Source organism: Nuphar pumila, chromosome 4 (assembly GCF_984573655.1).
Source record: "Nuphar pumila chromosome 4, dmNupPumi1.hap1.1, whole genome shotgun sequence".
NCBI classification, from domain to species: domain Eukaryota; kingdom Viridiplantae; phylum Streptophyta; class Magnoliopsida; order Nymphaeales; family Nymphaeaceae; genus Nuphar; species Nuphar pumila.
The window spans coordinates 98,302,294-98,374,382 of NC_143252.1; the positions used below are offsets into that span (position 1 = coordinate 98,302,294).

General features: G+C 37.2%; 1 protein-coding gene across 4 annotated transcripts; it reads left to right on the top strand.

Moving 5' to 3' along the window:
- Positions 1-20,190: 20,190 nt before the first annotated feature.
- On the top strand, positions 20,191-50,502 carry LOC149840328 (casein kinase II subunit beta-3-like). 4 transcript variants are annotated; one of them, XM_090004391.1, is made up of 5 exons: positions 20,191-20,451; positions 21,075-21,296; positions 36,874-36,980; positions 37,062-37,227; positions 49,881-50,502. In XM_090004391.1, exons 1-5 carry the CDS (start codon positions 20,199-20,201, stop codon positions 50,015-50,017), a joined length of 885 nt encoding a protein of 294 aa, XP_089860517.1. In that variant the 5' UTR covers positions 20,191-20,198; the 3' UTR covers positions 50,018-50,502. The 4 variants fall into 4 exon arrangements, with proteins under 4 accessions (XP_089860517.1, XP_089860515.1, XP_089860519.1 ...); XM_090004389.1 differs by having other exon boundaries at positions 37,062-37,210; XM_090004393.1 differs by having other exon boundaries at positions 21,084-21,296.
- The last annotated feature ends 21,587 nt before the right edge of the window (positions 50,503-72,089 follow it).

Here is a 72,089-nt window from a genome sequence, read left to right on the forward strand (position 1 = left end):
AGAAAAATAAGAAAAAAGAAAAAGAAGAAAGGAGAAGTACAAACAAGAAGGGAAAGAAAAGTGGGGAAGATCAAAGATGGAGGGAGAAGAGCAAAGAAGAAGAAGGGGACCTCACCATGGCATCACCACCGACAGTGGTGACCCCAGTGCCACATGACCCTTGCCGGCCTCATCCCTCGCCACTGGCCGCACACCCTCGCTGCTGATTGCAGTATATATATATATATATATATATATATATATATATATATATATATATATATATATATATATATATAGAGAGAGAGAGAGAGAGAGAGAGAGAGAGAGGGGGGGGCTTTCCCCTACTTGTTTTTAAAACCATCGTTCTCCACATCCACCTTTGATTTTTGGATGCGATGAACGTGCGGCAAAGTTTGTTTCATCACCCTGTTCCCAGTGCGATCCTAAATCATGCGAGAACAGGGGATCAAACAATCCCTTGAACGCTCAGAATAGCACCCCATCATTTTTCATGTCAGATTAGTTATAGCTGAGTCTGAAAAGTATTATCTCATCGCCTTGTTATCATGGTTTTAAGTGGGTATTTAATTAATTTTTTTTTTGGCTCGGATCAGAAAATCTACCCATCACTGAGCACATTGGCCTCAGCACATTGGCCTCAAGTTGGTAAAACCCTCGATGTTCCCCTTGTTCACTGGAGTACACTCAGCTTTGGCCTTACAGCAAGGGATGAACCTCATAGACCATCGGGGCCGCTTGTTTGGTAGGAGCAGCTAGTGCACTTCACCTTGTATTGGGAGGTTGCAAATTCAAATCCCAATGGTATCTTTTTATAACTGATTGGAGTCTGGCTAACCCCAGCTTACCTTTCAGAAAAAGGGACGTACTTCATCGGTTTTGGACTACTGGTATCTCGTGAACCTGTCTGGCATTCGTAAGTTGCGTAGTTGTTGCCTCTGTTAGATTGAGCAGAATCCTTGTGGGCAGTGGCCATATTTGAGGCCGTTCTTATACTAATTTTTTTTTAAGGCATAGTCAACTTTCATACGTTTCAAATTCACGGAATGAGCGGGTAGGTAGAAAAGACTCGCTTTGTTGAACTTTCATCAAGGTTGGCCAAAATCTTTTTTTTTTTTTAGGCAAGCTGGGGTTAGGCAGACCCCTACCAGTTATACAACTATACCATTGGGTTTTGAAGCTGCAATGTCCCAAACACAAGGTGACATGTACTACTAGCTGCTCTTACCACACAAGCCGAGCCCCCAGTTGGTAAGAGGTACTTGAAACCTACAGATACCTAAATCTGAATATATAAAAAACAAAATCAGGATTTGGTTCTACCATTTTCCATCTGAATCAAAATGCGACTGTATGAACAGCCAATATCCAACTAGGTCAGTTCGGTAAAGGCCAAATCCAAACTCTTCATGTTGCTATCAAAAGTATTAGTTGAGATCTATATATATATATATATATATATATATATATATATATATATATATATATATATATATATATATATATATATATATTTGGTGCACGTCACCTTGTGTTGGGATGTTGCAAGTTGGAATCCCTATGGTATAGTTGTATAAGGGGTAGGGGTCTGCCTAACCCCAGCTTTATCTGTCGAAAAAAAAAATCACGAGTGAAGAAAATGAAACAGAACAGCGAAGCCAAAAACAAGAGATAGAAATTTTGATATGCCAAAACTAGTCTATTTGGTTCTGTCACAGTTAGAAACGGAAAAGGAAGAGAGAATAAAAATTGAAGACCGTGGCTAGGCTTTTCCATGCCTAATAGAGAGAGAAGGAGAGCGAGGAGTGAACGCAAGCTGGGCCATGCCACTGCATGTGAGCCATCAAGAAAATACTGGAAATGTTTTTCTTTTCTTCAAAATTTACAAAAACACGCTTAAGTTGTTAACTATTTACAAAAGAGGTTACAAAAAGACGCTTAAGTTTTTGTAAACTTTTCTTTCTTTTTTTAGGAGAAAAAGAGGCGCCAGATTTTTATTATTAAGTTGGTGCTTTCCTCTTTCTTTGTGACCAAACAGCATCCAGGGGGTCGTTTTCTCACTCACTTCTCTTAACCTTTTTTTTCTTTTTCTTGTGTGTTCTCCCCCGAAGACACACGGTTTTCTATAGTGCATGTTCGGGGGTCCGAATGAGTGCCACGTATATAAGCACATGGAGCTCGTATCTCTATGTGTGTCGGCACCACTTAGCATCGAAGTCCGATGCGATTGCAAAGACTTAAGTATCATTTTCCCACCATTCTCGCCATGAAACGATGATTCGAGAAAAGGACAAAAATGTCCTCCATCCAGAAAAGAGAGTTCTGATCTTAACTCTTCAAAAAGTGCAAATGTTTCATTTTTGCCCTAAGCAGTAAACTCCTATGCTGCCAACGGATCACCCTTTGACGATGCACCATCTATTGTAACAGGAGCTTCCTTTGATGATGCACCATTTATTGTCGTTTGTTGTCGTCAAAACACTCTTTGTCATTGTCTGCTGCTGCCGGAGCACCCTTTGTCATCATCCTGAGTCCAGGTTCTCGTCTTAGTTTTTAGCTTGTGTTAGAACACATTGTTGTCTGCTCGTTCGTGCCTTGTGTTACAAAACATTCTCGGGTTCGTTCCTACCTCGTGGAGATAACTATAAATCGATTGACTGGTTCGATCATTAGTGGTCGTCATAGGGGCATTTGTCGGCCATCTCTTTTTACAACCTTCTCTTCTTCTTCGTTTTTGTTAGGCAGTATGGAAAAAAATGACACACAAACATTCCAAGAAGTGTCATTAAGGCGTCGTGAGTATCTTTTCATGTCATCATGCTATTGTTGAAGAACGTATGTCATCGTGAGTGCCATTAAGGCATTATTTTGTTATTGCAGGTGGATGTATTTTCGACGGTTGGAAAATTAAATATATTTGTAGGGTTGTAGGGCTTGTTGACAAGAATGCTTGTTTACAGAAGCGAGGAAGGGCCTCTACCCCATCCGGTATCGTCCATTCACTTAGTATATGCGAACGTAAATCATGGTTGTAGTAACATAATACCAATTTGTGAGATATTGTATTGTTTGTTAATATCGATTTATAAACTATTATGTTGAATTTTCGTATCGATTTGTAATATATTATGTGATATGTTTATCGATTTGTAAGATATTATGTGTTTTGTAGTTTCGATTTGTAAGCCATTATGCTGAATTGTTATATCGATTTGTAATATATTATGCGATATGTATATCGATTTGTCAGATATTATAAGTTTTGTAGTTTCAATTTGTAAGTCATTATGCTGAGTTGTTGTGTCGATTTGTAATATATTATGCGATATGTATATCGATTTGTAAGATATTATGTGTTTTCTAGTATCAATTTGTATGATATTTGTAGTATGATTTAAAAACGTGTGTGTGCGAAAATACATTGTTACGCGCCTGCGGTGGCGATTTGCGTATTCAAATTGCTGTTAATTTTAGCAATTTCTATTGAAATCGCTTTACAGCTTTGTACATATAATTAAATCACTCTCACGTGAATCGTTATCGTCAACACATATACGTTAAATCGTTTCTTTTATTGGCATGGTAAATAACAACTTGATGCATAGTGTAAGCAAATACTATGATTCATTCAATCATTTTTTTAACTTGCTTAACTAATCTGTATTCGTTGTTATATGCCTCTTGAGTAAATCGTAGTAAATGTATGTGTTGACTAACGCAAATTGATATCTTGCTTATGACAGTGGTGAGCTTATCATCTGATTACAATGAAGATGATGTATCTCAATTAGTGGAAAGTTATGGAGAAGTGAACATTTGTACTAATGACGCACCTGAAGAAGTGAACATGTGCACTAATAATGCACATAATAAGAAGGGTCCAGGCATTGGATTCACTCTTGACTTGAATCTTCCAGCAGAAGAAATGCAATTAGATAATGAGGTAGACGATCATGACAGTACATTTGATAAAGGTGCAAGCACTGGGAATGTACATGATAGTACACTTGACTTTGTTCCCGTAGAAGGAATGCAGTTTAATAATGAGGAAGGTGCATATAAATTTTACAATGATTATGCCTTAAAACTTGACTTCAGTGTTAGAAGGTATTCTTGGTCAAAAAATGCGTAGGATGTCATGGTATGAAAGATATGTGTTTGTTCTAAGGAAGGTTGGAAGAAGTCAAGTGGAAATCCAACAAGGAGCAAGCTAGATTCAAGATGTGGTTGTCCAACGAGAATGGTGTTAAAAAGACATTTGAATGGGAAATATGTAGTTCGTACTTTAATCAGTGATCATAACCATGAATTAGCAGCTTCACATATGAGTCCTATGTTAAGGTCACATCGTAAAGTAACTGATGTGCATGCTGCAATTGTTGAAATAGCTGATAGCGTCGACATTGCACCAAGGAAGACATACAGTTTGTGCGCGCACATAGATGGTGGTCGCGAGAATGTTCCATTCACACCTATGAATCTAAGAAACCACTTGAGAAGGAAGAGGACGGATAAAATAAAGAAAGGAGAAATATGTTCTTTGGTTGATTACTTACGGAAGAAATCAAGCAATGACCCTGGTTTATTTAGTGCAATGCAACTGGATGAAGATGGATATGTTGTGAATATGTTTTGGGCAGATTCAAAGTCAAGAGTAAATTATGAATGTTTCAATGGTGTGCTTATTTTTTATGCTACAATGAAGATTAATACTGAACAATGGTCATTTGCGCAGTTTGTCAGAGTGAACCATCATTCACAGAGTTGCATATTAGGCGGTGCTTTTTTGTATGACCATATCAAGGAAAGCTTTGAGTGGTTGTTTAGAGTATTTATACAGGCAATGCATGGGAAGCACCCTGAAATTGTACTTACAGATGGTGATCACGCAATTATGGTTGTAATGTCTCATGTATGGCCAGATGCACATCGCCTATGTTTGTGGTATATCTTTCAAAATGCAGCAAAGAACATAGGACACATATTTAATTAGAAGACAGGGTTTGATAAAAAGTTTACAAGGTGTGTACTTGAGAGCATAGATGAGGTCACCTTTATGTCTGATTGGGAGGAAATGATTCAGATGTACGACCTTGAAGACTGTGTGTGGTTAGAAAATTTATATGCAGACAAAAAGAAGCGGGCATTGGCATATAGAAGACAATATTTTTGTGCAGGTATGATAAGCACATAAAGAGCTGAATCTATGCATGACACACTGAAGAAAATCTTGTATTCATGTTTAACAATGTTTCGCTTCATGGAATAATATGAATTATTTGTAGATGGTCTTAAACAAAATGATCTTGAACAAAATGTGAAATGCTTCAACACACGCCCTGTAACTTTGGGTATGAAAATATTGATGCGACCTGCAAATTTATATACACTAAATGTATTTGAATGGATTAGAAAGGAGGTTATACAGGTCATGAACTGCAACATAGGACATATGCAAACCATGAATATGTACAAATACCATATTGTATGGGAGGGCGAAGACCATCCAAAAAGGCAAGAAGCACATGTTATGTACAATGTTGATAACGGAACAGTTGAATGTGCATGCAAAATGTATCAATTTAAAGGTATTTTATGTCATCATGCATTAAAGGTACTTAATCAAAAGAAGATACAAGAAATACCTGAGTCATGTTTAATGCAAAGATAGATAAGATAAACAAAGATTAAATTGCTAGATAGAGATAATGTCAGTCCATCTGGTGTTGATGAGAAGTATCACATAGCTTTCTGTTACCAACAACTATGTAGGGCACTTATGCATGTTGCAGATTTGGCATCAAAAAATAAAGAAGCCTACGTATGCATGAGAAAAGTGTCACGGGACTTGCTTGAAAATGTATAGTTAATTCACCATCAGTCTGTTGTAGCTCATGAAGAGCATTCTAAGAAAATGGGAGAGAACAACAAAGGTGAAAAGCATGCTTCTCCTGACCTGCATGAGAAGTTGCGCCAAACTGTAAACATCATCTTTAATAAATTAGGAGTCAATGTTGTAGATTATGATGAAAATATTTATCTAGTAGAGGGTATTAAAAGGAAACCGGCCTCTGATCGCAGTTGTCAGAGAACAAAGGGTGCACTAGATTTGGTTGGCAAGAAAAAGTCTAAGAAACAACCAACTCCTAAGCAAAAGCAACCAAGCCCTTCGCATGAACAGGTAGGTAATACATTATTATATTATTTTTCAAGTATTTTGCATTACGTGCAGCTTATCAATATCTAACTTGTGTAATTTCCAACATGCAACAATACCCTATAGATGTGCACTCCAATGTTATGTCCTTCAATCCTCCCAACCAGTTTCAGTGGAACGAAGGCATCAATTTTTTAAGTCTTTTGGTATGTAATCAATGTTGGGAGGATGTTTTCATTTCTTATTAAACTCAATATAGTATCTTATATTGTTTTGTTTCATGATAGGCTCAGTTCAATTCAAATGCGAGCAATGCAACACAAAAATCATGTGTGAATTCTTCAGCTACATAATTGTATTTGATTGTCTTTCATGCATGTTCGATCGTTGTAATATGTATCCTTCATATGTATAAATCATAAAAGCAAATCATGATAGGACAAAAACTGTTATTCTATGAAACTTAAAGAATTTTGGTTGTAAGTCAATTTTTATTTATCAAGTTACCTAGATTTATAGTTTATCAATAAACATCGTGTCAATTTGTTTTTTCTTCCTCTTTTTAATTTTTTATCAGTCATTGTATAAATCATGATACAAATCTTTTCTGCTTTATGTTCATGGTTGTACAAATCGTTACAGTGAAATCGATTTGCAACTGTGACTTAAACTGGTATCAAGTTGTAAATCGATTTGTAGTTTACCAATAAACATCACGTTGATTTGTTTTTCCTTCTTTTTTTTGTCTTTTATCAGTCATTGTGTAAATCACTATATAACATATCGTTGACATAGACAAAGCCCGTAAAAGCAAATTGCGATAGGACAAATCTTTTTCGCTTTATGTCCGTGGTTGTACAAATCATTACAGTGAAATCGATTTGCAGCTCTTACTTAAATTGGTATCAAGTTGTAAATTAATTTGTAGTTTACCAATAAACATCATGTTGATTTGTTTTTCCTTCCACTTTTTCGTCTTTTATCAGTCATTATATAAATCGCTATATAATATATCATTGACATAGACAAAGCCCATAAAAGCAAATCGTTATAGGACAAATCTTTTTTGCTTTATGTTCGTGGTTGTACAAATCGTTACAGTGAAATCGATTTGCAGCTCTTACTTAAACCGGTATCAAGTTGTAAATTAATTTTTAGTTTACCAATAAACATCATGTTGATTTATTTTTCCTTCCACTTTTCTGCTTTGTGTACACATGCGTAAAACCCTAATATAGATCTATATATAAAATCCTACATGACCCGACCCGACCGATTGTCCAAGTCTAAAACCCTAATCTATTTAACCTCTCTTCCTCTTTCTTTTCTGTGGCAACACAACTTCTTCTTCTTCTTTTTTCTCCTCCGCCTTCGTCTTCTTCTTCTTCTCTTTCTTCTTCTTCCTTGTATTTTTTTTTATTCTTTGTTCTTCTATGTTCCTTCTACCTGTGCTTGATAGATGGGGTTTGATGCTGATAATATAGTTGTTTCATGACGTGAGGAAAGATTTGTATAATCTTTGATGATGATTATGGTGGTTATCTTCATGATAGACAGAGGTGATGCTGATGTCCATCTATTTGATCTATTCCTATTGTCAGACCCTCCATTGTTCGCAAATCATACTTCAGAGTTGAAAAAATATTTGCCTAATCTTCGATATACTTCATGACAAATACGTAAAAGTGATTTATCATGTACCCCCCTGACTCCTTTAAGGGGGTAGTGCCTGAGCTTAAGTTGTGAAGCATATTGTCAAGAGTGCACCAATGCTAGAGTTTCTAAGAATCAACTTCAGTCTGAGAAAAATGGTACAGTGGTCTACCATTACTAATGAGCTCATTTTCTTGGAGAGGATGTATCCTAAGCTGCACATAGAATCGCTTTGCAGCAGAAAATAGACTCGACGATAAATGATATGGATGTTTTTGTGATCTCTTCTGTAAAAATGGGAGTCTCTAAAAGATAGATATGCGTTTGTCAGAAATGTCCTCCCATAAATATTGTAACTAGATACTAATATTTTTTATATATGAATATGGTTGTAAATCATGTAAATTATATGATTTTGTAGTTACAGCGAGAACGATATGTCTTTGTTTGTCTTTATGAACGAAATCGATTTGTATTTAAGAAGTTAACTCATTTTATATCACAAAAGTAAAACCCAAAATCCTTAAACCCTAAACCCTTAACCCCAATTGCACGTAAAAGTGATTAGGAAATATCGTTGACATAGACATAGCCCGTAAAAGTAAATCACGATAGCACGTAGCCTTCAGATGTCATTATGTAAATCGCGATGGTACGTATCGTTCACTTAGACAAAGCTCATTATTTAAAAGACAGACGTCAGTGTGTAAATCGCGAGGGTATAACAATTTACACAATGACGTCTATGTCGGCCATAACTGGATGAAAATCACACTGTGCATAAGTACAAATCATGGTAAAAGTGCATGGTCAATATTTGTGCAAATCATTTCAGTCATTTATCAATGTTTGTGCAAATCGTTTCAGCCTTATATAAACGCTTGTTCGATTTTTATTTTATGAAGACCAATCATTACAACAATTTTTCAGTGACATTTGTGTGCTACCAATAAACATCATGTCGATTTTTTTTCCTTCATCTTTTTCTTCTTTTATTAGTCATTGTGTAAATCGCTATATAACATATCATTGACATAGACAAATCCCATAAAAGCAAATCGTGATAGGACAAAAGTGTTTCAGCCTTTTATCAATGTTTGTTCAAATCGTTTCAACCTTTTATCAGTCAATGTGTAAATTGCGATGGTACAAATCATTTCGGACATAAGAAGAAGAATAAAGAAAGAGAAGAAAAAAGAATGACATAAGAAAAAGAAGAAGAAGAGGCACACATGCGTAAAACCCTAATATAGATCTGTGTAAAACCCTGTTCTATGTAAAACCCGACTCGACCCGTTCTCCAGGTCTAAAACCCTAATCTATTTAACCTCTCTTGCTTTTTTCTTTGGCAGCGTAGCTTCTTCTTATTCAATCCCTTTTTTATTCTCCGCCTTTGTCCTTTTCTTTTTCTTTTTCTTTTTCTTCTTCTTCTTGTCCTTCTTTTCTCTTGTATTTTTCTTTCTTCTTTGTTCTTATGTGTTCCTTTTACCTATGCTGATATCCTAATTGTTTCACACCATGAGGATGATTATGGTGGTTATCTTTTTTGTATATATCCTTCGCAGTTGAAAAAATATCTGCCTAATCGTCGATATACTTCATGACAAATATGCTACAGTCGTGCAGATTCATCTTCTCTGTCTGTTGGCATCCATACCTTATGCAGCTTTTTCATTTCTGCCTCCATACTTCTCTCTAAAGTAGTGCACAAGAGTGGTGAGAAAAATAGTGAAGTGGGCTGTAATTACTAATGAGCCCATTTGCTTACAGAGAATGTATCATCAACTGCACATAGAATCGCTTTGCAACAAGAAATGAACTCGACGATGAACGTGGGTTTCATACTGGTGATGAATGTGGGTTGCAATACTAATATTTTTTGTAAATGAATGTGGTTGTAAATCATGTGGATTTGTAGTTGTGAAGTTAGCTCGACAACGATATGTTTTTGTTTGTGTTTGTGAACGAAATCGATTTGTATTTAAGAAATTAACTCGATTTGTATCGTTGAACTTATCTCGATTTGTACTTTACTAATTCTAAATGGGACGTCGGTTTGTACCGTTGAATCAGTGATTGTGTAAATCGTTGTAGAACATATCATACAAATTGCTATAGCACGTAGCCTTCATACGATCAAATCAATTCAGCCATTTATCAAATTTTATGCAAATCACGACAGGAAGATCGTAAAAGCAATCGCAAACATTGCAACGATTTGTTCACTGGACACAACGCTAGTCGCTTTTAGGATTTTCATTTGCGAAGGGCGAACATTACAACGATTTGTTCACTATACACAATGCTAATCACTTTTAGGATTTTCATTTACGAATGGCGAACATTACAATGATTTATTCACTGTACACAACAGTAATCACTTTTACGATTTTCATTTATGAAGGGCGAACATTACAACGATTTATTCACAGTACACAACGCTAATCTCTTTTACGGTTCCTCTCTTTCTCCTTTCTCTTTTCTCCTTTCTCCTTTCTCCTTTTCTTCTTCCCTCCTATCCCTTTTCCTCACTGGCTTCTTTTTTTCATCAGAGGTGTTGTGTGACACGTGCTAGCATTGAGAAGGTTGTTTTGTTCTCCCCACTCCATCGGAGGTGAACCCTCATGTACGCTTCTTCTCCCTCTTCTCATTTACTTATTTAGTATAATTTTGTATAGATCAATATTTTTTTAATTTGAATATTTTTTGCATGCTAGTTAGTTTTTTTTATTATTGTTGAAAAGAAAAGAAAGGACGCATAATACATTCAAATGTGTTAGATCTGAATTTTTTAATAGATTTTTTTTCTAAAACAATTTACTATTTTTCAACAAATTCATAAAACCTTATTTTTCAAAAACTATTTTATAAAAACTTGTTAGTAAAAAACAAACTTTTCTAAAAAACTCAAATGGGTCCAAACTTATTTATTTTTCTCTTTAATTGAAATCAATAAGTACCCTGCAGGACCATGCCAAACATTAGTCAAACATTGGTTTTTAATGCTCATTTCGCACAAAATCATGCATGCAAATTATATAAAATTATGCATAAACTATGCATGATTAAGGATAATGATGAGTAAAATTCAACAAACGTTCATTGAAAATGATGCCAAATTCAGAAACATCCAGCAATCAGAGTCATAGAGACATAGGGTATAAATTCAGAAACATTACAACGATTTGTTAACAGTACACAACACTAATCGCTTTTACGATTTTCATTTACGAAGGGCAAACATTACAACGATTTGATTATCGTACACAACGCTAATCTCTTTGACGATTTTCATTTACGAAGGGCAAACATTACAACGATTTGTTAACATAGACAAAGTTTGCAAAAGCAAATCACGATAGGACAAATTGAAATTTGCAAAATGACGTCTATGTCAGAGACAACGATTTGCTTTTGCTACAAATAAGAGTCCATCTTATTCGTGTGTTTAGTAAAATTGAAATTTTATTTCAACCCAGAGAGATTTACATAATTTATATACAGTCTTACAAAATTTGTATACAAAATTTATATACAAAATTTGTATACATAGTCTACAAAATCTATTAGAAATCTTTGTACATCATATTACTCCTGAGGGGGGTCGCGTCGTTCATTGCCTTCTAAGTATTCTTGTCGGTTGAGTTTTTTTTTCTTCCATAATTAGAAACTCCATCAATTTTTTGCATAGTTCTATGCAAAATTCATGTATATCATCCTGCAACAAAAAGGTAATGTCACACCAATATATAAATTGAGTCCTTAATAATAGAGGATAATAAAACATGTTTAAGTGCAGAGCATGCAATGAAAAAATTAGGTGCTTGTCCATTATATATTGCTTCAATATACTTCATTACAAATATGTCACAATCGACACCATTATTTTGTAAAGGAGCATGGTGTGCACAACACAAGCTCCACTCGCCAATGTTGACACCCAAAACATCTTTGACAAATCCCTCCTGTGGTTAATGTAGAATCAAGTAAATTTTGGGCCATCATACAAGATACAATACACTTATAGATAGAAACTTACCAAATGCACAATGTCATGTTGTACACCAGTGTGAAAGTCCAATGAGTTGTAGCACCATACTTGTTTTTCCCGTAAATTCATCACGTATAAGACCCAATGCTCAGAAGTTTGCTAGAGTGTAGGAATCAATATCTGCAAATCGATACAATATCTTAAAAATTGATAGTACAAATCGTGTTAGGACTGTTAGGCCTAAACCTTGGACAAGACGTTTATTTACTTAACTTTTCACTTGACCAAAAGTCTCTATAGTGATCATCGTTACCCCAGCATGGTAGTGCATCTTGAAATCCAATGGAGTATGGCATTCGACGGACGTAAGTCTGTTAAATGAAACAGTGATAACAGTAAGGTTAAAACACGAAGCAACAAGAGTAAATCAAAAAAGAAAATAAATAAATAAGAGAAATGATATATCATGAAATAAGGGGTGACAATGCGTTTAGTATTGCTTGTTGTGTTGCTTTTAATATACATGACGAAATCGGATATAGTCTGTTTGCAATAAATATGAACTTGTTAACATACATATCCATGACATACGTAAATATATAATTGGCAGTGGTTTCATACATATAAAATTATTGATAGTGTTCTCTTCTGCAAATTCATCTTGCAGCCGATTGATGTTCTCTTGAAGGTCTTTTCAGAGTTTCAGACACCTTTTTTTGTGGATGTTCCACTGACATTAGCAGAATATTCAATAAATGACATTGAAATTCCTTTCTACAGTACACAACACAAATTGAATATACGACATAAAAGAGGCAAATGTTGAAGAAACTCATCATGAGGTTTAGACAATATACGTCTGAATGACCATCGTTGACCGTGTAGCTATCATCATCTCCTTCGTTGTCAGCGATACCCTCTTTGTGATGAAGCAGGTTATATGTTCGTTTCACAAATACGTCGTTTATAAAGGAAACACCAGTTCATCTATTCCTTAATCATGAAGCAAAGCAAAGCGACACCCTCCTGAACTTGTGTGACATGTCATTCATATATAAAGGAAACGTTGTTTCACCTACCGCCCATTTTCAAAAACTGCACGCAAATTTATTGCATTACGTATTAATTAAATAAAAAAATGTTATTTCATCTGCCTTTTACAAAAATAGTTAACGCGATAGGACGTATCAAACAAATCGCGATAGCACTTATCGTTACAGTGAAATCAATTTGCAACTAAGTCTCCATTTGTAGTTTACTAAGTCTAAACATCATGTCGATTTGTTTATTGTTTTTCTTTTCTGCATTTTATGAATCTATAATTATGTAAATTGTGATAGGATAAATCGTTCACATAGACAAAGCTCGTCAACGCAAATCACGATAGCATAAATTAATTTACAATTGTTACTTAAATTGGTCTCAAGTTGTAAAACGATTTGTATTTATGAATTTACCTTGATTTTTACTTTATCTAGTCTAAACAACGTCTCGATTTGTGTGTTGGTTTTAGGTGGAGGAGTGATTGGATTGGGTTGTTTGTAAGACCCATTTAGCTGTCATAAAATCCAAACCCAATCTACATCCTAAACCCTAAAACCCTAAACCCCAAACTCTGAAACCTGCATCCTAAACCCTAAACCCTAAAACCCAAAAACCCAAAAACCCAAAACTGTAAACGCTAAACCCTAAACCCTAATCCCTAATCCCTAAACCCTATAACATAAAACCCTAAACCCTAAATCATAAACCCTAAAACCCTACAACCCTAAACCCTAAACACAAAAACCTAAAACCCTAAACCCTATAACATAAAACCCTAAACACAAAAATCTAAAACCCTAAACCCTAAATCTCAAAACCTAAAACCCTACAACCCTAAACCCTAAACACAAAAACCTACAACCCTAAAACCCTAAACACAAAAACCTACAACCCTAAACCCTAAAACCCTTCTAGGAATGTCGATGGACGACTGGAGTCAATATATTTCTGGTGGAAGCAATTCTACATCGATGAAAGTTTCTTCTTTTCGCAATAAATGGAAAGGTTGGTCAGCTACGTGTGCATCTGAAAGAGTTGACCAAGAGTTGTGCGCCTTCCTTCTTTGTTTTTTTGGACTTTATTTTCTAATTTATCTGGTTCAAGGATAAGTTACCTATGGCTGCAGTTCTTGGAAGACTTAGATGAAGTCGACAACTATGCATGAGGTGCTGCTATGCTCGCACACTTGTATAATCAACTTTACCCTGCAAGTAAGGATACAAAAACCGTTGCAGGGTTTTGGCCATTTGTCTAGGTAATTGTTTATTACATATTTTGTAGTTGTATACTAAGATCGTTGAAGGTTATAGTCTTACTAATATATTGATTTTGTAGGCCTGGTTGTGGGAGCATATTGTGGCTCTGCATCCGCAGTATGGCCCTGCAATGTGTGGTTTTCCAAAGATCGGTCGATGAGCTAGAATAAATGTCAAGGAAGATAATGCCAAGTTCATTTTAGATGGTCTGTAATTAAATGAGGTAAGTAGTTTAAAATCGTTTATAATCACTTCAACATTTATCATTCATTAGTATAAATTGTTGAAATGTTTAGCATTCTTAAGTAATCATCGATGCAAGATTTTGTATTTCTTAGTACAAATCGTTATCGCTTTAGCATTTAACTTTCAATACTATAAATCATTGTAATTGTTTGCATTCTTAAGTAATGATCATTGTAGAATTTTGTATTCCTTAGTACAAATCGTTATCTCTTGACCATTTAACTTTCGTTAGTGTAAGTCATTTTAATCGTTAGCATTCTTAGTAACAGTCATTGTAATATATTTAGCACTCGTTATTATAAATCATCTTAATATTTAACATTCATTAGCATGAATAATTATCTATACCTAAACCATAATCTCCAATGTACAAGTTGTGTGAAGACCGTATGGAGATAGGAAGGACGAGGACCAAGAGGTTGTTGTTGAGGCTGCGAGACTGTTTGACTGTGATATTTGGTTGTTTAGCAATTATGAAGCCGAGTTGTAGTATGGTAGTCGTGTTCTTCTACAATCTGGCTTGGGACAGTCTACCTCAAAGAAGCCTGTGGAAGTGAGAAGAAAGATGAATAGTGGTGGGGCCAGGAATGTAAATTGACATGAACGCTACAAAGAATAATTGGATAGCTAGAATAAAGGAGGTGTTCGTGCCATAGCGTATGATTATAAAAAACAACAATATGATCCCAACTATTTCCAAAAATATTGGGAACCCATGCATTGAAATCTTGAGATTGAGAATATTGAGAACCCATGTGTCCCTCTTGTCCCCTATCATGTCATCTCTCAGCATAGAAAACACGTTCATTGTCTCTCTCTGTCTATAATAACGACTACCTCAGTTGTAGTACACGTTGAGGAGCGAACACAGTTCACAAAAGAGAAGGTAGTCATTGCCATAAGGTTCGAGATGTTGGAGAGAGAGAATAAGGACTTACGGAAGTAGTTGAGGAATTTGGGGAGACAAATACGGTCACAATATGATACACTGGTAGAGATGATGAGCAATGTTTATAATAAGATCGAGGGAACCAAGAAGCCACCGAGGATAGAGAATCCACCAAGAAAAAGAAAGAGACAATTTATATATCATAGTCCATCTGAGTCGTCAAGTGCCACTGAATAAATGATAACGATTCTTTTTATCCCGATAATTATTTGTTGTAATTCTATAATTCTTTGTTGTAATTTTATAATTCTTTTTTATAACATGACATTCTTTAATTCTTTTTTTAATAAGTATAACACATAAGTGCCAATGAACAGATCGTTGTAATGTTCGACCTTCATAAATAAAAGTGATCATGATTTGTTTTTTATAAGAGATCATGATTGGCTTGCAACCAGTTGTATAAGCGATCGCGATTTGTTTTTTATAGAAAGTGTTCTATCATGATCTGTACAATGATTCAGATACAGTACATGTACAACAATTTGCTTGATACCAGTAACAAAATATTTTATAATAGATAACGATTTATTTTTTAGAAGAAGTGTTCTAACATGATTTATACAGCCAATGACATAAAGAGGAAATGATTTATCCCATCACGATTTTCTTTTACGAGCAGGTGCAGAATATGGGGAGACAAATGCTACCATAATATCTTTAGCCTTCATAAATAGAAATTGAAGAACCGTTTAGCGTTGTGTACTGTAGAAATTATTATTTACTTTTACGAGCTTTTCAATCACGTTTAGTGATTTACATAATGATCGATAAAAGGCTGAAACGATTTGTACGTATGAAGGCTACGTGCTATTTGCTTGATACCGATTGTCTTGCAACCGGTTATAATTGTTTGTTGTAGCGTTTAGCGATTTACACAATGACTGATAAAAGGCGAAAAAGAGAAAGAAAAAACAACTTGACATAATGTTTATTGGTAAAAAACAAATCGAGGTAACTTGATAAATATAAATCAACTTGCAGCAACATCGATTTAACAATATTATAGTAAGAAAGGCAAATCATTGTGGTGGACATAGACGTCATTACGTGAATCGCAATATTTACTTTAATGGTCTTCCTATCACGATTTACAAAAACCTTGATAAAAGCCTGAAACGATTTATACGTATAAAGGCTATGTACTAACGTGATTTGCTTAATTTTTAGGGTTTAGGGTTTAGGGTTTAGGGTTTTATGTTGTAGGGTTTAGGGTTTTATGTTGTAGGGTTTAGGGTTTTATATTATAGGGTTTGAGGTTTAGGGTTTTAGGATTTTATGTTGTAGGGTTTAGGGTTGTAGGTTTTTGTGTTTAGGGCTTTATGTTGTAGGGTTTTAAGGTTTTATGTTGTAGGGTTTAGGGTTATAGGTTTTTGTGTTTAGGGTTTTAGGGTTTAGGGTTGTAGGTTTTTGTGTTTAGGGTTTAGGGTTGTAGGGTTTTATGTAAGGTTTTAGGGTTTAGGGTTTAGGGTTTAGGGTTTTAGGATTTTATGTTGTAGGGTTTAGGGTTTACGGTTGTAGGGTTTAGGGGGGAAATTTTAAAAAGAATATCTAGGGTTTTTAAAAATTTATAAAGAAAAGAAAATATATACCTAGATTTTGAGAAATATAGAAAAATTTTGAAACATATCTAGGGTTTAAGAAAATTATTCTGAAGAAATAAAGAGGGAGAAATATACACTTGGATTTTGAGAAAATAGAGAAAAAATGAAAATCAATATCCAGGGATTAGAAAAATTATATTAAAGAAATAAGGAAATAGAAATATATACCTGGATTTTGAGAAAATAGAGGAAATTTTGAAATAAATATACAGGGTTCGAAAAAGGTGAAGTAAATGAGAATTTACAAGATAATATCCATAAGAGAAGCAAAATTATACACGCAACGATATACAAAACAACACTCCTTAGAAACTGACTCTAAATGCAAATATTTGAAAAGGCTTGTAGGACCTTAATCTTAACTCTATGGTTTAGATAATCTAATTTCAATCAAGATATGTCGATATACTCAAGCCGAAGCTCGAAGTACATGGCATAAGAAATTTCTTCGGTTCTAAGGTAATGGTTTCTCAACATCCTTGAGTGCCTACCGATATTCTCTTGCGTTATAATTTGAATTCTGTAATAGGATAACACTTCCATGGCACTTAAGGCCAGTAATCTACGCCACATCTTCTAGGGTCATGGTGATCTCAAAAGAATCAAACTGGAATGTCTTCGTTTGATGATTCCACTTATTTATCAGGTGGGTCATGGTGTTCCAGCACGTTTCAAAATAATGCTGGTCCAAAAGGCCGCCAAAGTGCATAATTCGTAATCGATCATTCTGATATTCACTCAGTTGTCCATACCACGACAGAACTACAAGTCACTGACACTGCCCTCTGAGCTTTTCACCTGGTGCTCTACTTCTCTTCTGATCTCACATTATTCGTATCAATTATAAATTAGTTCCATTTGTACTTCTACACGTCGTTATACACAATAATCACTATAAATAATAATCGTTGCACACACGCTATTACAGTAATCACTATATATAGTAATCACTATCACAATAATCGCTATACAGAATCCTACCTATAACAATAAATCGTTCACACTAATCGCTATCACAGTAATACCTATCACAGTAAATCATGCCAGACATGATCAATTTACGTACCTTGGTCACACTTTTCTCCTCTTCATCCCCTTCCTCCATTCTCTGCCTTTCTTGTTGCTCTGTCGCCTCCCTCTACTTTTCTACTTCTTCCTTCCTTTGCTCATTCGCCAACCTCCTATGCTTTTCAATTTCTTCCTTCCTTTCTATTTCCTTCTCTTGCTTTTTCATTTTCCTTTCTCTTTTCTTCTCTTCCTCGTCCTCCTTCTCCTTCATTTGCCTTTCCTTCTCTTCCTTATCTTGATGCTTCTTCCTTTGCCTTTCCTCTTCCATCTTCATCATTTGTCTTTCCTTCTCTTCCTCTTCCTTCTTCAATTACCTTTCTCTCTCCTTATTCTTTTTTCGTCTTTCCCTCTCCTCCTTCATTTGCCTTTTCTTTCTTTGCTTTTGAAAATATTCTTGCTTCATCATTTGCCTTTCCTTGTCTAACTCCTCCTCCTTCTTAAATTGTTTTCCCCTCTCCTCCTCCTTATTCTTTTTTTGCATTTCCCTCTCCTCCTCCTACTTCTTCACTTGCCTTTTATTCCTTTGCTTTTCATTCTACTCCTTTTTCTTTCTTTGCCTTTCCTTCTCATCCACCTTCTTCTTTTGCCTTTTCCTCTCCTCCTCCTCCTTCTTCATTTGCCTTTGCTTTTCATTCTCCTCCTCCTTCTTTCTTTGCTTTTCCTTCTCTTCGTCATCCTTCTCCTTCTTATTCTTCTTCATCTTTAGTTTTTTCTCATTCTTCATTTACTCTTCAGCCTCAATATCTGATGGATAATCCTCCACATAATATAATTATAACGCTTTGTCCCTGTCTTTATCATTCTCAATCTTCATTATATTTTGGTACCTTTCATAACGCTTATATAGATGAGACTCACGAAAAACTTTTCTAATAATCATCCTATAGAACGATAGATGATTTCTTGTTTGATGAGCTTTAGACATTGCTAACTTGCACAACACATAAATTTAACCGCATCATTATATGTTACAATCGCCTCCCCAATTATATAATAATATAAATTATCTCATTCGTTAAACAATCACCGACATTACAAATCGTCACAATATTTGGCATCATAAGTAAACATTATTGTAAGATTTAGCAAACTTAAGTACAAATCGATGTAACTTCATAAATACACATCGCTACTGCTTTAAATATATAAATCGTTGCTGCTTCAAACTTACAAATCATTGTATATATCGCAACCTTCATAAGTACATATCGTTGTAACGTTTGAGCTTCATACATAAACATTGTTGTATGATTTATCAAACTTAAGTACAAATCATGGTAGTTTCATTAAATCATTACTGCTTCGAACATATAAATCGTTGCTGCATCGAGCGTATAAATCGCTACTGTATTAAATCTATAAATCATTGCTGCATTCCAACGTATAAATCATTGTAGAAGTTAAGCCTTCATAAGTATATATCGTTGAAATGTTTGACCTTCATAAGAATAAATCGTGTCAATTGTTTTTCGACACTCAGAAGGTGGATAGGTACGAATCGATTTATTTCAGTATAAAAATAAGTGTTATTTAGCATCAACAGTACAACAAGTTGTAAGATTTAACATTCAGATTTACAAATGAATTTGTTTGCATCACGAAACTTTACACGAAACTCACCGAAATGAAAGAAGTTTTGGTAATCCAACAGTGGAGGAGAAACACCCAAAAGGTAGATGCAGCCGATGGTGGCAACGATGCTGTCACTGCGCAGATGATGGCAAAGGATGCTTCGACAGTAGCAGACGACAACAAAGGGTGCTTCGACGACAGTAGACAATGACAAATGGTGCTTCGGTGGAAGCAGACGACGACAAAGGAGGGTCCGATGAGCACAGATGACGACAAATGGAGCTTCTGTTACAACAGAAGTTGCAAAAGTTTACTGCTTAAGACGAAAACAAAACGTTTGGACTTTGAAGACTTAATATCGTTCTCGAATTGGTGTTTGACTTTTCTAGATGGAGGATCTCGAACCATCATTTCATTTTTCTAAATGAAAGATATTTTTGTCTTTTTCTCGAATCTTAGTTTTTTTTTTTTTTTTGGCAAAAGATGGTGGGAAAAGGTACCCCCACGTGCTTATATACGTTGCACTCATTCGAACCCCCGAACAGCAAAAGAGGAGGGTTGAAAAAAAAAAGACGTTTGTAATAATTTTGCCAATTAATAACACGGGAGAGTGGTGCTGTCGGTGGTGCTGCTGCTGCTGATAACAGCAGTAGCAATAATGTTGAAGAATGGTTCTTCTTCGTTGCGGGGTGGGGCCAGGTTCAATTCCAACAATTTCAACGTCTTCGTGGGTGGAGGTGGATGTGGAGGTGGAGGAGGTGGAGGCGAGGATTTGAACCCAAGGCCAGCCGCCAAAGTCTCATCCGCCAATGCGTCCGCCGAGTCGCTTGCACCCAAGAAGCGATCGGACCACGCCTCTTCCTCCCTCCCCAGACCTAAAGACACCAAACCCAACTCCCGTCCAACCATCGGTAACTCTCTCTCTCTCTCTCTTATGGGTGGGGGGCTTCCTCTGAAACAGACAATTGCGGATGCTTTCAAGTTGATGGGTCTTGAAGATGCCCTAGTCTGGAAATCCCTTCCGTATAACTTTTTGGGTACTTACCATCGGATTGAGGGTTTAGGAGATGTAAAATCCGACACTCCTTTCTGGCCTTTGCCTTTTCTTGATGCGCAATTTATTCGATGATGATGATGTTGATTGTGTTTCCTGAAATACGCATGCCAGACTTGTAGCCGAAGATTGGCCCTCTAATTTTTCCTCTATTTTAAGCCTGCTATTTATCTCAACTTTTGTGATAGCCGTTCTTTTCATGAATCTTTTGGTTTTCTTGGAGACGTCTACCTACTTGGAATTATAATTCGTGCCCTTTTGGTATTGAAATTGTTGGTTTCTATCGATCTTTGCCACGGCCTGTTGCTTTACAAAGACCTTACCTTGGTCCTAGTTCTCACTCTCATCTGTCTTCAGTTTCCAGTTTTTCATTTTGTGCACTTTTTTACTTTACGAGAAGGCTCTTATGCAGTTTTCCCCCCTCCTTTTTTTTCTTTTTCCTTTTTGTTTTTCTTCTCTTCTTTCCATCCTTCACTAAAGAGCCCTCAGATACTGGAAGTGAGGGGACAGATCTTAGTAACTCAGAGGCTGATGATTCTTCATGGATTACTTGGTTTTGTGGACTAAGAGGCAATGGGTTCCTCTGCGAAGTTGATGAGGATTACATACATGATGAATTCAACTTGTGTGGTCTTCCTGGACTGGTCACCTACTACGATTATGCACTTGACATGATTTTGGATAATGACAATTCTATGAGTGGTATGTTCTTCATCAAAATCCTTCCTTTCCCGTCTCACATTCTTCTCTTGTCAATGCATTTCTTGTTTGACCAGTTAATTATTGTAGCATAACATCTCTTTGGAGTTCAATAGAAATATGAATCACTGGTTGAGACACTAAATATACCGAGAAACCTTGTAACTGCAATCCTTATGATCATATTATGATGTGTTTTTATCCACCTGGTTACGTGGACTAGTGGGATTAGCTGGGTCTTGCATTATATTCCCGAAAGATCATGATTAATCTCGACATTGCTCTGATACTTGGGTTCGTCCTGGGACAGCCCCTTAAGGGAACTAGTGATTGATCAAATGTTGTTTTTATGTTGATCAATATGATTCTTTTGCTGCTTCTTTTTTAAGAACAAGAATAATTTTCTTTTAATGTGCAAGAGATAAAGTATCTGTGTGAAGTTGATGAATAATGGCGGCCTATAAAAGAGAAACATGCTATATCTTATTGGGCTATTTAAATCAACTTGATTAACTACGTAACTCAGCAGTTCTGACTAGATGTCAACCAGTGTTCATCAATATCCACTTGTTATTCTTTAACCTGAAAATCAAACACAAAGAAATGAGTCACCATCTCTTCATCTTTTTTTTAACAAGTACCCTATTGATCACATGTTTTTTTCGACAGTCAGAAAATGTTATGTTACTACATTAGGAACTATAAAAGGTGTAACAATCAGCCTGTAGTTCTCATTGTGGTAAACTGAGAATGTGGAGAATTGGGTGATCTAAATGGGGAGAAGGATAAGACCATCTGCTATTAAGTAAACCTGTCACAAATGTATATTGCACTGAGGTGCTTGATAATTCCCTCTTTATGATACAATGTGAATGCACTTGATATGTTTGGAAATTTCCTCTTCACCGCCAGTGATGAAAGTGGCATACCAAAGTGACCTAGCAAATGCTTGAGCAGTTGAGCTCCAAGGGGTGGGACCTTTGCTTCAAACAGTGGGGAACAGTACAAGGTGCACTGGTGGTTCACACAACTGCTTTATACTGTCAGCTAACTCAGAAATAGCCCATGGTGCTGATGCATTAATTTGGTACTGTTGATTTAGGTTCTTCTCCAGCATGAAATCATATCCTTCCATCTTTTTTATCGTTCAATATGTATCTATTTCAGATACTGTTGATTGGAACAGGTTCTTCTGAAACCATAGTTACGAGCTTTATGTTAAACTGAATGTTGTAGGCTTGTGTTTTTTAGGAGTTTCCATACACTTTTGCTATTTCCCTTTTTCCCAAGTTGTCTTTGAGAAAGGATCCAATATTTCAACATGATGATTTTGTGATGCAATACCATGGTTGCCTGTTTAGGAAGGGGGAGCGGGAAGCGAGGCACTTTCAAAATTTTAGGAAGCGGGAAGCGTGGGGCGACTTAGGAGCGAATCAGGAAGCGAGGGAGAAGCGACAAAAGAAAAGAAAAAAACCAAAATAAAAATAAAAATTCAAAAAAAATGGAAAAAAATGGGGGAAGAGAGGGGGAAGCGCGCTTCCCATAAAAAAAGCGCGCTTCGGGGAAGTGCGCTTCCCCAGTTACCTAGGCGTTTCCGGTAACTCTGTGCAATACCGACTTTGAATGATGAGACAAACAGAGAAAAATGCAAATATTCTTTTCATGATACTGGTGGTTTGGTTTATACATTAAAATACCATGTTGCCAGGATAAAGAGAACTGTGAGATCTTATAGTTTGGTACACCTGAGGAATAATCTTGATAACAAGGGCAGAAAAACAGTATTTTCTCATAAAAAATAATATATCTTCCCCTCCAAAGAGGAAAAGAATACTGATGAAGAGAGTGGATAAAAATCTGAGTGATACTGGAAACTGAAAATGAAGGATAAATCAATGTTTCATGTGAATGTTTTAATGATGAAATGATGACATGATGTACTATGCCATTCTAGAGTCTGGAGTCTAGTTTAGTTTTTGTCTTTTCCTCCACTCTTCATTTCGGTTTCTTATGCATGTTTAGACCTTTCCTGTTAACCTGTTTCATGTGGATTTGATAGTAGTATTATACTGGATACTCTTTTGTGTGCAAACTACTTAGTATTTCTAGTCTAATGCATATCATTTTCATCTACTTTTGGTTAATACTGGTTCTGCAGTATTTCTATTTACCGGTTATACTTATCTATCAGTTTGAGTTTTTCATATGTTACTTGAAAGATGTTCATTCTACACTTGCTGAATTGCTTAGAATTTATAGGACATAATATAAAAAAGAATCTTTCCTTTATTTATAATTAATTGAATGTTTGGATCACAAACTATTTAAGCCAGAATGGAAAAGAAAGGGAGATAAGAGGTCAATGGGAGAGGATGAAAAAGAGGCATAGAAAAGATGAAGATTGGGTACGTAGTGGTGATGGTTTTGGTATTGATGGGGTGATGAAGGTTTTGGTATGGAAGACTGAGAGGTGGTGGTGGATGGTGGTCACAAGATGAATAAGTGGTGGTGGTGAACTATGGGTGTTGATGGTGATGGGTAGTGGTGAACTATGGGTGGTGATGGTGATGATAGCGGTAGTGGTAGTGGTGGTGGTGATGAAGAAGTGATGGTGGTGGTGATCAAATTGTAGAAGATAAATTGCGGTAGAAAGAAAAAGTAGGTCCCCCTTATTTTTTAAAAAAGGTGGTGCTTTCTACTTGTATTTATGAGAACCTGTTAAAAAATGATAAAACTACCAAACACAAAAACTTGTTTAAAATAAATAGTAATAGCGAGGAACTATTTATAAAAACATCCAAACAGGGGAATAAAGTATCATTTGTAGAAATTCCTTACATTATATTGTTAATTTATGTATGGTGGTTATCCCTTGCCTCACCTCTAAGTGTTTCTCAATTGTATGAAATGCTTATGGTGTTAAACCTTTTTTCTCTTAAATCCTATAACATGCCATTGTATATATTGAGATAAGGTCTTATCCCACACACTTGTTAGAAAGTATGCAGAAATGAATTACAAGAATGCATAATGCATTCATAAGGCCCAACATTGGACAAACACAACCCACAATGGGGAATAACAAAATGGTCCACTAAGGGACACCACAATAAGCCTACGAAGAGGCATAAGTTGCATATGCTTTATTGAATGAGGGCCTAAAAGTCCATACCTTACATAGGGGAATACCCCTCTGTTTATACACAAAGGAGTGAGAGAAAGAGTGAGAAAAGAGTGAGAGAGAGAGAGAACATTGGGAGGCCCAAAAGGGGACTCGTTGGGCCCCCAACGGTCATATTTGTGACCAAGGTTTTAAAACCCGTGACTCGGAACTCGACTCGTTCTTTATTGACTCGTGACTCGGCGGGTCAACTCGGTGACTCGGACCGGGTTTTGTTAACTTTTGATTTTAAAAGAAAAACAATATATAATTTGTCTGAAACCATGTTTTTGAGTAAACATAGTCTCCAAATGTCTCTAAGAATATAAAAACAACTGCAAAGAGCTATAGAGGTTTGCTTGAATAATTGAATTTGATATCTATACAAGCATTTTGCCTAATTCATGACTTGAATTAGAGGATTTGGTCACCATGAGTTCAGTCTGCTACTACCTAAGGTTCCTAAAATGGCCAATCATATATGCTAGCTTGTTTTAAAAGTTTTAATTCCCTCTCTAACAAATCCACAAATGTAAAACAGGGATATATGTGCATATTGAAAGTTTACAGAATGCCCAATATCAACATAAATAAGCAATTTTCTCATGTATAAAACTATGCAGGAAATATATTAATGGCACAACTATAAAAAGACTACTAATATTTGAATATGTACAATGCTGGTTCACATAACAAATGGATGATGAAACCTAAATGTGACTTTCCATAGACACAGTTGACCTGCGCTATATAGTGAGAATCATTTCTTTAAAATATTTTGCTAGAATAAGTTGATAACACAGGGTGAACAGTAGTTCGAACAACATGGCAATTTTATTCTATGGATTTAAATGCTTTTTTATCTTTAAATGATTTTTATTTTCTTTTTTATACAAAATCTGGGGGTAACCCTTGTTAAAATATATGTACTTATATATTTCGAAACTGTAATTTGAAACTCAAAAAACAAATTTCAAACATCCCAAAACTCGCCCGAGTCCGGTCGAGTCAAGCCGAGTCAGGCCGAGTCAAGCCCTAGTTTTGGCAAACCGAGTTTGCCTTGCCGAGTTGACTCGCTAGAGGGGCGAGCCGAGTCAACGAGTTGACTCGGCGAGTTTTAAAACACTGTTTGTGACCGTTGGGGGTCCAATGACTCCTTTGGTTGGAAACCCCCAATGCAATGCATTAAATGCATTTTACAATAAATGAAAAAAATGTAAAATAAAATACATGTAAAAAGATGTAAAAAGACTAAAATACCCCTAATAGGCAGAATTACAAAAATACCCTTTATCGGGTATGATGAGATAAATACATATATATATATACACATATATATGTATATATATACATATATATGTATATATGATTACATATATTTTAACACCCCCCCTCAAACTTTGCGTGGGGATAACGAGAAGTTTGAAGATACAAAATGAGGGTTCCAGTCTTCAAAAAAATCTTTAATGAAAGCCACCAACATTATAGCACATGCAAGAACTTTGCATCTGTCAGCCTTTAACTATCTTTAATGATCATCCCCAAGCTCCTTTCACGATGTATCATAGATGCTTCATTCATCCCATCCTGAAGATCCTGTGGAACAAGCCATAAAAACTCTAAGTAAAAAGTACCTTTGTATCTTAATCAAATAAGAGATATCAAAAAATGGATAATAGACCATAACATTGATTAAGAAGGACAATGATTCAAAAGATAATTTATGCATTTTGATTGAGTATTTATGCAAAACACGAATTAACCTTAAACATTGATAAAACACACTAAGTTCTTGAAGAAAGATAAGTGCACAAAGGCCACACTAAGAACATTTGTCCAAAAATATCTCCAAGAACTATGTGAAAATGCCTCCAAAGATGTGCACTTTAAGCACCAACACCACAAAGGAATACGTGTGCAAAGACACACCACGAACACTTGAATAAAAGTACCCAAAGGTACAAAGGGGACACCCACAAATACAAAAGATTGAATTTCTTAGAATAGGTGAGCACTAAGGCTCCCAAAATCATTCTTACAAAGGGTTTTATCAATATTTGGAAGTAAGGAGTGTGTGCACGGAGAACACTCACAAGTGCACAAAGACACACAAAATATGAGATTTGTATTAAGATAAAGTAAAAAATTTCATGTACTAGAAATATATCTAAGAAGACAATGTTCACATACGAACAAATTACTCACAAGGGAAGTGTACAAAAGCATACAAAAGAAAGCATGTTTAACACACATAGATCACCAATAGGGAGACATTTTATCAACAAAAGATGAGTTAATGATTTCTCTCACATCTTAGAGAGAAGAAATTCTATGCCAAACAAATGCCATATGTGAACTTGCAAGGACATGATCTAAAAAACATCCACCCAAGAGTCAAGATAATGAGTGTTATTTTAGTCGAGAACCTTACACATTTAGGAACATCTCACTCAAATGATTGCAATTACAAAAACTCATTTTACATATTAAATACAAAGGTAGCCAAAACCATAAGCACTTAATATGTAGATTAAATGCCAAAAAATCAATTTGATTTTAAAATATGCATATTAATGATATGATTCACTTGTATCTTTAAAAAACAAAATCTGAATGAAATTTCACAAATTTCAATAATAGTTCATCCATTACAAGCAACTACCTCATTAGTCCTCCAAAACCCACAAATGAAGTGTATAAACTACTAGAACAAGAACATAATCATAATGCCATTAAAAGCCAAAATACACACACAAAAGTATGTATAAACACCTCTTGTCTACATGTAATAATACTTGAAATGAGTGTATCAACGACAAGAACAAGAGAATACAAGCCAATATGGATCAAAAACATCTCTTGTTTTCGTAAAAACACTCAAAATCAAGTATGTTCAGCTACTAAAACAAAAGTATCAAGCCAACCATGGGCTAAAACAAATACATCTCTTGTCTACATAAAATGTCACTTGAAATGAGTGAAAGAAGTCAACCATGGGCATACATCTCAGTGACTAGAACAAGGACACAAATGCCAACATGGACTAAAATCACACACCATGGTGTGAATCAACGTGTCTTGTCTACATATAATAACACTCAAGACAAGTGTGTTCAGCTACTAGACCAAGAGAACAAAGCCAACAAAGGGCTACCAACACACAAAGGTGTAATAAAAATTTTGTCTACATATGATGACACTTAGATAAGAGTTATAAAAGAAGAAAACTTTTGAGGCAATAAGACTTGTAATGACAAACATTTAACAGATTATCAATTTCAATATATCTTAAAACACTTATGGTTTCAAACTTTAGACATCCATCACATTAAGAGCATCCATAATAAAATCAATGGCCAAAATAAATGAGTGACACACTCATAATTAGAGATCACATAACAAGTCATTTTAGAGTCAAACTACAAGTTGACAATCTAAAATAACATAACACGAGGTGCACATAACTCACCTCAACAAACATCTCTAATATAACAATAATAAGGCCAAACAAATGATGCATTAAATAACATGTGATGAACAAATATAAATGCCATAAAAAGGCAATAAACACTTAAGGGAATCATTTTTCAAATAGAAGTTTTTACAAAGAGGACCGATTAAAAATAGAATCAAAGGTCCAATATAATCAATCACAACAATATGCCTCATAACAACAATTTTGCATAAACACGAATTATGCTTAATCATGATCAATTCTTTAATTTATACCAAAAAAGACTTATCATGAAACATTAAGCAAATAATACATATGAAATTTCTATATCATGTAAGAAGAGGAAGCTCACGAAAGCTTTCATAGTACAACATGCTCAGAAAGGCATACATAAAATAGAGAAAATATCTCATTAAAGTGGGATAGAACCCACACAAGAAGATGATTTTGAATGCAATAGGTTCAATAATGAACCAATAAACATGCACATAAAGTGCGAGTACACACACCCACTAAGGGATGAAGCCAAAAGAAGGTTATGAAATCATTTATCATAATGTAATCATATTTTAGAAAACATTGAGTTATCATGTGATGAAGCAAGGTGGTCTTCCACAAATGTTCTTTGAACACTCAAAAGGAGGTGTCTAAAAGACACTTTAAGCAAAACCCATAAAAAGGGTAAAAGAAGAACAACACACGTGAATAAACAATTTTATTTATGTAAAAGAATGCTTAAAAAGCATTACAAAACGGTTATCAAAATGTATTCACGACAATCTAGAGATGAAAAATCTAGAACCATTCTCAAACATTGAGAACATCTTAATGCTATCAATTGTAATACAAAAATACATATCTTCAAAAGATGACACAAGAGAGTTTTAACAAGGAACCAAGGCATATGCATAGATAAAAGAAACAATATAAGAGACTAAGTGCATACATTCTCATAGAAAAAGCACTCATGCAATAATTAAAGCCATAATTAAAGCCATATGTCTCATAAAATAAACATGCTTTCAATCAAGTTTAAGCATATATGCAAATGATTTTATAAAATTTTACATTTTTAAGCATGTAACGAATCGAGAATTTCAAACATGAATATGCATGTCTATCAAGGATGAAATACAAATTGTATTTTGACGATTATCATATATATATACATATGTGTGAAAAACAAGTTTATATTTTATAAAATAAGACATCATTATCAAATCATTAAGATAAGACAATGATTGACGAAACATCTAGAATAAATAATTCATGGTTATATATATATACATATATATATATATACATATGTATATATATATATATATATATTAGAGTTATTTTAAAAAAAAAGGCTTCAAGATTCAAAACATACTACATATATCTAGTTTCCTTAAATAAGTTCAATGATGGTTAAAATACTATTTTAGAAAAAACCATACATTTCCATACATTTCCTTTCAAAACATACTATATATGTATATATATGTTTACATATATATCTATATATATATATTGTTAAAAGTAATATTCATATGTCTTGAGGTGGTCATACGTAATTAAGCATAATTACGTATGCCTACTTGTTATTGTGTTACACCTAATCACCTCTTTAAATAGGTGATTAGGGTTAATGAATCAATGAGCTCCCTCTCTCTCTCTCTCTCGTCTCTTTGAAATCGAACCTAGGGCTGAAAGAAATCAACATGGTATCAGAGCGGGTCTCCCTTCTGGGATGATACTGCTGCTGCTGAACGTGAAGGACTGGATGCCGTAGATGGGGCGACGCTGTTAAAAAAAAAGCAAAAACAAAAACTATGCTGCCGTGATCGTGTTTTTTTTCTGGTGAGGAGGTCACTTACCGATCATGATCGTGTGCTGGTGTTGATCGTGGAGAAGCTGCTGAAACTGTGATCGTGTTTTTTTGGTGTGGAGGTCACTTACCGATCGTGATCGTGTGCTGATGTTGATCGTGGAGAAGCTGCTGAAATGGCTTGAAGACGCTGCAACTGCTGATTGTAGATTGCGTCTGAAGACATCGAATGGATTAAAAATTTTATAGATCAAGGTTAGATCAGATTGATATCGTCTTGGGTTTAGCATTATTTTAATGGATGCAGTTGAACTATTGCAGTCGGCGATCAGATTTAAAAATAGGGATCAATCACTGTTGAATGTTTGGGAACAGATCTTTGCTTTGGAAGATTAAATGGTAGTTGTTTTCAATCTCGAAGTTGATAGTCGTTGTTTAACCTTTGGTTGTCGTGGTAGTGATCTGAAACAAAGTATGCAGGAGATTATTGTTTCACATAAATAGTTGGTTGGCTAATTTTTTTTTGGTTGCCCCGGGTGAAAGAAATTTTACATGGGTGAGTCACGTGCTTTAGATAATCATCAAAAGGGAGAGGCCATTGGTGAATATAAGGCCTTTGCAAATCCATTTTCATATGGATGTTCAGTTAAGCTAGATGATTCGAATTATGCGAGGTGGTCTCGCACCTTCATAATGTCTGTTTCCGGTCATCGGAAAAAACACGTCTTGTTGGAATTGGAGCCCACTGAAAGAATAGGAAAATATGTCACCTGGGATGAAGACAATGACATCGTGATGTCATGGATAATGAACAGTGTACAACCACATATAGCTGATGGACTGATTTATTACACCTCAGCTAAACAAACGTGGGACAATCTTCGTGATATATATTCTCATGAAACTAATGTGAGTCGTATTCTACAAGTTGAGCAGGAGATTTATCAGTTGCAACAAGGAGATCAAACTTTAGCACAATACTATGCCTCAGTTAAATCTGCTTTTGAGAGGCTAAATGCACACAGACCCTTATGCTGCACCAAATAGAAGATCCATCAGGAGCAGACTATGGTTGCTCGTTTTCTTATAGGGTTGTCATCGGAATTCTCGGTTGCCAAAGTCCAAATGCTAACGAGTTCTGATGTTCCTACTCTTGCATAGTCCTATAATCGTCAGAGTAGGCTTGCCATCACTCTTCCTCAAACTCGTTCTGAATCACAGGCATCTGCCCTAGCAATCACCTCAAGTCGTGGAAGAGGTACTTTCTTGAGTTTTCGAGGAAGAGATCGAGGTCATAGTACTGGAGGTAGAGGAAGACCTCAATGTACATATTGTGGTAAAATTGGATATCTTGAAGATAGGTGCTGGGATAAGACTGGTCGACCTCCTATTCCATCACCTAAGCCGAATACATCCAAGGCTCAAGTTGTTAATCTCGAGGCAGAGAACCATACTACCTCCTCCAGCGATTCGGTTATCCTCAGTCGTGCAAAGTATAATGAACTGATGTCTCACCGGCTTCCCAGTTTGAGTGCCCCTATGCCTGTTGCTGATGTGGCATGCTCTACAGGTGATAGCCTGAGTTATCAAGGTAGTAGATGGATTATTGATTCTGGCGCCTCTAGACATTTGTGTGGGATTTCCCATAATTTTTCTAAGCTACATCTTATTGCAGAACCTCGCAATGTTATACTTGCTGATGGGTAATCTTCTCCTGTTGTAGGCCAAGGAAACATTCCTATATCCCCCACACTTCAATTGACTAATGTCCTTCATGCTCTTTCATTTCCTCAGAACTTACTATCTGTTAGTCGTATTGCTAAGGAGAATAATTGTAGGGTGATATTTGATCTTGTTTGTTGCATTTTTCAAGACTTGCTGATGGGGAAGCAGATTGGTGGAGGCCATGAGGAGGGTGGTGTCTATTATCTACATCAACCGGTTGGATCCATGAATTCTGTGTCTGAGCCATCTTCCAGTACCTATCAGTGGCATCTCCGTCTTGGTTATGTTCCTTTGCCAAAGCTTCGTAGACTTATTCCTCAGATTTCTCCATCTGATTCATTCCAGTGTGACGCCTGTCAATTGGGCAAACATCACAGAAGCTCCTTTCCTTCTCGTCAGAGTCCATCGAGTCAAACAATGTTTGAGATTTTGCATGTTGATGTATGGGGACCTAGTAGAGTACCTAGTCGGTCTCAGTGTCGTTATTACTTAGTTATTGTTGATGATTTTTTCAGATTGTCATGGGTTTTCTTAATAAAAGAAAGGTCTGAGGTTGTCTCCATTCTTATATCTTTAATTATTGAAATAAAGACTCAGTTTCAGTCTCTCGTCAAGATTATCCGCACAGATAATGCTCTTGAGTTCAAATCCAATGAATTGTTACAATTTTATCGAAGCCGTGACATTCGTCCTCAAACTACTTGTGCCCATACATCTCAGCAAAATGGCGTTGCTGAAAGAAAACATAGGCATCTTCTAGATGTAGCTCGCACCCTTATGTTGCAATCAAATATGCCATCCTCATACCGGAGGGACGCTGTTCTCATCGCTTGTTATCTCATTAATCGTATGCCATCTTCATCTTTGGAAGAATAAATTCCCTTGCACATTCTCTATCCTAATGCTCCTTTGTTCCCGATTTCTCCCAAAGTATTTGGATGTGTTTCCTTTGTTCATAAACTTGGACCTAACCGTGATAAATTGTCTGCCCAAGCTATCAAGTGTGTATTTCTTGGATATCCGAAAAATCAAAAAGGCTACCGGTGCTATGATCCCATCTCCCGGCGAGAGTATGTTAGTGTAAATGTATCTTTCTTTGAATCTGTTCCTTATTTTTCTACCACTGCATCCAGACTGCATGTTGAATAGGGTGATACCCTGCCTCTTCCCATTCCTCCTTTTCCTTTGGAGTCATTTTCTAAGTCTATCTCTCATTCTCAGTCTCCCACATTTGCTCGGTACCAGGTTCCTCCTCTGGTGTACACTCGCAGATCACTACCTGAATCAACACCTACACCATCGCCTTCTTCAGAAGTGAGTTCTCCTGAAAATATTATGATGTCTAATGTTGATGACAGACCTATTGCTCTCAGAAAAGGTAAAAGGCAATGCACATTACATCCTATCTCCAAGTTTGTTACTGAGGCACGACTTGGGGTTCACTTGAGGAATTTTATCTCTGCTTTATCTGCCACTTCTGTCCCACTTAATCATCAACAAGCATTATTAGATCCTAAGTGGAAGCAAGCAATGCAGGTCGAGATGGATGCCTTGCTCTCATGTGACACATGGGATTTGGTTGTTCCTCTCACTGATGCAGATATCGTTGGATGTAAGTGGGTCTACACCATTAAGTACAACTCAGATGGCTCAATTGAAAGGTACAAGGCCCGGTTGGTCGCTAAAGGGTATACTCAAACATATGAAGTTGACTTTTTTGAGACCTTTTCTCCAGTAGCCCGTCTTGGGACTATTCGGTTGGTCATATCTGTAGCTGTCCATTATGGATGGAGTTTATGTCAGTTAGATGTGAAAAACGCCTTCTTATATGGAGATCTATCTGAGGCAGTGTACATGTAGCAACCTCCCTGGTTTGAGGTTCAGGGGGAGTGTAGCAAGGTGTGCAAACTAAAGAAAGCTATATACGGTCTTAAAGTCCACGTGCATGGTTTCAGAAGTTATTTGAAATTATGTTTGCATTTGGCTTCAACAGGTCATCTTCAGATCACTTCTTGTTTATCAAGAAAACCTCCGCTGATATTGTGGTTATGGTTGTATATGTAGATGATATTATCCTTACAGGGAGTAGTGCAAAGGATATCTCAAACACAAAGATTCATCTTCAGAAGCATTTTATCACAAAAGATCTTGGTTTTCTTAGATATTTCTTGGGCATAGAAGTGGACAGAAACAATGAGGGGTTAGTCCTATCACAAAGAAAGTATATACTTGATCTACTGCAGGAAACAAGGATGTTAGGCGCCAAACCAGCCAATATACCAATGGATCCTAAACTGCATATGTATGATGAAGAAGCAGAACCTATTGACAGTGGAAGTTTTAGATCCCTGGTTGGCAAACTTCTATGTCACTGTAACACGGCCAGATATCTCCTTAGCAGTGAGTAAGATAAGCCAATTCATGGACAAACCTACTCGGGTGCATTGGTAGGCAGCTATGATGATTCTCAGGTATTTGAAATCCTCTCCTGGAAAGGGATTGCTATATGGACAAGGCTCCAACCTTGATATAATTACATATTCAGATGCAGACTATGCAGGGGCCATCGATGATAGAAAGTCCACCACAGGGTTCTGCGTGTTTGTCGGAGGAAACTTAATTACTTGGAGAAGTAAGAAACAAACTGTGGTAGCTCGTTCCAGTGTTGAATCAGAATATAGAGCTATGGCTCAAACTGCTACTGAAATGATGTGGGTTAGGTCCATTCTAAAAGATCTACAAGTGTTGATTCCATCCCCAATGTTGATGATGTGTGATAATCGAGCAACTACCCATATAGCTAACAATCCTGTTTTTCATGAGAGAACGAAACACATTGAAGTTGATTGTCACTATATACGCGACTTAGTGCAGGTGGGGCATATTTCTACTAGTCATGTGACGTCTGAAGACCAAGTTGCAGACGTCTTCACCAAGCCTCTCGCAAGTGCAGGTTTCTCAAGATGTTACAACAAGCTGAGCATGATAGATATATATGCTTCAGCTTGAGGGGGAGTGTTAAAAGTAATATTCATATGTCTTGAGGTGGTCATACGTAATTAAGCATAATTACGTATGCCTACTTGTTATTGTGTTACACCTAATCACCTCTTTAAATAGGTGATTAGGGTTAATGAATCGATGAGCTCTCTCTCTCTCTCTCTCTCTCGTCTCTTTGAAATCGAACCTAGGGCTAAAAGAAATCAACATATATATTCAATGGTAGAAAAAAAAACAAATGTTTTTCTCATGTGTAATGCATGGGCTAAATACTTGAAAAGTGTAAGAATACATGCCAAGTAATCCCAAGTAGAAGGAAGAGAGATAAGAAATAACAAACGCTTCATCAAAACGTAGAGAAAGAAAAGAGGTAACAAAAACTTCACCACTTTTTCGATTTTTTGTACATCATGCTTTCCGATGCACTGAAGGACTAGCTTGATTATAACCGTGCTCTGATACCATGTTAGAAAGTATGCGGAAATGAATTACAAGAATGCATAATGCATTCATAAGGTCCAACATTGGACAAACACAACCCCACAATGGGGAATAACAAAATGGTCCACTAAGGGACACCACAATAAGCCTACGAAGAGGCATAAGTTGCATATGCTTTATTGAATGAGGGCCTAAAAGGCCATACCTTACATGGGGGAATACCCCTCTATTTATACACAAAGGAGTGAGAGAAAGAGTGAGAAAAGAGTGAGAGAGAGAGAACATTGGGAGGCCCAAAAGGGGACTCGTTGGGCCCCCAACGGTCACATTTGTGACCGTTGGGGGTCCAACGACTCCTTTGGTTGGGACCCCCAATGCAATGCATTAAATGCATTTTACAATAAATGAAAAAAAATGTAAAATAAAATACATGTAAAAAGATGTAAAAAGACTAAAATGCCCTTAATAGGCAGAATTACAAAAATACCCTTTATCGGGTATGATGAGATAAATACATATATACATAAACATATATACATATATATATATATATATATACATATATATATATATACATATATATGTATATATAATTACATATATTTTAACAACACTTGGCTTATGTAAATGAGGCTGTTGTACTTGTGATGGTAGATCATGTCAGCATAAAAAGACACCTGTATTTGTTTATTTATTTGGGTTTGTGAGTTTGCTTGATTGGAAATCCTATCATATCAACTCTGCAAAGTCTGTAATTGGTTGCTGATTGCTTCTATTCCTTTTTCTTTTTCTTTATCTTTTCCTTTTGTGTGTTTTGTAATGCTATGTAGCTGAATGAGCAGAATTGTCCGATATGCTTTGACTTTACTGGACCTTCAATGTGTCAAGTCTTTTCTGTTTATATATCTGTAATATGATTCTTGAAATTCTCAATTCAAGGGGCCTTTCCATCTTTGAGAAGCACGTTGCTAGGTCTGCACAATAGCCAAGCAGAACTCGAGCCTAGGGTTAGCTTGACTGATCTTAATCGAGCTTGAGCTTCACTCTTCTAAGCTTGAGCAGAGCTGTTTAATTAAAAAAATTAAAAGGACCTTATAGAGCAGCATTGATGAGGCGTTATTTGAGCCCATCACCTTTCTCTTGTGAGAATTTTCTTGATCATTGCACTGTAGGTATTTTTAGGGATAAAACGACTAACATATATTCAACATGAAGACATCCTATCTTTTTACTTGTACTATTAAATAAGTTTAAACTCAATGCTTAAGATTAGTTTGTTTAACTAAACAAGCCTCTTGTTTGAGCTTAAGCTTGACTCATCTATTAAATGAACAAGCTTGTGCTGAGCCTGAGCTTTTAATCATGTTCAAGGTTTTTACCCAGAGTTACCGGAAGCGCCTAGCTAAAAGGGGAAGCGCGCTTCGGAAGCGCGAAACGTCGCGCTTCCGAAGCGTGGGGGGAAGCGTCCCCCTTTTTTGGGAAGCGCGTTTCCCTTTAATGGGGGACGCGTTTCCCTTTAATGGGGGACGCGCTTCCCTTTAATGGGAAGCGCGCTTCCCATCACGCTTCCCCCACGCTTCCCCCTCGCTTCCCCCTCGCTTCCCCTGTTTTTTTCAATTTTTTTGTATTTTTTATTTTTTATTTTTATTTTTTTCGCTTCCCCCTCGCTTCCGAGACGCTTCCTAGGTCGCTTCCGAGACGCTTCCTAGGTCGCTTCCGAGACACTTCCCGAATCGCTCCTAAGTGGTCCCACGCTTCCCCGCTTCCTAAAATTTTGAAAGTGCCTCGCTTCCCGCTCCCGCTTCCCGCTCCCGCTTCCCGTATCTCTTCCCGCTCCCGCTTCCTCAACTGGCAACCATGTTTTTACCCACCTCTACATATAGCTTCTATCATTCTTAACTGCATGTTGTTATTTCATTGGCTAGTTGTTGGACAAGTTCAAGGTCTATTACCACATGTTCATTCTTTTGTTTTATCATAACCACTTCAGGCGAGCTAGATGATGAAGAACACCTTGAGGTTGAATCTGCAGCAGAGTTACTGTATGGTCTTATCCATGCACGTTATATTCTGACAAGCAAGGGGTTCAGTGCGATGGTGAGATTTCTTCTCTTTGGTAAGGATGCTTTAGTTGACAAGGTGATCCCTGTACTAATGTTTTTCAGGTTACTGCCTCAGCATGAGAAGTACAAGAGAACTGATTTTGGGAGATGCCCTCGAGTTTATTGTGGAGGACAGCCTTGTCTTCCTGTTGGTCCATCAGACATTCCTCGTAATGGCTGCGTGAAGATTTACTGTCCAAAGTGTGAAGACGTGTACCTTCCAAGGTCCAAACACCAGAGCAGTATCCTTCTGTTAGTTTTTTTTTATTGAAACAATTTCCTCCTTTATTTTGTGTGTTCCGAAAAATGAAAAAGAAAAAGCTTGTCTAATTTCATGCGGAAAAGCTGATTGCTTGTTCAAGATCTAGTTGCATATGTCAAAGTCATAGTTCCTTAGGAACAGATTTGCGGGATTTTCTCATTTCAATTGCCTATATATGCTTTCAAAGTATTTATGTTTTTCTTTTTCAGAATTGTCATATATGTATATTTGTATTCTTGTTGCAACCCTGCTGACCTTGCGACATTCACCCAGAAGATTGAGCTATTTTGAGATGATTATTTGACTTCTCGTCTTTTCCAATATTCATGGTCTCAGATCCTAGCTATTCAGCTGTCAAATTCGATAGAAAGAGGGCATCATATCTTAGACATTTCCAATTTCTTTGTCAACATTGTCCCCTGCTTGGACATTTGTTGTCAAAGTGGGTTATGCTTGATTAGGCTTGAAGAAAGTAATTGTTTAAGAAATAATTGAAGTTCCTCATATAGCAGTGATTTTGCCTTAGTTTGTCTTTGATTGCACAATTTCAGTGATTTAACACATTTTTTCTTCTATGACATTCTCTGGTACTTGATTGATGTTGTAGACTTTGTCCTGAGTCTCCTGACTCCTGACGAGGTTTTACCCATTGCCAAGCTATGTAACACGGACTCCCACAACACGATTTCCTTTGTGTCAGGTGAAGTCAACCACATTGAGGTTCATTTCTATGCAAAAGTAGATTCAGTTAACCCTTAACCAAGTCCAGTTATATATATATATATATATATATATATATATATATATATATATATATATATATATATATATATATATATATATATATATATATAGGGGTGGCAATCGGGTCGGGTTGGTGGGTCAGCATACCTCAACACGAACCCGACCTGTTTATTAAACGGGTCAGCTGTGACAAACACGAACCCGACCCATTTATTAAACGGGTAACCCGACACGACACGGTTAGCCCGTTTAATAAACGGGTCGGGTCGGGTTGGCGGGCGGGTTGCCGATGCCTGAATGAAACGTATTGAAGAAAAAAAATGCACATTATTTTATACGAAATCAAATTACCAACACCAGGTCAAATATTGTGGGGGGCATAGTGCAATCATGACCGTTGGTTGTCCAAGAATCCAGATAGATAATCAGTATCCGCTGCTAATCGAAGAACAACACTACGTCAATAATGTGGAATGAGATTGACGCCGTCCAGATACCAAACCAACGATCTAGATGCGATCCAGACCATCGATCCCCCTTCTTTTAAGAATGAAGGTTGATTTGGCACGGCAATCAGAGTGCTTCTGTCTTCTTTTTTAGACCCGCAATTATTATTCAATCGTACCACTGAGCTTTTAAACCTGCAACATCCCACCACAGGGAGATGTGCATTGACAGGCTGACAACTCCTTTTTTATTGCAATCGACACTACTGCTAGTGCTGCTACTCACTGCTTGAGCAAGACAAAGGTAGTAGTAGGTATAGACCATCAGATTTGGAAATCGAACCGTCTAGATGCAAAGTTGTCCCAGTTTTTAATGGATTGTTTTACAGAAATGCAATACCTAAACGGGTAAACGGGTTGGCAGGCTGGTCGGGTTCGGGTAAACGGGTTGACCCGCCCGCCTAACCCGTTTATTAAACGGGTCAGCCGGGTTGGCGGGTTGGCATACCCCTAACACGAACCCGACCCGTTTAATAAACGGGTTAGGCGAGTTGACCCGTTTACGACACAAACCCGTTTAAGCCAAACCCGAACCCTGCTAAGAAGTGGTTTGGCGGGTCAGGTTGGCGGGTCGTGTCAGTTTTTGCCACCCCTATATATATATATATATATATATATATATATATATATATATATATATATACACACACACGCACCAGTGTGGTATTATTTGTTATTGATGAGGAATAGTAATTGTAGATTGTTAATTTGATTTATTGCATGAATTAATGCATGATGAATTGATGATAATTGTTTTTATTTTATTAGTGTTAACTTAAAGCTGTTAAATAATTGTTTTTATTTCATTAGTGTTAATTTAAGCTGTTCAAAATTATATATATACCTTCCCCGCACCCTTGCACCCAAGTTTTTTTTAAAGTGCCGCACTCGCACTCGCACTCGCACCTGCACCTGCACCTGCACCTGCACCTATGTGACGTAGTTGCCAAGAAACATGAGTTGCAAAATTGGTTGATAGTTTCTGAAGTGCTTAGAGTTTGAAGCATAGAGAAAAGGTGAATTAAATTTTTGGCATGATTTTCAGATGTCCTAGGATATGAAACCTTTCCAAAATTTTTGAATGTCTATTCACCTTCATGCAGTCCCTCCATCAGCCAACGGTTTTGGATGGTTAATCGTGCATTTTTTTGGATCTCTTTCTAAAGAAGCATCAAATTATCTTGTTACTTAAAACTTGGATTTTTTATTCCTATCTTTCCTATACACTTATATTTTCTTCTACTTTGCTATAAATTTAAAACTTTTCATGAAAAACAAGTGTTTTATTTCTTATTAAAAATAGTTAGTGATCACCTTCCTTCTTTTGTTTTCACCATTCATTAGGTATGTGTGTGTGTGTGTGTGTGTGTGTGTGTGTGTGAGCACACATTTATGTATGCGCACATTAATTAAAGCATAGTGAATTCTGTTAGTTTGGATTGGATTTCTACTAGTTCTGGGTGATTTTATGTTCCCATATGCCTTTCCAATAGATTAAAAAAAAGTTATCTTTAATGTGGTTTGGTCGTGTCACCTACAAACTTAAAAAAATTAACACCATGCAAGTTGCTAATTCAATGCTGGTTTGAAAGAAAGTAGAAATGACAAAAGTTTGACAATATATCATGTGATTTTGAATGGCCTAAAATTCAGTGCCATTCTAAAAGGGCACATATGCAATGCCATGTAAAAGTTGGGTTTTATCAAGATCTTGTGATTGCAGATCACAACCACAACATTTTCGCAAGTGTTTGTAAACATGAGAAGATGCAAGTTGTGATTGTGATTCTCACTTGACAATGTTTGTCCCTTGAAACTTAAAAAAGTGGGTCACGAGACTGATTCCCTGACCAACTTTCTCAAGCATTATGGCTCATCCCACTTGTGACCAAAGCAAACATGCCTTAGAAAAAGAAACATGATAGTAAAGCGAAGCAGATAGTTATATAATATCATGCAATGAAAGTGAAGTTGCAAGTTGATTGACTCCATACCATTTTTTATTTTTCACAAAAAAAAAAAATTTAAGGGCATGTTTGTTTTAATATGAAAGTTTTCAAAATTTTCAAACTGTTGATTTTTAGCCTATGTCACATGGGTGCGGGGGCGGGGGTGCGGCACTTTCAAAAAACTTGGGTGCGGGGGTACGGCAAAAATATAAAAAAAATTATATATATATAAAGTCCAAAAGTTGGACATAAATGACCCTGGGTGCGTTGACTGCACCCAGGGTCAGGTTGACTGCATCGGGTGCGTGTGCGACACTGGTGTGGCACCTAGTTGAAGAGTCCTTGTGACAGTTTTTAGCACATTATAAAATCCTATTTATGCATCAAAAAATTTTGTAGCAAGAGCTGATTCCTAGGTTTTTGAACATGGAGACCACATCTGTGTTGTCGGATTTACCAAAAGAAACTTTTAGAATCATTCTTAAGGTGATTTGGATGGTTTGTACCTTTCTTGGCTAGGAATTTACACTTGAATCATGTTTTTTTTTATGAAAAATGAATATTTGGATCCAAAAAAAATTATGAAGATTTTGGACCATTGATTTTTCAAACCTTATAAAAACCTACCCATGTGTTGAAATTGATAGATAATGCATGTATTCTTGTTTACTTGATTAGATCATAACTCATGAGTTTAGACTTAAGTTCCCTTTCTTGATATTTGATTTTGGAATTGTATTATTTGCAAAATCATACTTAAAACGTTCTAGAGTTCAAAAACAAGCGCATACCACGGTTGCTTGTCCTCAACTTAATGATGACTAGTGATTAGATAATATGATAATTAGTTAAAGGATTGATATTGTTCTCTTGTGACCTACTTTGTACAATTGTATCTAGAGTTTGTTTTGCTTTGGTTGAGCCATGATGTAAGTGTTGAGTCACTTGTAACTTTCTCCAGGCCACCCTTGGACCTTGGTTCAGGTTGATTAATACCCTGAAGGGTTAGCTCGTAGATTTGAACTGTAAGATGCCTTCGGGCAAAACAGTGAATGGATGCAAATGCGTTGAGCTTTTTTTGTTCACCCTCGTTGTGATTACCTTCAAGTGATTACAATTTCTCTCTTTCTCTTCTCTTTTGCTCTCTTGCACTCTATACTCAAAGCTTTCGCAGCCGCAAGCGAGTGACCAGATAGGCTTGCGGTGGTAAGGAAAGGACCGTCGCGCTGCACTGGCCTGTTGAAGAAATAGGCCCGTGACAAGTGGTACTAGAGCCCATTCTCGAGCTGGGGAAGGGACTCTGGAGTCAGTGTCGAGAGACGTGTCGATAGACCGTGATTTGTGAGCAAGACATCGTGGCACCCCAATACAACTTGCGCAACACCAAAGGTAAGGTAGTTGTCGAGACCGAGAAGATGGGTTCACCTCGGGGCCATGAGCAGATGTCTAAGACTGTAAATAGACTAATGGCTGATGTGACTTCGCATGATGAAGCGATTTTATGCTCATTGGAGTCGTTCGGATGACTGAACAACGGGATAACAAGCCTGCAAGAGCAGGTTACGTCGCTGACTACGACAATAACCGCCCTGCAGACTGAAGTAGGGGAGCTTTAGTTAAAGAACCACACGTTGCAACAGATAGTGACCCTAAATGGTGGAAGTGGAGATAGTTCATCAAAGATAGATGTGCCGAGGGCAACAAAATTCAATGGTTCCAGAGACAACAAGGCTGTTGAATTTTTTTTGTTGCAGGTGGAAGACTATCTGGATATTCAGAATGTACTCGTCGAAGACCTCAGGGTGAAGGCTGCAATAGCTCTGCTTGACAGAGATGCTATAGCCTGGTGGAGACGAAAACATAGCAACATGGAAAGAGGGCATTGCGTCATTGATACTTTTGAGGCCTTCAAAACTGAGCTACGAAACTGCTTTATGCTGCGAAATATACATCGACAAACATATCGAATGGTGTCGGAATTGAAGCACACTGGAGCCTTAATAGATTACATCAGGATGTTCCAGAAGCTCATGTTGGACGTACCCAATAAGCCAGATGAAGACAGACTCAATTGGTTTATTGTGGGACTGCAGTCGTGGGCATAGTCCGAAGTGGAAAGGAGCAACCTCGAGACTTTGGAAGATGCATATGTGACGACCGAGCGCTTAGTGGATACTCAGCTCCAGACCTTCACTCCATCGACCAAGGTCGGGAAGAAGCCAGACTACGGAGGCAAGAAAGAGGATCGACGCGACAACAAGGGTGAGGCGTTGACCCAACACCACTTCTTTAAGAAGCAAAATTTCAAGAAATACAACAATGACAACAAAGGTCGGGTTGTGACTTGTTGGTTTTGCGGTGATAGGCATATCACAAGACAATGTCCAAAGCAACTCCTGAAGGACGACACGCATGCCAATACGGTGCAAGCAGAAAATAGTGATACCGAAGTCGTGCTGCCCAGGATGGGGGCCATGCAAACTATAAATGCGATCAGAAGCTGTGTAGTGGAAAACATACCGGTCAACAAAGAACTCATGTACTTAGAAGTCATTACGAATGGAAAGTCTACTATGGCAATGGTAGACTCTGGGGCCATACATAACTTTGTCTTGCGGGAAGAGGCAGAGAGGTTGGGCTTAAAGCCCAGGCCAAAGTAGAGGACCATCAAAACAGTGAACTCTGTGGCCAAGTCCATCCTTGGTGAAGTAAGGGATCTGGCTATCCAAATTGAGAGTTGGGCCGACAAAGCTAACTTCTGAGTGGTGTGCCTAGATAATTTTCGGATGATTTTGGGCATGGAGTTTCTTCGCAGCCATAATGTAATGATGTTGTCGAAGGTGAATTCATTGACAATTATGGGGTCAGACTCATCGCACACGATGGAGTGCCTCACTCTTGGAGGTAAGAATTCAATACTATCTGTGATGCAACTGAAGAAGGGTGTCAAGTGGGGAGAGCAGACATTCTTAGTTGCTGTGCGCATTGAAGAAGGGAAGGTTGAAGCAACAGTGCCGCCGACCCTTGCTCCACTGTTGGCGGAGTTTCAAGAAGTTATGCCCCCAGAACTACCGAAGCGTCTGCTACCAAGATGCGAGGTCGACCACAGGATTGAGTTGACCCAGGAGTAAAGCCTTCCTGCTATGGTCCCTTATCGCATGTGACCAGCTAAATTGAAAGAACTACGCAAGCAACTCGACGAGATGTTAGAAGCAGGCATCGTTTGTCCCTCAAAAGCACCCTTTGGCGCCCCTGTGCTCTTTCGGGTGAAACATGCCGACTCCAAACGACTATGTGTGGATTACCGTGCATTGAACAAAGTCACGATGAAGAACAAGTATCCGTTGTCACTGATAGCGGACTTGTTCGATCAATTAAGTAGTGCCCGAATCTTTTCGAAGTTGGATTTGCGATTGGGTTACTGGCAGGTGAGGATTGTAGATGATAATGAGCCAAAGACAACTTGTGTCACTCGCTATGGTGCCTATGAATTTCTGGTGATGCTATTCGGGTTGACTAATGCTCCAGCCATATTCACGACATTGATGAATAAGATTCTCTACCCTTACTTCGACAAGTTCGTAGTAGTCTATCTTAATGACATCGTGATCTACTACAGCAGCATGGAGGATCATGTTGGGCACTTGCGAACAGTGTTTCAGGTGCTGAAGGAAAATGACCTCTATGTCAAGCGAGAGAAATGTCTCTTCGGACAGGAGAAGATCAACTTCCTTGGCCACATTGTGGGGCATGGTTTGCTGCGAATGGACGGGCAGAAGATAAGAGCCATCCAAGAATGGTGTCTGCCAACCAATGTACCAGAGTTGCGGTCATTCCTTGGCTTGTTAAATTACTATCGTTGGTTCATCGAAGGCTACTCCTTTATTGCTGCGCCCCTCACGGATTTGCTGAAGAAGAATCGAGTATGGCTCTGGATAGGAGCTTGCCAAGATGCCTTCGATGGCTTAAAGAAAGCCTTGGTGAGAGAACCTGTGCTGCGATTGTCAGACCACACAAAACCCTTTGAAGTCCATAAAGAAGCTTCAGACTTTGCCATTGGCGGAGTTATCATGCAGGAAGGACATCCGATTGCTTATGAGAGTCAAAAGTTAAAGGATGCTGAGAGGCGCTACACTGTGCACGAACGTGAGATGATGACCATCGTGCACTGTCTCGGGACCTAGTGACACTACCTTTTGGGTGCTCAGTTCGTCGTCAAGATGGACGATGTCACCACGAGCTATTTTCAGACGCAGAAGAAGCTGACGCCCAAGCAAGCTCGATGGCAAATGTTCCTGGCGGAGTTCTACTTCACATTAGAGTATAAGGTGGAAAAGACCAATGTTGTTGCCGATGCCTTGAGTCGCAAGGCGAAACTGGCGGCTGCACGTGCGGAGCCTTCTGAAGTTCACTTGGAGGGTGCGCTACTGGACCGCATCCGCAAAGGTATGCAACAAGACACAACGATGCAACACCTTGTCTCTCTTGCGCAAGCGGGAAAGACTTGGCGATTTTGGTTACAGGACGACCACCTCGTGATAAAAGGGAAACACATCTTCGTGCCGCGTTGGGGAAGCCTCCCCCGTGAACTGCTTAAGGAGTGCCATGATACACTATGGGCCAGTCATCCAGGTCAGGAGCAGACCTTAACACTTATTGAGCATGACTACTATTGGCCGCAGATGAGGGACGATGTGGAGGGGTACGTGCGAACATGCCTCGTCTGCCAGCAAGACAAGGGGACCAATCAAAAGACTGTCGGCCTCCTTGAGCCTCTACCTATTCCAGAACGTTCTTGGAAAAGCATTTTCATGGAATTCATTTTTAGTACACTGAAGATAGATGGTTTTAGCTCTATCCTGGTAGTGGTGGATCGTTTCTCTAAATATGTCACATTCATCTCAATTTCGAAGGATTGCCCTGCCGAGAAGACTGCAGAGTTGTTCGTCAAGCATGTTGTGAAGCATTGGGGTGTACCAAGAAGCATTGTGAGCGATCGCGATGCTCGCTTCACGGGAAAATTCTGGTGTGAAGTGTTTCGGCTACTCGGCTCTGATCTGTTATTTTCAACAAGTTTTCACCCACAGACGGATGGGCAGACAAAGCGCATCAACAGACTGTTGGAGCAATATCTCAGGCACTTTGTTAGTGCCAATCAGAAAGACTGGGTGAAGCTCCTAGACATGGCTCGGTTCTGCTACAATCTTCAGAAGAGTGAGCCTTCTGGTCACAGTCTGTTCGAGATGGCTACGGGGCAGCAACCGCTGACTCCACATACTTTAGCCGCACAAGAGAAGGGAAAGTCATCCTTTGCCTATCAGTTTGTTCGAGACTGACACGAGCAGACCAAGCTGGCGAAGGCGTTCTGCACAAGGTGACTAAGAGAATGAAGAAGTAGGCGGACAAATGTCGTCGGCCTGTTGAGTTTCGTGTTTGTGACCAAGTGTTGGTGAAACTTTATCCTGATCGCATAGGCATCTTTCGTGGACGACACCACAGACTGATCATGAAGTATGAGGGACCGTTCACCGTCACCAAGAGAGTAGGTAGGTTGACGTACAAGTTAGACCTGCCCCCAGACTTCAAGGTGGACTCAGTATTTCACGTGTGCAACCTAAAACTGTTTTATGCGGATGAGAAGGATCCAGAATGTAGCATGCCACAACGCGCTCTTATCCTGTAGAGGGCCTCGACAACACAACGGGTTGAGAAACATCTTAACAAAATATTTCATCACAAGATCAACTACTTGGGCGAAGCGAAGAAGTATTTTGTGCAGTGGGAGGAGGCAACAAAACCGACGTGGGAGCTAGCATTCCAGATGAAAAACCACTACCTAGATGAAGTCAAGGCTTACCATGAAGCAGATGGCGCCGAGGGCGGCACATGATTTGAAAGGGGGAGCATGTTCCCTTGTGACCTACTTTGTACAGTTGTGTCTAGAGTTTGTTTTGCTTTGGTTGAGTCATGATGTAAGTGTTAAGTCATTTGTAACTTTCTCTGGGCCACCCTTGTACCTCGGTTCAGGTTGATCAAACAGTGAATAAATGCAAATGCGTTGAGCTTTCTTTATTCACTCTCGTTGTGATTACCTTCAAGTGATTACAATTTCTCTCTCTCTTTTCTCTTTCACTCTCTTGCACTCTATACTCAAAGCTTTCGCAGTGGCAAGCGAGTGACCAGATAGGCTTGCGGCGGTAAGGAAAGGACCGTCGCGCCGCACTGGCCTGTAAAAGAAATACACCTGTGACAAGTACCCTGAATTGGATAAATGAGAGAGGGATGGGAGGGCATGGATGTAACCTCGCAAGTTGACTATCTGTGCTGATTGTGCCACTGAAGAATCAACACTTTTATCCGTTGTCAAATTTTCATGAGTTTCAGGTGCACCACATTGACCAGCTGTTGAGGAAATTGAGTGGCCATGTCATTGCCCAGCTCCCTAACTGAGGGCCAGGTTGGATGGTTCAGCTCGGATGTGCAACCCGGTCCTTGATTCTGATGCAATTGTCCCTTGTGCCTCTAGTGGATTGGATCCCAAAGTGGGAATGAACACTGGCTGCTTATTTGTGTAGCATCACTGAGAGAAAGTGGTGGCATTTGAGGGGAACCAGAGGAATACCGTGGTGAATTTGTGAATTTGGACTATTGGATTGTACTGGTATCTTAGGTTGCTGAAGGGACATAGGCATAGGATATTCTAACCAGGGGAAGAACAGAACACTTTGATGCAACCCCACAGGAAGAAAGAGATATGCAAGAAACTCAGGAAAAAAAGGAGAAACCAGAAACTTTTAGCAAAGCCCATATGAATAAAAAAAAATAAGTGATAAAAAGAAAAAGAGATGGATAAATTCATAAAAGTTTAATTACTTAAAGGGTAAGTGCAAGACTAGTGGGAGAGGGAAAGAACTACATAAGGAAACACTCCAGGTAATACTTTTGTTAACCATAGAAAAAATGAGTCGTGTTCCAATTATAGTTTTTTTCTGCTATGAGTTTCAAGTATTGAAAAAAATGGCCGTGCTAACCTTTTGGAATTGGATAAACTTAGTATCACATGGTCTATGTTGATTGTAGTTGCTCATATTGACCTAAATGAATCCTGGTTATAGGTCAAACCTGAAAGTCATGAGTCACTGTGTTTTCAAGCTATGATTGTTCTAGATTATCATATCGGATGCTTTTAGAGCATATGCTTGGATCGATTACATGAGAATCACTCTCTCACTTGAATGAGAGAGTGATTCTCACCTGGCCCCAAATCTCATGCTCAACCAAACATGAGATTTGGGGTTCACGTGATTTCGTGATTCGAAATCAAGTCAACCCATGAGATTTCGAATCTCACGGTTTGCCTTGTGATTTCAAATCACTTGATTCGAAATCACACGGGCTCTACCAACAAATGAACCTTGGGGGCTTAAAAATGCCCCAATGTAACATCATTCGTCTCTTCTGGTCTGGTTGAGGGTTGGGGTTCTCATCCAGCCAGCTTACCGGAGAAGACCATCGAAGCACAGTCAACAGTTGCCGGCAACACGCACCACTCAGGTATTTTTTTTTGGTTCTTTTGGGCGGGTGGAACAGCTGTGACCCTGCTGCTCTGCCTCTCCTGCTGGCTGGCACAGGGGTTGAGGCAAGGTAGACCTCGCCGCTAATGCTGTTCGTTGAGCTCTACCTGTTCACCGGAAGTCACTGTCCGCGAGCTCCACTCCTCCCTGTTGGATGCAAAGGGGAAGCCCCTTTTTTTTTCTACATTGTTGGCGAGGTGGAGCTTGCCTGACATCATCACCAACAAGCTCCACCTCCTCCCTGCTTGAATGCAAAGGGCAGCCCTCCCAGCAAGGGCCCCTTAGTTTTTTTTTTCTGTTGATGCATCAGGTTGGAGCTTGCTGGCCACAGCCTCCCCTCCCCTCCCTCCCTCCCATCTGGTTTAGCATGTGAACTGAGGCGGGGTGGAGCTCGCCAGAAATCACCAGCAGCGAGCTCCACCTCCTTCCTGCTGACATGCAAATGGAATTCCTTTCTTCTCGCTAACAAACTTGAGATTTGGAATCATGAGATTCCAAATCATGTGATTTGGAGTATCACGAGATTCCAATTCTCATGTGATTCATTTTCATTTTTGAAAAGGGCAGCCAAACATATCCTTAGTGACACGTTGGTTGTGGAAACCCTGTAAGTTTTTGGATAGGAACATTATTTTGTGTGGCTTTTCTGGCGAAGAGTTAAGTGTCACACACACACACACACATATAGGGTAATACATCTGTGCTAAATGAAACATGCTAAATGGGTTTTTCAGGCTTTTTTCGTTTTATTTTTAAATTCTTTGTAAATTTTCAACGGTCCAAAATCTTTGTAAATTTTCAAGGCTCCAAATATCATTTTTTTTCACCGAAAACTCAATATCCAGGTGTGGATTCCCAGTAAATTGACCATGTCCAACACATTTATGGGGTCAGAACCATGAAAAAAACCCACCAGAAGAGTCAGAAAATCTATTTTGCATATTTCATTTAGTATGGATGTATTACCCTATATATATATATATAGTAATGATAGGGTGCTCCCAGAGCACCTACTCCCACCTAATAGAAGCTTCAAATTTTCAAAATTTGAGTACTTTTTCGTTGATCAGACCCTATAGATATGATTGACAATCATTATTTAGTGAAAAACAAGTTTTGGATCATGTGATTATGGCATACATGTAGGTGTTTTTAAGATCTTCAAAAAATCAATGAGTCACAATGTACCAAAATTTCATGACTTAGAAAAACATATTTTGATGACCAAAAAACATGATTCCTATCAAATAAACTGTATTAAGTACATTATAAGGTCTGATTGAGAAGATGCAATCTATAACCATGATTTCTAGTAGGTGGGGGTAGGTGCTCCCGGAGCACCGTAGTATTACTCACACACACACACATATATATATATATATATATATATATATATATATATTCTTTTTGTTGAAAAACTAGTTGCTTGTATATTTTGTTCTTCCACTTATATTACCTCTACTCACCTTGTTATATTTATCATTTAAGCTGAATGCACATCTTGCAGCAATATATATGCTAGAAAACGTTAATGCATGTATTGACACTCAAGTACAATGATAGAAGATCACTGTGAAAATAATAAAAAGATATTCTTTTTCTAATCCTGGCTTGTCTTTTAGGAAGTGAGTTTATCCTGCAGTGCTGAGTACTCTCTGCATCTTTTATCCTTCAGGCTAGCACTTCAACATGGTTGAAAGTGCTGCTTGCTGGAGCTCTTGCTGAATTTTTTCTTGTTAATTTTTGCTAGTTGTATTTTCCCCTCTTTTGCTACAAGTCAGAGCGTCTATGACTACATGATGGATTTTCCTTCAAACTCTTCTTCATCTGATATTAAAATTTTGCTTAACTTCCATTCAGACATGGATGGGGCTTACTTTGGGACCACATTCCCACATTTGTATTTGATGACTTATCCTTCTGCAAAGCCTGCACCACCTGTTCAAACTTACACGCCAAGGATTTTTGGCTTCAAGCTACACAAGGGTTCCAGATAATGGTTTTTTTTCCTTTTTTCCCTTTCTAAAGGACAGGTTTGACGTCACATGGATCGGTTTGTTAACCATTTGATGTAGGTGAAGGGAGTCTGCCTCTACAAGATTGAAAAGAACTATGTTGTACAAACAGAAGCTGCACGTGTTTGCTTGGAAGTAATAACAGATTTTGTCCATCCTTCTTCACGAAGGCACCACTAAATTTTAAGATTTTTAGAAAAAGAAAAAAAAGGTTTGGCCATTTGTTTTGTCATTGAACTACGGCCAACTGGGGTACTACTAACCTTGTTCTGTATTCATTCAGAGAGTTACAACATTGAGATTTAGCTGATCATCTAAACATAACACCACATGATATTTCGCCAGAGGTCTCATGCGGTAGTGTTGGTGCTGTAGGATTGAAGCAGCATGAATAATTTGATATGTACCCGTCGTGATACTCCTGGATATGATATTGGTGTATTAACGAGTCATGAATTTGCTGCAAATGTTTTTTTTTTCTTTTTCCTTCTTTAATTTAAGTTGGTTTGAAGCTTTTGTAATCATGTTTCCTTAGTATCTTCCAAGACCAATCCCAATGGTTGTCTAAACACTTGCTCATGTGAAGTAAGCAGGTGTTCCTTACGGCACACTCATGTGGAGTCCTGCTTCATGGGTGATACAAGTGTAGCCCTGGGTTGTTCATGGACCATGCGGTAGAGATGCTACATGCCTTGCATTTAACTCTCTCTCTCTCTCTTGGATATTTTTCGTAACATGCTCTCTCTTGGCTAATGCCCTAGTTAGTCCAGCTATCTTATTCGTCCTGTTAACCTTGGTTAGTTTGGTGATGTAAGGCGTCCATATCTAAATTGTGGGTGTACTCGAAGGGTATTATTGACTGGGTCATTCCAAACATTTTTCTCCGTGGCCTCTGTAATCAGCTGCTTGTCTGTTGGAATTACAACTTTGCTAGGTTGTGGACATGGGGTTTGACGCCACAGAGAGGTACTTTGATTTTCATCGTGTTGCTTGGCTTCGAATTGGTGGGTATGCAAAGTGATCAAAATGCTGCCAATTGTGCATAATTGACGATTGAAGTTTTGTGAGAATCCATCGTCCAGTGAAAGAAACTCACTTGGAGAGATAAAACACCAGAGCACGTGCATCAAGTTTCTGCGTCAAGGTTGGAGGTCGGAATACACCCTTTAACCTCGGAAAAATTACCTTAAGCCAATGGGGAGGTCAGGCCTTAAGCAGTGAGCAGCTCCCGTACAAGCACAGGTTTCCACCGGATGAGCTTAACAGCAAACACCGTGCAATGAAAACCAGAGAAGATAGGATACCAATGTCTTGTAAGCACGACAAGAATACGACGACAATAACAAAGAGGAACAAAAATATTACTTTTTTCTTTCAGGCGAAGAAAATGGAAAGCTAAATGAATTCGAGGTGCTAACAAAGTAGAGTAAAAGATTACTTTATATTTTTGCTACTGATAAAGTAAAGGGGTGGTTAATTGTCCTGTGCCGATCTATAAGCCAGTCAGTTTCCACTCTCTCTTGAAGCAATTTGAAGATGCGCATTTTCCAAACAAATATATGAGATAAGATACGTCCACTCGATAAAGCGTGATGATTTACTCTTCCAGTTGAAGGGGATAAGTTTTGGTTTTAATCTTGATTAGCAAGCTTATGATTGACCGGGCAGAAAATTTTACGTGTAAAGATAAGAGATCAAATGTCGGAAAACTTAGAAAAATAATTCTTATTTATCCCTAATTTGTTCATGCTGAATCATTAAAAAAAAATCAAAATAAATCATAGTGCGGAAGCGTACATGAATCCACTATTGCGCTGGTAAATCTTGATGAAGTTTTCATCTTTCAAAACCTCTATTAGAGGCTTTTTCTTCTTTTCTAATCCAAATGAGAGAGGAACAATCTCTTTGTTGATGGGAGAGAAAAAAGAAACCACCACTATATATGGTTTTGGAGACCATAACTCATTTGTAAATACCACATTGTCTTCTTTTCAATTCAAACCATCATAAAAATATAAAACTGACATATGAGCGCACATTAAGTATCTACACATTATTATAACCATACTATATGAGATGTCATATGACTCAACAATATAAGATTACTTTAAATGAGCCCATACCTTAGATAGTTTATAATGAGTGATTAATTAGATATGTAGGCCCACACAAAATATCTAACAATTTTTCATTTGGGCTATATATGTCATTATACAATCACACATTATACAATAACACATTATACAATAACTTTATAAGCTCAATAACACTATCTTACCAAATGACATTTTTAACAATTTGGTTTATTTATCATGTCAACATAGAACTAAAGCGATCTTCATTACATTCATCATAAATAGACCTATCAATGATCACATATATTGACATAACCAACAACATAGATCAAGCATGGATGTGAAGCATGAAAATTATATGTAATGTGATCAGAATATGCCTATTTCTAACTAGTCATGCCTTAGTCTTTAGTGAGATCACAATAAATGAGTACAAAGTGAAACTAGATCCTGAACCTTATACTATAGTAAAAAAAAACTTTATCTTTATTTCAGAACATCCAAATACAAACTCTCACTAAACCAACATATCATTAAATGATACAACACCCATTCGAGCAGTATGCTCATGAAAGATCTTGGGTGGTAAAACTTTGGTAAGCGAATTCACAATCATGGAGTTTGTGCCAATAAGTTCAATAGATACTTGACCATTTTACACTCTTTCTTTAACAACAAGGAACTTGATGTCTATATGTTTCAACTTTGACAAACTTCTATTGTTGTAGGAATATAGTACTATCGACTTATTGTTATAAAATAACTTCAATGGTCTTTCAATGTTATCCAAAATCTGCAGCCCAATGACAAAATTATGCAATCATATTTTATGATTTCATGCCTCATAAAAGGCTACGAACTCTGTCGTCATAGTGGAAGAAGCAATGAGTGTCTGCTTAGCACTTTTCCAAGAGATAGCTCATCCGACTAACAAAACCTGATGTAGATCTACGACTGTCTTATCACCCGACAAAGTCAGAATCAGAATACCCAATGATCTCTGACTGATTTGACTTTTCTTGTGTGAGCATGTAAACTTTTATTTTTTGTAAGTATCGCATAACCCTTTTGGCTGCTTTTCAATGATCCATTCTTGGGTTACTCAAATATCTGTGTAGCATCCCTATAATGTATGCAATATCTAAACGTGTACACACTTGAGCATACATAAAACTCCCTATAGCTGATGCATAGAGAATTTTTTCCATATCCTTTACTTCAAACTGGTGTTTGGGGCACTGAAAAAGACTAAACTTGTCTCCCTTAGCAATAGGGGTGTCACCTGGTTTACAATCCTTTATGTTAAATCTGTTAAGAATCTTTTCGATATAGCTCTTTTGTAATAATCCAAGAATACCTCAAGAATGATTTTGATATATTTGAATTCTTAATACAAAAAAGGTATCACCAAGATCTTTCATTTCAAATTTCTTTGTTAGAAATCTCTTGGTTTCTTGCAATAAGCCTATATCGTTACTGGCAAGTAGTATGTCATCGACATATAAAACGATGAAAGTTTATTTACCCTCATTGAATTTATGGTATATGCATTATTCATTAACCACATTCATCTCAAAACCAAATGAAAGGACAACTTGATAAAATTTATCATACCATTGACAGGAAGCCTGCTTGAGTCCATAAATGGATTTCTTTAATTTGCAAACTATTTTCTTCGCATGGCCTGAGACAAAATATTTTGGTTGCACCATATATATTGTCTCATCAATGTCACCATTAAGGAATACAATCTTTATATCCATCTAATGTAGTTCTGTAAACATCCTAAATTTTTCAAGTTCATTTCTAGACACCCCCTTCGCACAGATGCCAACCTCTTTAGTACAGTGTATGAGCCTAACCCCTAGGTCTATTCCAATTTAGGTATCATTTCACTCTTTTCTACCAGCAAAATTACCATTTTACTCCTAGGTAACCTTAGACCCTTGTCAGTTAGAACCAATCCAACTCATTTTAAGCTCAGAAGAATTAGAATATCAATCATTTCTAGCTTCTCTGAGCTCACGATGAGTAGTGTCATTTTATTTCAGCTAAATTTGGTTCATTTCATGAGAAATGAGCTCATTTCTAGCTCGAATCCAAGCCAATTGTCTCAGAGTCGGTCAATTCCTGTCGATCCTATTTTTCTGTGTCTAACTTGAGCTCACCAAGAGTTCAAGTGATCCAGTGTTGGTTCAAACTTGTTTCCCACATTCTTCAAGTCTGTTTTAGCTCAGTCCGCCTCATTTCAACTAGAATTGAGCTAACCCTTGTCAGCCTAGCTAGGATTTAACTCTGAATTTAGTTCACCTTAGTCTAGTTGAGTGTCATTTCAGCTCAAACCCCGTACATTCTCGTTACTTACTTCACTCTATAGTGAAATTCTCATCATTTCACTAAGAATTGTTTCTATTTTCGATCACCTAGTCTAGGAGTCTAATTGAGTCAGTGCCTTTTTAGTTAATCTAAGTTTAGAAACCTTAGAACCCAGTCTAATTCAGTTCAACCTTGTTCAAACCAGTCTTCCAAGTGTCATTCTTCGCCCTATAGGGTAAAATCATTTCTGACCTTGGTCATTTCTATTCAAAGTGGACATTCAATCAATTTCTAGTCCAAACTCGAATCAATTACTTTTCTAAAATTATATCTATATCCGAGATTTAATTCGTGTTTCAATTTGGGTCCAATCTAATATTGGATCTGATATCTGATATCTATTTTCTATCTTGAACCTGGGTCTTTTATTCAATTCATTCTGTTATCTATATCTAGAGTCCAATTTATTTTCTGAACTTGGATTATCTCATCAGATATCCAGGATCCAATCATTTGTTATTCAGGATCCATTCTCCAATTCTTATTCAATATTCAGGATCTATTTTCATCACATTATCTTGATCTCGATCCACTTTCTAATTCTACCTTTGATCCAGGATCTAGCTTATTATTTTCATTATCCAGGATCCATTTTAAGTGTTTTATCTTTGATCCATAAACTTTCATCATTATGGATCAGACTCATGGTCTGAGATCTAGATCCATTTATCATTTTAAAACTTTGAATCTAGATCCAAATTTAAACCTTCTTCTAATTTTAAACCTGAGTTCAAAGCTAATCTTTTAAATCTAAACCCAGTGCTTTATATTTGATATTTTGAAATGCCCTTTTCAGAAAAACATCTTTTTCAATGTGTCAGATCTGGATCCAGATCGGATTTTGATTTAGTTTTTTATCAAACTTGAATTTCAAAATGGATCTTAGATCCAATTAATTCACATTAGATGGGACCCACCTAGGTGGCGTCACTTCTTGATCATTTCATTTCACTTTATTTCATTTGGTCCTTATTATTTCAGAAACCGAATTGATTTAGAACTCTATTTTCATTTTTATCCTCTTATTTTTAACTTTGCTTTAAACTTTTTAAAATCTTTGTTTTAATTGTTTTAAAAACCAATGCGGACCCCACCTAGGTGGTGCTACATTTAGAGATTTCCAAATTTATTTAGGCCTCTTAGGTACTCTAATTAGTTTGAAATAAGAAAAGTCAAAAACAATTTCAAATGGGACTCTTTAAGAAAATCGCCCCCTCTAGTCTCTAATTTTTTTTAAAATTTTGCTAATTAAATGCTGATCTAGAACCTTGGAGTCTCTATCCTCAGCCAAGATTTTTCCTATAAATAGGAAGCTCTAGGGAACGTCCAGCCCATCTGATGCCCAACAATCCTTCCTCTTCTTAATTCTTCTTTCCTCCTTCTCCAAGTGCCACCCTTCCCTCTTCTCTTTTTCCCTTCATTTTCTTTCTTCCTTTTGCAATTGCAGCTAAGGAGAATCTCAGCTATACTCTTCCCTCTCTTTTATTCACTTTATTGATTATTAACATAGCTTCTAATTTTATTTTCTTTTACAACTACCATGAAAAAAGGATTCGACCTCTCATAGGCTAAACCTCTCTTTCAACCAACTACATTAAATCAATCCCATGTAGTTTTCATTTTTTTTATGATCATCTTAGATTTAGATTTTTATTATTTAATCCATGCACTGACATCTGTGTGAAGGGGGTGTCTAAAAATGAACCTAAAAAATTTGAGGTGTTTATAGATGCCCCTCTTTGCTACTAAGCCCGTTGAAAGCTGGACTTAGTGGCAAAGAAAAACACACCAAATTTGAAATAACAAAAATTCTCCAGTTAGAAAATCTAAACTGAGTGTGAAAGAATTGATTTTGAAAATCCCTCATAAAATGTGGTTCATGTTTAATACCTTATCCTAAACGACTTTAAAAAGGACAAAATCCTTGGAAATAACGGAATTGATACAAAGGAATGAGGAAACCGTGATGGCACTTTCGGGTTTTGCCCAAAATTTGAAAAAGGTTGCAAAAGGTGAGGAAAATAGGGTCTCTAAAAGCTTTGAAAAGGGAGATTGATAAAGGGGGCCCTCATGACTGAGACATAGAAGGAACTTTTAAAAATGATCTTTTGCAAAATTTCAGATTTAACCCTTAACCTGAATGGGATGAAAGAATGTAATCCTTGAAAATAAAGGGCTGGATAAAAAGGGGTGAGGAATCCCAGAAAGAGGTGTAACAAACTCCCTGAAAGCCTTTGAGAAAAAAAAATTTGAAACAAAGAGGCGGCCTTGTGACCAAAGATTCATAACCTGAATGGGTTAAAAAGAACAGAATCCTTGAAGACAAAAGGCTTTGGTTGAAAAGGGGGTGGGAAAATCGTGATGGACTTCCAAAATTTGCACGAAATCTGAAAGGGTTGCAAAAACTGAGAAAAATGGGGTCCCTAAAGCTTTGAAAAGGAAAGTTTGTAAAGGGGGGTCTCATGACTGAGACAAAATAAGATTTTGAAATAAGCTTTTGCGAAGATTCAGGTTCAACCTTTAACCTGAGCAGGAACTGTCTATGGCGGGACAATAGAGAAAAACAGGGAATGTGCAAGATTTGATAGCCCAGGCGCTCAAACCAAAAAGAAGAGGACTTTGAAAACTCATGTTTTTGAATCCTGAAGAGGGATAACAAAAAGGCGCAAGGATACATAAAAAAAAGTCAAGTTCTTGCTTTATGTCAGGATAGCCAGGAAAAATTGCCAATATCACAGAAATTGTAGTTAATCAAAATGTTTGAAAATATGCACGTATGTGCGAAAGATATTCCCTCTTCTACCTAGGGTATTACCTCCAAGTAGGCTAACCTCATAGAATCAAGAATCAAATTCAAGTTGTTGCTATCAGGTTTCTTCAAGGAAGCTGTCCATTTCCTTGATATGAGAAGAGATGAATCATTCTCAGTTTCATAAAAGCAAGTGAATGAAAAGATATTGACAAAGAATTTCACATAAGTAAAGACGATTCTTGACAATTTGGCAGTTTGATATCTGGGGTTTACTTATCATATCTCTTTGCATTCTTTGACACATAAAATTGAGATTTAAGCCCTTTTGGGGTTTGGCGGGAAGTTCGGCTTATCAGCCTTCAACTTAGCGATATTTCAAATCTTTCCTAGAAGGGCACATCACATCCTTCTTCAACTCAAAGATGATCAAAGCTTTTCTTGTCCCCATGGATTAGACTCTCATGTCACCCTTCAACTTGGTGACAATTGAGAATTCCCTTCTTACAAATATATTGTGTCTTTTTTGGTTAAAAATTTGTTCCTTGTAGCATAAAGCAAGCATTTTATAGGGAAAGTTCATCACATCAGCCTTCAACTTGGTGATGATCCGAGTCTTCTTTGTCTTTTAGAGATCTAAAACTCTCATATCATCCTTCAACTCGAAAATAGTTGAGAGATCCCTTTTGCAAACAATTCATTATGCTTGAATGTTTGGAGAAATGGAGTGGTGTTATCGTCGCGAAATTTTTCCCCCGTCTTCCCTTCCTTGCGGAAGAGAAAAAGGAAGGAAACGCTTTCGCGCTTCAAACTTGACCGGATTTTGGAAATTGTTTTGAAATACTCGCCTCCGTTTTTGAAAATTGCGGGAAAATCCATGGGATGGGGCTCGACCTGTCGGTACGAGGTTCGACCGTTCCTGCGCCTTTAACAGGGGTAATCGAACCAAGGACCAAAATTGTGCTTGACTTAGTTAAATTATCAAAGTTATGTTCTATCCTAAATGCACAGAGAATTCAGGCATGTGCTATGAGATTTTGGAAAATGCAGCTTGGGAAAACATGATGTATGCTTGGAAAATATTTGGAGTTGAAAAGATTCTCTCAGGAAAAAGCTGAAAGTCAATTTCTCAGGAAACTCAGATGGAAAAGATTTGAAATCTCAGGAAAGTTCATAAAGACTTGGGAAAATTATGAATGGTTGAAAATCCTGGGAAAATGGAAGTGATTCTTGAGAAAAGATGAACCTTTTGAAAAGGGAAACACTTCTTAGGAAAACTTGGACTTTGAGAGTTTTCTTAAGAAAATGATGGAAGATTTATAGGAAAACTCATTGGAGAAGAAAATTCAAAACTTGGGGAATCGAAATCCTGGGAATTTTACCTTTTGAAATACTTGGAAATCGATTTTGGATCTTGGAGAAAGATTGGGAAACTCTTTTGAATCTCTTAAGAAAATATCATTTTCCAGGGAAAACTGTAGAGAAACTTGTCTTTGGAAAACCGATTTTGAAAAATCCTTAGAGTTTCTTGAGAAATCGATTTCTTGAGAATGAAGTTTTCTTAAGAAAGTCATGGGAAAACCAATGATTTCATGATGCAAATGACATGAGTAAATAAATGCACTTTGAAAGATTCTATAAGAAATTTGTTGGAAAAATGTGCATTAAGTCAAAATAAAGCCTTCACATATTCTGACTGTGGCCATGAATATGTTCAGAGTTTAATTGATTTAATGCATAATGCTTTGAAAACATTGGAAATATGATGTGCATTTTAAGATAGCCTAAGAGTGTAGGCTCAATGTGACTAGTAGAAAGATGATGGATCTGGGTCTCGTCCATATTCCGACTAGGGCCGTAAATATGGATCCCACCGAGTCCATCAACTCCCTAAGAGTTGGTGCACGTGCCATTCGTGAACATCCATAGTGCTTTTGAAATAAAATGCATGAATCATAGAAGCAGGATATTGCATAAATTTTAAACTATATGATATGCATCCTAGTCTAAGCAGAAAATTAACTCTCTTATTCCAAAATTTACATTATTACATCACTAAATAAAGGAAATAAAAGAAATTTGCAGACTTCAGCTCCTTCTTTTGATTGTTCCTGCCAAACTTGAAATTGGGTTAGCTCAAATATGTGGGTTTTTCCAAGATTTTCCAATAATATTATGAAATTATTGGATTTAATTGGATATAAACCCTATTCTCGTGCTTCCTTGATATTTTGAAATGATGAAAATGCTAGAAATTCAGTGAAAAACAATTTGAAATTCGGAATTGAGGTTAAAATGACCAAAATACCCCTAATTATAAAGTTATACCTTTAAAATCAGGGTTTTTTGAAAGAAAACTTGGTAAAATTGAGATTTCGAAATTCAAAGTGAATCAAATGATGATGAAATGTAGTAAGAGACATGATGACATGCTACTAAACACATTAGGACTGTAAAATCAGAATTTGGTATTTCGCAATTTATCAAAAATAACGATTTTCGCTTGTTTTTCGCTTGGATCTGGGTCCTGCGGGACCCTGTTTTGGTATTATGGATGATCCGAACTTCAAATGGATTCCAAATTGCACCAAATTCGGTATGAAGCATCTAAACACTCTGATAAACAGCCTAGAATGCTAAAAATCATGAAATGATATGATTTAAATGCCAAAATTCAAGGAAAGTCCTAAAATGATGGATTTTGCCTATGGATCCGAACCAAATGCAATGTTTAATATGATAACGCAAGATTTACACCATTGAAATTTCTGATATTTTGCAGACTGCTAAAAGACCCGAAATGGAACATTTTTGGTTTTTACAGCCTCGGGATTTGAGCCATGGTGAGTTCAATAACAGGGATTTAGTTCAGACAGAGGTAAAAATCACACTAATCTGATGTAAAATGCTAAAAAATACAAAACGGCCATGGAAATTTATGAAATTAATCAGAGCTATGCAAGACACCTACATGAACAACTTTCATGTTTATGACTGTGGCATTTGATCAACATAAACACCGATAAAAATATAACTATTCCTGCCTAAACTAACAGAACAGACAAATGTAGCAAAATAGGGTGCTGACAAGAAAAATCCGAAGCAGGGGTCAACACTATTCTAAAAATTACAGGCTTTCAGATTCAAATAGAGGACATCTCGGACACCACTTTCACTTTTTACAGTTTCAGATTTGGAGCAACACACAAAGAGAAATCATAGCCCTAAGTCGATCCAAGATCTCAAAGGCCCAAATTAGGCTCTGACACGTGTCCCGAACTCTCGGATTTTTGTCAGAAATAAAAAAATCAGAAAAATCTGATAAAATCATATTAAAAACTAGACATTCTCCCGAGTTCAAAACATCTTTCGGATCGAAAATCGGATCTTCCATGAGGGATATCGCGATTTTACAAGTTGGAAAATGATTTTCAAAACGTATCCCGGGTAACAAAACCCGACTTGCCATTTTGAATGTTTACCGCAATAAACAAATTCAAATGCCTCCGAATTTTTGGCAAAATTTCAGGGACACCTAAGGGCGCATTCCGTGATTTTTTTTGGGATTTTTAATAAAAAACAAATGCATGAAATGACGTGTGGACTGACTGACAAAAACAGAGACCTACTGAAAATAAGCAGAATTGAAATAAAGGCTAAATTAATCCTAATTAATTCATGAAATGTACTAAATGAATGAAATAAAATGTAAATTAAACCTAGCTAACTATATGAATGTTAAAAATCATTAAAGAAGTATAATGAAACATTTTTTTGTATGTCGTTTTATGAGAATAGCTCAATCCATCCCTCGGATGAGCTCTTTCTTCAAACGACCCCCGATTCGAATTATGGAATCAAATCAATGGGAAAAGAAGTGCACCTTGCTTCGTTATGCAGCGTAGGAGCTCTTGAAAGGGGCAGCTATCACGAGCTTCCTTCGTCCTTCGCTCCGAGCTTCGGATGGTCCACCAAAATCGACCACTGTTGGAATTGAATTGGCCACAGCACGAGCTCTACTCCACCTTCTTCAATGCGCCAAAGGGGGCACGATTTCCAAAGTTCAAAATCGGATTTTAGGAAGGCTAGGTCAGATTTTGCAAATTCATAAGAGCTAAAAAAAAATGATCTCCTTTAGGCTGGGCGTGAACCCTTGTTTTTATAACTTTTCTGAAATTTTTTGAAATTCAAACAGGCTCAATCTGAGCCCTCCATGTGGCGCCATCTCAGGGGGTGCCATCTGAGGGGTTTGAAATTCGAATTTGTCTTTTGCAGGGAGCCCTCAGGTGGCGCCACCTCAAAAGGTGTTTTAATTTTTGAGAAAAATAAAAAAAATGGAAATTTTGTGGGTGAGACACCTCAGCAGGGGGAATTTGGAATTTTTCAAAAGTTAGCTTGATTCTCTCTGCAGGGAGCTCCCAGAAGGCGCCACCTCAGAGGGTGCTCTCTTGGAATTTGAAATTCAAACTCACCTTTTGTAGGGAGTCCTCAGGTGGCGCCACCTCATGGTGGGCTACCTTTATAAAAAATAAAATAAAAAATAAAAATGGAGCCAAGTGGAGTCCTGGAATGGTGCCACCTCAAAAGGTGTTTGACACATGTCAGAAGGACAGAGCAGTGGGCTCAGAAGGCGCCACCTCAGAGGAATTTGAATTTTGCTTTTTCTGGTGAAAGGAGATCTGGACATGTGGCGGACAAGTGTCAGCTGTCTGGAGAGGCTTTCTCAAATGGCGCCACCTCAGGGGGGAGTTTGAAATTCAAATGGAGGTTGGCCCTGGAGGAATGGAGGGTGGACATGTGGCGCCCCCTCAGGGTGGCTCTTACAATGCCATGTGGCAAGAGGGAGGAAAAGGAGGGAAAGGGACATGTGGCGCCATCTCAGGCCATCTGGAAAAATTAGAGCTCAGGATTTTTGCCACCTAGTGCCTTGTTTGAATTTTGAATGGTTTGCTTTTTCTGAAGAAGGCCAGGAGTGACATGTGTCTCCTACTTTTCTGAAAGAGGTAGGGAGAAGACATGTGTCCTCTACTTTTTCTGAAAGAAGCAGAGAATGACACGTGGCAGAGGGGAGAGAAGGTGGGCCAAGCCATGTGGCGCCATCTCAGACAGGATGAAAAAGGTAGGAGTTCAGGATCTGCGCCACCTATGAGGAGGTTTGAATGTTTGAATTCTAGTTTTCTGAAGAAAGCAGAAAACGACACATGGCATTTGCTTTTTCTGAGGAAATGAGAGCTTGCCATGTGTCCTCTACAGGAGACACTCCAGATGGCGCCACCTCAGAGGAAACAAGCCTACCTTTTTTGTAGGAATTTAGGAGTGACACATGTCTCCTACTTTTCTGAGAAAAGTAGGGAGAGACATGTGTCAGGCTACTTTTCTAGAAGGAGGGAGAGGTTGACACGTGTCCCCTGCAGGAGACACACTTCAAGTGGCGCCACCTCAGAGGAGACAAACTCCACTTTTTCTAGACAGGACAACCTATGACACTTGGCATCTCCTGGTAGTCTTTGAAATGACACATGGCGCAGGATGGATAGGGTGACACATGGCAGATAAATGGGATGACATGTGGCGGCTTCTGAAGGTAGCCCCACACTGACACTTGGCATGGAAATGGGAGGAGAGAGAAATGACAAGTGGCACCAATCCAGGGGACAAGGCTCCTATATTTTTGGGTTTTTCTCAAAATTCAATTTTTTCAAAAGGAAAGCTTGTGTGACACCACCTCAGTGTGGGTCCCACATTGCTTCTTTATTGAAATAAGGATAAAACCACAAAACCTCTTTTTGGAATTTTTATAAAATCTGGACTAATGGGCAAAACAGGAATTTTGGAAAGAGTTGGCCCTTGTAGGGCGATTTTGTAAAAGGAGGATATTTGAAATTGTAAAAAGGGGCAAAATCTGAGGTGAAGTGACTGAAATCCATATTGAAAACTATCCAGATGGTTTTCCTGAGGAAATATTTTGAAATTCAGAGTCCTGGGGGTAAAATGGGAAAAATTGATAATTTTGAAGACCCAGGGTTTTGAAATCAATTTTGAAAAGAGTTAAAATTCTAATCTGGATTGAAGATTTTGAAATCGAGAGTTCTGGACCTCGAAATGACATGCTGTGCAGTGCAGTGATTTGAAATGCTCATGCAATGATATGCAATGTCATGTCTTATGAAATGGAATCTTGAACCAAGACTTGAGGATTCCTGTCTTCTGTCAGGAGTAAGATTTTGACTATCTGAGACAAAATAGAGAAATTTTGAGAGTTGCAGATGAAATTTAGACTTTTGCAAGGTCCGAGCTCAGAAACTGACCATTTTGCCCTCCAGCGATTTCAGAGGCTGGATGTTGATGCTTGGTGGAAATGTTGGGGAGGTGAGTGAAAATTTGGGGTGTTTACAAGTGGGTGCTATACCACAATATATTTCTACTGCCCTATTGCCAGAAGAACTGTTTTTTAAAAATTTTCTATTTCTATAGTCAATATTAATTCATTTATGGCTTTTCAATGTCATTGAGTTATTCCTTTGTCGACCATATCGAGGATTTTTCCTTCATTCCTTTTAGTTGACCAACAGGAAAAGCTTGAATTTTTCTTCTTATCTCACAGAAGTTTCACCCTTTTAAAGAGAATACATAAGGTAGTTTGAGGTGAACCTTTGTGTAATGAATAAAATTTTTGAATTCAACAAATATTTTTGATAGCATACTAGCAACAAATCTGGTGATCCTTTATGAAAGAATTGCTTGACATCAACTTGGCGAAATCCTTGACTTGATTGGACCTCTCTCTTTCTCCAAAGAGAGGCTCAGGTTTGACCCTTACCTGAACGGGTGATAAAAAAAAACTCCTCTTTTCCCTAGAAAGGAGGTGTTTGCAAAATGGGTCTTTCAAAGAGAAATTAAGTTTTTGTCAAAACTCCCTAATCTTAGGTTTCTCTTTTTGAAAGCGGACAATAGTAAAGGTTGAAAATGTATCATAGAAGAGCAAGTTCCATCACACTCTTCCCTAGAAAAAGGGACCCTCTATGAAGGGGGGAGGCCAAAGTAAGCTAACAAGGAGGCCACAAAGAAAATGAGTTTCCTTTGAAACTCTCCCTGGAAAAAGGGTGCTTTGTGTAAGACAAAGGTTGTTGTTTTGCAAATGGCTTCGCGAAGAAAATGAGTTTCCTTCAAACTCTTCCTAGAAAAAGGGTTCTTGCATAAAAGACAAAGAAAGTAGTTGCAAACAGAACGAGTTCCCTCAAACTCTCCCTAGAAAAAGGGTCCTTTGCAAAAGTTGATAAAATAACTAAAAGTATTGAGTCAGTTCAAAAATTGGTTCAACCTGAAGGTTGAATCTTTAAAAAGATTGGCATTGATAAAAAGAGATCAACCCAAAGTTGAATTTTGAAAAGGCCAACTGGATAAAAGCTCAACTCAAGAGTTGAATAGATTTAATAACAGATCAACCTGAAAATTGAATTGTAAAAGACCGACATAAAGCCAGATTTGAAAGATCATCATGAAAACTGGATTTGAAGGACCAACACAAAACTGGATTTGAAGGACCAGTGAAAAAATGGATTTTGAAGGACCAACGCAAAATTGGATTTTGAAGGACCAACGCAAAATTGGATTTTAAAGGACCAACATGGGAATTGGATTTTGAAGGACCAACACAAAATTGGATTTTGATAAAAGGACCAACCCGAAAGTTGAATTCGATAGAAAGACCAATCCGAAAGCTGGATTTGATGAAAAGACTAGTACGAAACTGGATTTGATGAAAAGAACATTATGAAACTGATTTGATGAAAAGACTAGTACGAAACTGGATTTGATGAAAAGACCGATTTTGATAAAAGATGATCAACCGATGATTGATTTTGGAAAGACTGTTGGAAAAAGTAGTTTTGAAAGGAGGATCAACATGAGTGTTGAATTTGAAAAATCTGGTGAAAACGAGTTTTGACAAAAGGAGTCAACCTGAGGGTTGGTTTTGAAAAATATGGTAGATAAAAAAGGAGATTGACCCGAGGGTTACGTTCGAAAAAGACTAGCTTTGATAAAAAGAGAATCAACCTGAGGGTTGAATTTGAAAAGGACCGGTAAAACTAGTCTTGATAAACATGTTCAAACCCGAAGGGTGATTTTGAAAATGACCGGTGAAAAGAAGTTCAACCCAAAAGTCGAATTTTGAAAATGACTGGTGAAAAGAAGTTCAATCCAAAGGTCAAATTTTGAAAAGGCCAATGAGAACTAGTTTTTGAAAAAGGGCTCAACACGAGGGTTGACTTTGAAAAATCTGGTGAAAACTAGTTTTGATAAAAAGACTCAACCCAAGGATTGATTTTGAAAAATTTGGTGAAAATTGGTTTTGAAAGTTCAACCCGAGGGTTGATGTTGAAAAAGACTGTCACTTTAAAAGCTCTGGTGATCATCATGGGGATTTTGCAAAAAAATTCAAAAAGGTTCACGATTTTGGACAAACCCCTATAGGTAGTCCTATCGCTCTTATGGATGATCTCAAAATTGTCCCTTATCCTGAATGGGGAAGAAAGGAGGTTGATCATGTCTCGAAAATTGATAATGAAAGAATCTCTCGATCCTGCCACATACATAAGATATTATGAGCGAAAATAAGTTTCATAATAATAGATGCCCCAGTATAGCAAGGAAAAGGAATGTTGGATCAAAGAAAGAAGGACAAATGATAATTTCTATTGAAGAAAACTCTTTGGAAGAATACAAAAGATATCATAGAAATTCAAGTATAAAATTTCTTCAAATGTAGGGCATTGATAGGATTTGGCAACTCCACCCCCATCTGCATTGATCAGACAAAAATCATTGTGGGGTAGCGCTTCCTTAATCACATAAGGACTTTCCCAATTTGGTGACCATTTGCCATGTAGGTGGTGCTTGAGATGAGCTGTTGACCTGAGGACCAGATCATTAACTCAGAATTTTCTTTCGATAACAAACTTGGTATACTGTCGGGCTATCCTCTGACGATAAGCTTGAGCGTGTTCAGTTACCTTGAGCCTTCTTTCATCCAGTAGATCAAGTTGCACCAACCTCTGTTACTGATACTGGTCAAGTGGTAGCTCTATAAGTTATACAAATTTGAGAGACATGAAGTGGTAATACCACCTCGGTCCCATAAACAAGTTCTGCAGGAGTAGCATTAGTTAGAGTCTGAATGGTAGTTCAATATGCCCAAAGTGCATCATGGATTTTCTCATGCCAATCACGACCTGTTTCAATAGTTCTTTCCAAGATGCGGATCAAGATTTTATTGGTGGCTTCTGCCTTACCATTCCCTTGAAGATAATAGGGAGCTGAAAAATGGTGATGAATCTAGAACTTCGAACAAAAGGTCTTCATCATTTCATTCTTGAAATGACTGTCGTTGTTAGAAACAATGTCATATGGTATGCCAAAATGACAGAATATTCTTATGAATAAAAGAAACCATATGTCGACCTTCCACTGTACGCAGAGTAAAAGCATCAACCTATTTTATAAAATACTCAATAGCAACAAAATAATATTGGTGACCATTGGAAGCAGGAGGAGTAATTGGGCCCACAACATCGAAAGCCCATATAGAGCATGACCATGGAGATACGACATATTGCAAATAAATGGCCAACACAAGAATAGAAGGTGTGTGCATCTGACATTTGACACATTTCTTCACAAAATGATAGCAGTTTTCTTGCATGGTTTTCCAATAATACCCTGCTCGAACAATTTACTTGACGAGAGTTTGAAAACCAACATGGCCACCACAAATACCTTCGTGCGCTTCTTGAATAATTTTCATGGTTTCATTCTTGTATAAGCATCTAGCATACTCAACGTTGAACCCACGACGATAAAGGACATTAGCAAGAATGAAATATCGGGAAGACATGCACTGGATCGCTCGTCGCTTCCTTTTTGGCACTTCTAGTAGAAAATTTCTAGTTTCAATATAATGCTTGATGTTTTGATACCAAGGCTTCTTCTCTTGTTCTACCTGGTTTATTTGCATTGCTGGGATGAAGGTTGGTTAATCAAGTCTGCCTACTTCGAAAGATCAACAAGATTCCTCATCTTTAAAGGACATAATAGAGCCTAAACTAGCCAAGCCATTAGCTACTTGGTTTAAATCCCTCTTGATGTGATAAAGTTGGAATTCCTTAAAGCTATTAATGAGAGATAAGATGATCTTTTGGTAAGGAATTAGCTTTTGATCTTTCACCTGCCATTCAGCTTTGACCTAGTTGATGACAAGCAGTGAAACATCGAAGGTATATACTCTTTTGACATTAAAATTTTATAAAATTTTCAGGCCTTGTATTAGAGCTTTATACTCAGCCATATTGTGAGTACAATGAAAATCGAGTTTGAGATAATAAGGGATCATCTCCTTCTCAGGTGTGATTCATAGTATCCCAATCCCTATGCCAGCCATATTCTTAGAGCCATCGAAAAACATAATCCAAATTGGAGATTGCTGAACACTATGGATGCGCTCATCAGGAAAATCATTATCTACTTTTACATCATCTGCCAGGGGAAAATCTACCAGTTGATCTGCAATAGCTTGGCCTTTGATTGATTTTTGATAAACATATTTCAAGTCATATTGCATTAAAAGAACTTACCATTTGGCAATCCGTCTGCTAAGAAATGATTGTTCAAGGATATGTTTGAGAGGATTGAGCTTGGATAAAACCTTGACTTCAGATGCTAACAAGTAATGTCTCAATTTCTGACACATTCATACCAGGGTGTAAACACCCCAAAATTTCCTCATTCAAGCTCAGACATCTCCTTTCACAGTTGCCAACCCTGTAGATCAGTGTAGGAGTCTAACCCTAGGTCGATTCTAGTTTAGGTGTCATTTCACCCCTTTTGTTAATAAAATTACCATTTTACCCCTAGGTCACCTTAGATTCCTTGTCAGTTAGAGTCAACCAAGCTCATTTATAAGTTCAAAAGAGTTAGAATGTCAATCATTTCTAGCTCACCTGAGCTCACGATGAGTGAATCCTATTCATTTCTGACCATTTTAGCTAAAATTGATCAATTTCCTGAGAAATGAGCTCATTTCTGGCTCTAATCCAAGCCAATTGTCTCTGAGTCAGTCAATTCCAGTCAATCCTATTCCTCTGTGTTTAACTTAAGTTCACTAAGAGTTCAAGTGGTCCAGTTTCAGTTCAAATCTATTTCCCATATTGTTGGAGTCCATTTTAGCCCATTTCAGCTCATCTAAGCTCATTTCAGCTGAGCTTCAGATTTAGTTCATCTTAGTATTTCTGACCTTTATTTTAGCTCAAACCCAGTATATTTCCGTCACCCACTTCATTCCATTATTCATTTCTCATCATTTCTCTGAGAATTATGTCATTTCTCAATCATTCAGTCTAGGAGTTTAGTTGAGCCAGTGTCTTTTTAGTTCCTCTGAGTTTATAAACCCTAGGATTTAGTTTAAATCAGTTCAAATCTCATTCCCTAGTGTCACTCCATACTCTATAGGGGCAAAATCATTTCTCGAAACATTTTATCTGAGATATCAATTATATCATTTTCCCAAGCTGGTACAATAGCCAATATGTGCTCGGATCAATTCCTTTTATGAAATTTTAGATATATTCGAGATCTAATTCACATTTGGATCGGATCCAATATCGGATATGATATCCAATACCCAATTTTTATTCGCAAACAAGAATTTTCAATTCCTTGTCTCTGCCAGGGGTCTGGAACTTCAAATCTCTCATACAGAGTTCATATTTTGCATGTTATTTCATGTCATTTCATATCATTTCATGTCATTTTATATCATTTATCACATTTCATGTCATTGCATATCATTTTCGAGATCTAGCACTCCTGTTTTCAAAATATCAAATCTAGACTCGATTTTAAAACCTTTCTTTCAAAATCAATTTAAAAAACCTGGGTTCTAGAACCGATTTTTGCCATTTTGCCAACCCCCAGAGCTTTATATCTCCTTATTTTAAAAATATTTTCCTTATAAAAATGATTTGGATTCGTTTTAAACTTGATTTCTAAATCAATTTTCATTTTTTACCAATTTTCTTCAAGTGGGCCCACCCTGCAGAGGGAGCCAAACCCTAATTTTCATTTTTATTCAATTCCATCTCATTATACATTTTACTTATTTCAAAAATACAAAAATATTAGTGGATCTAGGTGTCTTTTTAAAGCTTTTTGAAAATCTTATTTTTAACCCCTTCATTTTCAACTTTTTAAAATCGTTTTTGAAAAATCAAATGGGGCCCACATGGGTGGTGCCACATTTGGGAGTTTTCCCAAACCATTTAAGAGTTTTAATTAGGCTTAATTAGTTAAAGTTTTAATTAAATCAAAATTTTGAAAAGTCAAAATCAATTAAGGAAAATTGCCCCCCCTTTTATAGTTGGATTTTTTTTAGAATTCTGCCAAAATCGGAACACTCTAATTAACCAAACCTGAAACTCTATAAATAGAGCTCAAAGGGGAGGTCGACCCATGCCTTTTCACTCTCTCTCTCTCCCTCAAGCTCTCAAATTCAGCAGCCTCCATTGAAGCAGCCCAAGGTGATCTCCCTCCTCTTCTTCCTCTTTTGTTTAATTTTTTTATTTTTTATTTTTATTTCCACCATTACCGCCCTGCCCTATGCATGTTTTTCTTTCTTTTTTATTCAAAAAACCATGCTCATGATTCAAGACGATGATCAACTGAATGTTTAATGTGTTTAACATGTTTTTGATCTGTGAACAATGTTTATTTTTCGTTTATATCATTGATGCCCGAAAAAAGATCGAGATTCGATCCCTTTATGGATTGAGTCCCTCTTTTGATGGCTAAATCAAATTCGTGACCATGCTTTCTCGATTTTTTATTTTTGTTTTATCATATTCATGTTTATTTTAAGTTTTTCATGCATTTAATCATGATCCATAACATTGTTTACACATTTTTAGTATTTTTAGCATGCTTAATCAAGTTTTGTTTTGTTCTAGGGTTTTAGATTGCATATTTTGAATTCTGGCCATCTGTTAATGCTATTTTTTTACCAGTTTATATTCGTTGTTTAAATCTGATTTTTTTATGGTAGAATCATGCATATGCCCACGGTTTTCAATAAAAAAATCAGTTTTTTTTGAGTTCTGTAACCCTATTTTCAAAAATCAAAGATGAAACCTATTTTTTGGACCGGGAAAATGCTATGCAAATCCAAGCGCATCTTTTCGAGAACATATCACCCTCATATTGATGATCTAGAAAAAGTGGCGTGCTCGTCAGAGTGTCTAGATTAATATGTAATTTTTTTTATAGATTTCTACAGTTGATTGCTATTTTTATTTGACCCTACATCGGAACCTATGTTTCTTGAACCAACAAGCACTGTTCAGAGCCAGGTTCATCTTGCCAGAGCGATTTATCCCTAACCAGAGATTGTATCGATGATCCGTAAAAAGTGACCGATCCGTTTGTGTGTCTACTTTCTGAGGTGTGATTGTTATAAATTTTCACTATCGTTTTCTATTTTCTTAAAACCCGAAATCAGAATCTATGTTTCTTGGATTATCAGTCTTAATTAAAACCTTGGTTCATATTGCCGAAACGATTTCTCTCTCACTGGAGATCATATTTATGATCCGTAAAAGGGTTTTTTATCATCGTGATATCTAGTTTATCTCTAAAAAATTTTATGAATTTTTATAGTAGTTTGCTATATTTCCTTAAACCCAAACTGGATCTGTCTTTCTTGCATCGTTGTGTATGGGCCAAAATCAGGTACGTGTTGTCGGAGTCATATCTCTCTAATCGAAGATCATATTCTCGATCTATAAAAAGGGTTATTTTTATTTTTATTGCTGTTTGATATTTGATTCTAGTTTGACACCATGACAGATATGGAACCATAGGTAAAATAGCATATTTTCCTCTTTTTTATTTAATATTTATATCTAAAATAATTATAATAATTTATTTTTTGATTGCATATTAATTTTAGGGTTATTAGAAGTGTCCATGTCAATTTTTATGATTTTTGGAATTTATTTGTTGTATTATTTAGTTATTTTATAAAAATAGAATGCCTGCAGAGTCCTAATTCAACTGAAATATAGACAAAAAAAAATATTTTTCTATTATGTCATTTTTTTCATGAAACATTTCATATTTTGAGGATTTGATCATGTTCATAATCATATTAGGGTGCTCTCCACCAAATTTGACATCGTTTTGAATTCGTTTGATCTCTGAATTAAGCGTATTACAAAAATCTTTTCTGAAAAACCCTATTTGGCAATACATGTCAAATTTTAAGGGTATTTTGGTTATTTTTCCCTCAATTTTGAATTTTCAAGTTGTTTATTTTTATGATTAATTTAATTATACATAATCTATTATGTTATTTAGTTGGTTTTATTTCAGGGAAGCATGAAAAGAAGCTTATATCTAGATAAATCTCTCAATTTTTAGATATTATTGGATAAATCCATAAAATTCGATATTTTTGCTACTAACATGTTTGCTAATTTTGCGAGAAAGCTCAAGATTAGATTTTTTCCTATTTCTCCAATTTTCTTCTCTTTATTCTATTTCAATTATTGACGTAAATTGTAATTGTAATTGTAATATTAGAATAAGAATTTCCTTTTCTGCATAGATTAGGGTTGCATTTGCATATAGTTTATATCTAATATTAATTGTGATGGATGATGATTTATATGCATATTTCAAATTCACAATGGTCAACACGAATGACACGTGCACCTGCTTCTAAGGAGTTAATAAACTTAGTGGAATTTGTATTTGTAGCCATAGTCAGAATACGAGTGAAACTCAGATTTATCATCTTCATTTAAGT

Excerpts from the sequence above, each read along its gene's own strand:
- LOC149840328 (XM_090004389.1), top strand. The coding sequence starts at position 20,199 with ATGTTGAAGAATGGTTCTTCTTCGTTGCGGGGTGGGGCCAGGTTCAAT. Across the intron at positions 20,452-21,074 it reads CAACTCCCGTCCAACCATCG|AGCCCTCAGATACTGGAAGT; the intron begins GTAACTCTCTCT and ends CCTTCACTAAAG. Across the intron at positions 21,297-36,873 it reads TAATGACAATTCTATGAGTG|GCGAGCTAGATGATGAAGAA; the intron begins GTATGTTCTTCA and ends TAACCACTTCAG.